The sequence below is a fragment of the Myxine glutinosa genome, chromosome 10, assembly GCF_964187855.1.
Source record: "Myxine glutinosa chromosome 10, kmMyxGlut1.1, whole genome shotgun sequence".
NCBI lineage: Eukaryota > Metazoa > Chordata > Myxini > Myxiniformes > Myxinidae > Myxine > Myxine glutinosa.
Window position 1 is genome coordinate 119,311,694 of NC_136270.1, and position 72,089 is coordinate 119,383,782.

At 39.5% G+C, this 72,089-nt stretch overlaps 1 protein-coding gene across 2 annotated transcripts; it reads left to right on the top strand.

Annotated features, from left to right (window-relative positions):
* The first annotated feature begins 325 nt into the window (after nt 1–325).
* Nucleotides 326–34,671, top strand: LOC137433822 (myosin light polypeptide 6). Of its 2 annotated transcripts, XM_068126202.2 has the most exons (6): nt 328–396; nt 502–529; nt 6,640–6,783; nt 7,000–7,173; nt 8,613–8,690; nt 34,296–34,671. In XM_068126202.2, the coding sequence occupies exons 1-6, from the start codon at nt 394–396 to the stop codon at nt 34,322–34,324; spliced, it is 456 nt and encodes a 151-aa protein (XP_067982303.1). In that variant the 5' UTR covers nt 328–393; the 3' UTR covers nt 34,325–34,671. The 2 variants fall into 2 exon arrangements, with proteins under 2 accessions (XP_067982304.1, XP_067982303.1); XM_068126203.2 differs by lacking the exon at nt 8,613–8,690 and having other exon boundaries at nt 326–396.
* The last annotated feature ends 37,418 nt before the right edge of the window (nt 34,672–72,089 follow it).

Here is a 72,089-nt window from a genome sequence, read left to right on the forward strand (position 1 = left end):
GTTCGAACCCGGTTAATTTTTATTATGGATGAAGCCTTTAAAATGGTACGTGCTGCTTTTCCATCAGCACTTGAAAAGCACAGAGCACGGACAAACTGCTGTATGTTGGCAGCCATTGCGCAGGTTTATTTGGAGTAATTGCCTCTTCCTGGTTTGTGGTGAGGTTGGGGTGTATGTTGGGTGTATTGACCAAGGGTACTGTGGTTCTCAAACCTCTCATTCGAAACTTGTCTTCTTTATCGTAACGGGAAATTGACCTTTGAAGACAAGTTTAAGCTACGCAACGTGTTTCATTTAATATGCAGATTACAAACAACGAAAATGTAATTATACGACGAGCCCTTTTTTTCCCATAAGCCTTCGCGGCGATTCGGTTCCTCTACAAACACCATCATGGTGGGTGCGGCTTTCTGGCATGTCCAAGCGTTTGTGCTTCCTTTCCTGATGCTCGGTCTTAAGTTTCATCGAAATAACTTTGTTGTTTTGTCTTGTTTGTTACAGTCTGAATATAATGAGGACCAGATTGCCGGTAAGTGCAACTCAAATCTTCACCTCACTCCTTCCTCTCCTCTCCCCCTCAACTCGGTGCAAATCTACCAGTACCATTCAGACATTTGTAACGATATGATCATTTATCAATATCAATTCCATGGGGGACGTTCACTTCCCGTGAAATAGACCTGCGATCGAGGGACGTTAAATCGAGAGGTTTCCCAATTTCCGCTTCGTTTCTTCACACTTTCCCGCGTTTTTGCAAACCTTTTTGGGTTTGAGGCTTGTGAGTTGTGTTTGCAGAACCGGAAGGGAAGGCAGCATCGTGTGAGGGGGAAAAAGCAAGGGGTTAAAGGATATGAGAGAACTTGGGCGGGAACTACGAATCCCGAGGGGTGTGGTCGCGACCGGACTGTGACGTCACGATCCGTGACGTATGTCCACGCCGTCCCGCGTCTGGAATGACACGCACGGTTGACGTCGCGTTCCGTCAGTTTGTGTGGCGTTCTGGGCTCCCTGGTGGTTTCCGCCCCGGATCTGCCTTTATCGGCCTCGGGCAGCGGGTTTCTTGCCCTGTAAACCGCATTGGTTTCCTCTTGGTACAGTTCACTCTTTTTGTGTTCCTCACACACTTTGCCTTTGGCTTGCACCGTCACCCTTTGTTAATATCAGTTTTATTCCTAGGAAGCTGTAAATTCCACCTGCACACACTTCTTCCTTGTTTTGCTCTTGATGCATTCATAGTTGCTTAACTGTTTGCTTTTAACTTCTTTTCTTTCTCTTTTTTTTTTTTTTTTTTACATTTTCCAAAGTTCACGATTTGTGTACCTTTGGGTCAGATTCTGCTGCACATTTGGCATTTTGTTCTACCTTTACATTCTTATCCATGAGCATCTCATGTGGCAATGTTGCCACCCTCACCAGAGTTGTTGCGGGCTTTCACCACTGTAACACCACCTGCTGCGGATGGTAAATGCAAACGCAGGTAGTCCACCCCTCTTTCCATGTTCCAATGTGTCATCGCATTGTAAACTGGAACAGCACTCAGTAGAGCGCATACCTCCGCCAGACCAATCGGTTTACGTTTTGTATCCCAACCCTGGTGTTGGGCTAGCGGCTAGGGTGCCGGCTTAGGATCCTAGGATCCTGGGTTCGAATCCCGGTCGATTGCTGAATTAACGCCAGGGGGGTTGACTCAGCCTGTCATCCTTCCGAGGTCGGCTAATTGAGTCCCAGTTCACTGGTAATTCCCTGTTTGTCGTTAAAGGCGGCAAAAAGGGTTGGCGTCAGGAAGGGCATCCGGCCGTAAAACATTGCTTCAAAAAGGGGACCGAAAAACAACAACAACCACGGTTCCCGAAAAAGGCCAACCCCCGCTTTGCGGGGAAAAATGGCCTCTAAAGGTGGTTTTTTATATCCCACTCTTAGGCGGGATCTCCATCCGGACCATTCGTCCTTGTCGTACAAGATCTAATCGGCTTATTCTTGCCACCTGCCCAACTCATCCACCAAGTTTTGTGCTAACCCGTCCACAGCTTTTTTAAATATCATGCTATATATATTATTTTTGGCTCTGTCTCTCGATAGTAAAGAATCACTCAAAAAAAAAAACCCCCCCAAAAAAACTTCTCGGATTGGGATCTGGATCCACACCAAAATCGAATTAATTGGTGCTTGACACACAACCAACCTGTCCACGAAGTTTCGTCCAAATCTGTCTAACTTTGAGATATCCTGCTCACAGACACACAGACAAACTGGCAAATACATAACCTTCGTCCACCTCAGGTGACAGAGGTAAAACATCCCTCTCACAAAGCTGGCCAAGCTGATGGTCTTGCGCACCTCAAATTGGGATGCACTTTAACGAGTCGACTGCCTGCTTGGCATCAGAACTGTCGATTTGTATTTAGCCGAGAGCTACTTTTTGTCTCCAATATCTATGGACGAATTGGTTAAATGGCAGCATACTGACCATGGGGCCCACAATTGGACAGAAGTAAGGGAATGAACGAACAGGAAAAGAGACGGAGGAGACACAGTACCCTGCGGATATGTGGGTTTGGGTAAATAGGGTTAATAGGGATAGAAAATATCGCAGGGAGGGATGGGGGGAATGATGCAAGATGGTGGTGCACCACTTGAAGAGTGGGACAGATCAGCCCCTGGAAGGTTGATTCCACAAACTGGAGAATAATGCAGGTGTGCAGTCATCCTAGAATATGAGTTTAGTCATTATGAGGTTACTAGAGGAGCTGGTGAGGGTCAGAGCCGTGAGAGAGCATATTAGTGGTGTGGCTAACCCAAGATTTTGGCTGAATCGTGCACTTTGGGTTAAAAGCATAAAACTTGGCACATACAGTATAAGACCACTCCTCCTTGCATCTTCAGACAAGAACAATGTGATTCGATTTTGGTTAAGGTTTGGATCCAGATCTGACATTGGTGGGATACAAAATGTAAACCGTTCAACCTGGAGGAGGTATCCACCCTACCATGTGCCATTCTAATTACCTCTGCCACCAAATGTGGATGGAGGTTGTTTTCACCCCTGTCCGTCTGTCTGTCTGTGAACAAGATATCTCAAAAAGTTGTAGACAGATTCGGACGAAATTTGGCAGAGGTAGTGTACAGTCGTGGCCAAAAATATTGGCACCCTTACACTTTTTTCAAATGACTCACAATTTTCTCTAAAAATAAGTTTAAATTGATGAAAGTATTTTGGCTCCACAATTCTTTATTTCACTGTTAATATTGCAGAACCTTTGTTTTTTATTCAGAACTTAATATATCCTTTTAAATCGGAAAATAAAAAGAAATGGCATTGACAAAATCACTGACACCCAAGACTTAATATTTGGTAGCACAGCCTTTGGACAAAATAACTGCAGTCAAGCACTTCCTATAGCCATGAATGAGCTTCCTACACCTTCTGGCTACAGTGCCATGGGCCTTAAACTTCCTGATAACATTGCATATGGTGAACACAGGAACATCAAGGTCTCTGGAGATGGATTTGAAACCTTGAGATTGTCCATGCTTGGCTACAATCTTGTGCCTGACCTCAGAGAATTCTCTGATTTTCTTTCTTTTCTCCATGCTCATTGCGGTACACACTGACACAAAACAGCAGAATAACTCCTTTTCTCCATTCAAACTGGTTGAATGAGTGGTTTTTATATTGCAGGCACCTGTACAGTGGCAACTTCACTGTACAGAAGACGAAGAAGGTGTTCTCTTCAATCCCAATCGAATCGAAATCTTGCAAAAATCGTGATCCAATAGGTGATTTAAATTACAAAGTAAAGGAGAATCACCTGCTTGAAATCTAATTAAATTGAACAACTTCTAAAAGGTGCCAATAATATTGTCAAGAACAGCACTCGGTAGAGCGCATACCTTCGCCAGGCCCTTTTAGGATTTCTGTGTGGAATAAGCTAAGATATAGTATTTTTTTGACCTTTTTTTTGTTTTGTTCCACTGTAAACCAAAGAAATACATTTGTGGATACCAAAATATTTTTTAATTTCAACAATTTTCTGGCAGAAATGGTGCATTCTTTGAAAAAGTGCAATGATGCCAATATTGTTGGCCACGACTGTATGTGACGAGGACAAAATGATTAAATTTTGGTGAAGATCCAGATTCAGATCCGGCTTGTTAGTGGGGCAACTTAGCATAACAATTGTGCATTTTGTGAAGAAAGCACCAAATTTGGCACACTAGTAGACTATCATGTTATGAAAAGATCTGGATATTGGGCCATCTCAGATTCAGAGATTTGATTTTTGCAAGATTTCGATTCGATTGGGATCGAAGAGAACACCTTCTTCGTCTTCTGTACAGTGAAGTTGCCAGCCCTGAATTCTCTGGCTACATCTGGGTGCTTCATTGGGAGTGCAACCATGTCCCTCAGGTGAACAGGGACCCACCTGGCATAGTGTGTGTGTTCTAAGGCATGGAACCATGGGACCAGTTCCGTCAGGGCATCAAGGTACATGGTGAATGAAGCCTGCCGCAGAGAACGCACGTAGACCAGTAGCAACATCTCTAGTTCCAGCACAGTTGCCCAGTACTGAAAGTTGGGAATGTCTTCTCCTCTCTGGTGACACCAGTCTTCGAACTCAGGCAGGTCTTCTGCATCATCAGCATACGTCATACAGTGGCGTTCATACGCACGGTGTTGCAGGATGTGCAGTGCCGCTGCAGTGATTTGATGAGCTCTTCTTGTGCGGGTGACGTGGGCAGCTCGCAGGAAGGAGTCGGCCGTCCCTGGCGTTGCAATCTCAGCTTGAAAATCTGCAAAATCTGCAAATCTTGCAAAAATCAAATCTCTGAATCTGAGATGGCCCAATATCCAGATCTTTTCATAATATGATAGTCTACTAGTGTGCCAAATTTGGTGCTTTCCTCACAAAATGCACAATTGTTATGCTATATTTAGCTTAGCTGCCGGACTATGTAGAATTATTCAAGTGATTCTTCCCCATTGGGAGATGGGGCCGAAAATGATATATAGCACGCTATCTCTCTTGGATTTGGACAAAGCTTGGTGGACCGGTTAGGTGTGTGACAAGGACGAGTTGATTCGATATTGGTGAAGATCTGAACATGGATTCGGATACGATCGTTATTTAATTTTCGAGTGATTCTTCACTAATGAGAGATCAGGGGAAAAAGCGATATATAACATGATATTTCAAAAAAGTTATGTACGAGTTATGACTAAACTTGGTGGACGAGTCGGTTCGGTGACGAGAACAAGTCGATTCGATTTTGGTTCTGGTCCGAATCCAGATCCGGCCTATCATTGGGATACAAAACATCAACTGTTTAGCCTGGTGGAGGTATGCGCTCTACCGAGTGCCGTTCTAATTATTTGCTAATGCATTTGCCTGGTTGGGCATATCAGGTTTCGCTCGTCCCAACATCTAAGGCACAAGCTGATATTTTCTTGTTGGAACAGCTCGAGATACAATTGTGTATGACACGGGTATTGCAGCGATTGTTTGTCTTCTATTCATTTCCATCAAGCACTAGGCCAAGTTTGCTAAACTGGCCTTCCATTGTTGGGCGCTGCATCAAAGAAATGCCAGTGCCATTAAATGAATATGTTGCTGTAGTGGAGCAAGTGTTGTGGTTATTATTATTATTGACGACTGCTGTTGTGAACACATGTTGACAGCTTTTGAGGACGCACCACCATTTCCCTTTCATTGCACATCCGGAATGTTTGTTCGGAATGTCTGTTGTAGAGATTGCAAGTACGTACATGATCAGGAGGGGCACAAACACGCGCTGCAATGTCATATAAGAGCTCGCTTTCTTGTCTCTCCATGCATGTTTAAGCCAAGATAGATAAGATGAGTGCTGGCATTTCTTTGTTAAATGATGTGTGAAATGATATTTAAAGTTATTATAAAATTATTTTTAATAAATAAAATTGCCATAACTTTAAGGATGCCATGGGAACTTTGGGGCCCGCTTCCCTGCATGTTACTCGCAGATGGGTGCATAATTTCCCCATGGATTTGTACAGTGTATGCTCCTCATTGTCGTTACCAAAAATGTTAGTTTTCAGTTTTATTTATTGTCTTCTTGTATGTATTATTAATCAAAAAATAGGTATCTATTTTATTTTCTCAGAAACCACACACACACACACAATTTCAATGGCACTTGACCACAACCACTTGCACCAAAGTTTGTTTACAGCATAAACAAAATCGAGGTCAAAAGGGGTCTATGGGGCGAGGCAGGGAGGGATAGCCTCCCAAAATAGGTATGCTTTTGTTTGTTTGTTTAATGTCTTATGATTATGTTAGTATGATTCTACATCCTGCCCTGTCTTCTGGCAACCATTGAAATTGGTTTAAAATACCGTGATACTGTTTAAAATACCTTTAGTCAGTGTGGTCTACTGTTTTATTCTACCAGGGGTGCTGCCCCTGTTTTTATCATGATTATGTGCTCTGTCTGTAATATCACTTGCTAATTAATTATTTGCTGCATGTTTAAATCTTCGTACGACAAACATTCGAGATATATATATATATATATATATATATATATATATATATATATATATATATATATATATATATATATATATACATTGTGTGCTGCTTGATGGTCATGTGTTTCTAGAATTCAGGGAAGCATTCGCTTTGTTTGACCGCACTGGGGATGGGAAGATCCAATATTGTCAATGTGGGGACCTGATGCGTGCTCTGGGCATGAACCCCACCAATGCAGAGGTGGACAAACTGCTGGGAAACCCAAGGAAAGATGGTAAACCCTTTCCTACCATCCCTATTTGAAACTTGTGGATGGGGCATTTGAAATGTTTTCTTTTTGGTGGAATTACCACTTCTTGCTCTATCTGCTTCATTCCTGGTTCACAAACTGATTTGGCTACTATATTGGTTATGTGCTCCAATAGCACTCTCCTCTCTTACGTGTGACAAGTCTGTTGGATGTGCTCCTTTGTGCTGTGTCACTGAGCAGAGATGCAGTCCAGGTTCCTGGATTTTGAGCAGTTCCTGCCCATGTTCCACGCCATAAGCAAGTGTAAGGAGCCAGGCTCACTCGAGGAGTTTGTAGAGGGTCTACGGGTCTTTGACAAGGATGGCAATGGAACTGTGATGGCAGCGGAACTCAGACACGTCCTTGGCACCCTTGGTATGTACAATTTGATGAAACCATGAGATTGTAGTTTTAGAACACCTGACCTGCCTACCTTTTGGGAAATTGCTCACTTGGTTAGTTTTTTCCTGTTTTTTTTTTTTTTTTTTTTTTTTTTCCAGACTGTCTGCGGAATGATTACAAAATTTGTGTATTTTGCCTTTTTGTGCTCACATCAGCCTTTGAGACAAACTTTTTCTGTCGACAGTGTCTGCTTCATTATGCTTGTATATGAGGTGTAGTCCATATGTAGGGATGGAACGGGACCAAAAATGGTTGCCCCATCAAATGTGTACAAAACGATATGCTTAAAAACGACTATTATATAAAGTAAAGTTATAAGCCTTAAATTTTTATGATTTGTGTATAAAATGTTTTATTTTATTTTATGCCTCCACCACCAAAGTTGCCAGAGGAATTGTGTTTTTGGGTTGTCCGTGTGCCCGTTCGTCCTCGATATGTTTTTGTCACCGCAATAACTTAGGAATGGCTGAAGGGATCCAAGTCAAACTTGGTACAAGTTTGTATAATGATGTAAAGATGAACTGATTTGATTTTGGGGTCAAGAGGTCAAAGGTCCCATTCGGTAAAAATTATGTTGCTGCGGTCGTTCGGTAAAAATTATGTTGCTGCGGTAACTCGTGAACCAGTGATGGGATTTTTCTTTACCAAACTTGGTACAAGTATGTATAATGATGTCATAATGTGGGCGGAGGCATATCGGTCGATCCCATGACGTCAAAGTGCTGTTCTAGTTATTCTTTGCGATGAGGCGCTGTGCTCGGCTGTCCGTTTTTTTTTTTTTTTTTGCAGGCTTCCTCCCCTGCTGTTTGTTTGTGTCTGTGTCCTGTGTAAATTGTTCTCGTATATTTTGTAATTTGTGCTTACATCTGCTCTGATGCTCAGATATTTATCGTTTGCTTGTCTGTCTTTGTCCGCCTTTGTCCGCACAGAATAAATATGATTTTCTCTGCAACCGTTGGTCCGATTGACAGGAAATTTTCACCATCGGTGCACCTTCTCCTGTATAATTATTTAATGACAATTATGACGTCATCGGTCACTTGGGACGGACACCATCTTGGAAAACCCGAAAAACTTTAGACCTCATTCTCCGAAAGCGCTGCATAGAAAAAATTGAGACATGGCTCATTGTAAAGAACTCCCCATGGGGAATAACGTATATTAATGATGCCATAGGTTCCTCCATTATGACGTCATAAGTCGACAAGTTCAAAACTTCATCCTATCAAGATGAAATTTCTTGAGCGTCATCTATGGATAAATTGGTGGAGAAAAAAAACAATGAGAGTCATCGGTCACGTGGTTCGGCCGCCATATTTGTTAACACAAAAGTCTTAAAAACACTAAAACACGTCCTGGTGAGGGTCTGCAATCTCTGATTGCTCTTTCTGGTTTTCGCTTGTATTTGGCAGGAGAGAAAATGAATGAGGACGAGATAGAACAGCTGCTTGCTGGCCATGAGGATGGTAATGGCTGCATCAACTACGAAGGTTTGTCTGTAGTCTTGTTATATACTCAAAGGCAAAAGTTATTGTGACGCACAAACAACAAACAGAATCAGTGTTAAACTTTTACTGCTGCGAATGAAATGTTATTACTTGGAAAGACAAATGTTTCAAGGTATGGTAACGATCAACAGTCCATAAGAACAGCGCACCTGGCATATGCAAATGGGCCACAACACAAGAGGGGGTTCACAAGCAAGTTCACACGGTCAGTTGCGAGTGTGTCCATCTTGTGCATTGATGCAGGCCTGGCACCTTCGCCTCATTGAGGCCACTAAACGTCGATGAAAGTCCTGGGGAAGATCATTCCTTATCCGAGGAAGGATTTGGCGGAGTTCCTGCAGCGTTGTTGGAGGATTCGGATGATGTCGTAAACGTCACTCCATTTCATCCCAGACGTGTTCAATGGGTGACAAATCAGGGGATCTTGCGGGCCAGGGTAACACATTAACATTGTTCTGATTAAGATACTGCTGTACAACTCGAGCAACGTGTGGTCTGGCGTTATTGTGTTGAAACGTCACTCCACGGCTGTTCTGTTGCAAAAACGGTAAAGCGGCCATTTGCAAAATCTCGTCTCGGTACCTTACAGCATTCAAGTTCCCCTCGATCACAATAGTTGGCGTCCTTGCTGCAGCTGTTATCCCACCTCAGATCATAATGCCCCCACCTCCAAAACGATCCCCTTCCAGAACATATGGCCCGATGTCGCCATAAGTGCCAAATGGTGTTTCTATGGACGTTGAATCGACGAGAAACGTCACGCTGCGAGGTACCAGACTGAAGCATACCTATAGCTCTCCATCTGTCATTTTCCCCGAGGTGTGGCATGTCAAAATTGTTCCAGAACGATGAATAGGTGTTTTTCTGACTTCTGCACTTCTTAAGACTGCATTGAGTGGAAATGATAAGCGTCTGGTTGTCTGGCCTTTTAAAGTGAACATTGCTGGCCATTTTTCTCGAATATGTCATGCTTCTTGCAATTCGAACAACAACTGCTTGGTTGCGTTTCTTCGACCATTTTAACACACTTTCTCTGGTTCAAATCCAAAAATTCATTCACAAGATTACCAATGAAAAAATTCCATGTCACAATAACTTTTGCCTCTGAGTATGTATATACAGTCACGTGAAAAAGTAAGTACACCCCATGTAAAGTTTTGACTTTTTCAACATATTTCAACATAGATATTTGATCTTCATTTCAACAATATTGACAGATAAAGGTGATATAATATAACAAATATTATGAAACATTTACATTTTGTAGTCCATTGTATAATTTAAATAAACATAAATGCAAATTTCGCATGTGGAAAAAGTAAGTACACCCCCACATTTATCACTACCTCAAATACCTAAAATTAGAATCAGGTGCACCAGCTCAGGTGCAAATGATTAGAACATCGTTAGAGAGGATCTTGGAGGAACCTGTCTTATTTAAACCTCAGACATTTCGTTTGGTTTGCTCTTTGTTGTTGAAGTGTGTGGCATGACCATGCCTAGATCAAAAGAGCTCTCTGAGGCCTTCAGAAAGAAGGTTATAGATGCCTACGAGTCTGGGAAGGGATTTAAAAAGATCAACAAACAATATGAAATCAATCATTCGACTGTCCGGAAGATCATCTACATGTGGAGAAGATTCCAAACAACTGCCAACTTGTTCAGGCCAGGCCGCTCCAGCAAGTTCAGCCCGAGAGCAGACCGCAAGATGCTGAAAGAAGTCTCTAAGAAACCCAGAATGTCATCACGGGACCTACAGGTAGCTCTTGCCACTGTTGATGTCAAAGTGCACGAGTCTACCATTAGAAAGAGGCTGCACAAATTTGATCTACATGGGAAGTGTGCCAGGAGGAAACCTTTGCTGTCCAGAAAGAACATCAGGGAAAGACTAAAGTTTGCCAATGAACACCGAGGCAAAGACCAGCACTTCTGGAACAATGTGCTCTGGACAGATGAGTGAAAGGTGGAGCTATTTTGCCACAGCACCAGAAGACATGTTTGGCGAAAACCAAAGACAGCATTTGACCACAAGAACCTGATACCAACTGTAAAGCATGCCTGACCAACTGCATCAGGGCCTGGGCAGCTCACCATCATAGAATCCACGATGAATTCTTCATTGTTACCAGAGGGTGCTTGAGGATAATGTGAGGCCATCTGTCGGAAAGTTGAAGCTCAACCGAAGGTGGACCTTGCAACATGACAATGACCCTAAACATATCAGTAAATCCACCAAGGAATGGCTGAAAAGAAAGAAATGGAGGGTTCTGGAATGGCCAAGTCAAAGCCCGGATCTAAATCCCATCGAGATGTGGGGGGATTTGAAACGAGCTGTGCATGCAAGAAACACCTCAAACATCGCACAGCTGAAAGAATTCTGCATGGAGGAGTGGGCAAAATTTTCTCCCAGTCGATGTCAGAGACTGTTAGACAGTTATAAGAAACGCCTACTTGAGGTTGTTTCTGCCAAAAGGGGCAACACCACCTATTAGAGCTAAGGGTGTACTTACTTTTTCCACATGCGAAATTTGCATTTATGTTTATTTAAATTATACAATGGACTACAAAATGTAAATGTTTCATGATATTTGTTATATTATATCACCTTTATCTATCAATATTGTTGAAATGAAGATCAAATAGCTGTACGTTGAAATATGTTGAAATAGTCAAAACTTTACATGGGGTGTACTTACTTTTTCACGTGACTGTATATATATATATATATATATATATATATATATAGATATGAGCATGGCTCAGATAGTGGGTACACCCATTGTTACATTAAGGGCAAAATATGTTGTTCAAGGGAATATAAAATGCAACCTATTATGTTAATGTAAGTGTATTTAAGTATCTAAATCTAGAATTTCAGACCTGCAGCATGTTCTGTTAAAAAATTATTTGCGAAGACATACAACACACTCAATACAGGCTTATATTGATATGCACATAACTCGGTGTCCACTTTAATCGGTTATTTGCAGTGTGTGTGTTGTTTTTTAAAAATGTAATATGAAGCTCAATCTTGATCACTATGGGCATCATGCTCAACAAATATTTCAGCAAATTTGCTTCAGTCACAAAATTTTGGGCAAATGAAATTTGGACACCGTTATGTGCATATCACCAGCATGGGCCAACACCACACAATATGCAAACTTAGAAAAAAAAAAAAAGTGTTCAGCAAAATGATTGTAAAATTGTTAGAAAGACATAGGAGAATACAAACATATTTGGAAGTATTTTAATGGACCCTAAAAAGTCAATATATTTCCAGAAACATGAAAAGATGTGTCGAGGACGTGCACATAACTCGGACACCAAACTTGATGTTGTAATGTTACACTTTAACCCAATTGAAATTCTTTGGCTAATATGACCAATTTCAACATCACCATGAGCGAGATATTAATAACAGTACCTTAACCTCACATATGGTGTTGAAACAACTCTACCAAACAACTTTACCAAGTTGCAGTTTGTTGCATTTAACCATCTTAACATGTCTATTTTATATCCTTTGTACTCTTTATCTGTTTGTCTCCCGCGATGAAGCTAACTCCAGGGGCCTTTCACTCACTCACGGCAGGCAGGTTGGTGGTCTTTCCGTCTACTACCGACTCCTCTCTGGCCTTTCCCCCCCCCCCCCCCCCCCAGCTCTCTCTGGGCTCTGTCCCGCAAATATTCCTACAGGTCGCACAAGATCTGCCTGCAACCCTCTTATGGTTAAACTGCCAAAATCAAGACTCTCTGCTCACCTTCACTCCTTCATTCCTCTTTTCTCCCGCCTCTGGAACAAACTCCCTCACTCTCTTCAATCCCACTCCACCCTCCAGGTCTTTAAAACAGCTGTTCACCACCATCTCTTATCTTCCCCCATCCAAAACCTTGATCTTTTCTACCCCCGCTAATTTCACCCCAAATCCACTTTTTTGAAATACCAACTTCTGTACTGGAAGTCCTTGGTGTCCTTGTGTTTTATACTTTTCCCACCCCCCCCCCCTTCCCACGCCTCCTCCCCCCAAGCCCTCTCCCTCCCACACATGTCCCTGCTCTCAAATGTTGTGTTTGTGTGCTTCCCCTTCTCTCCCCATCTTGTCTTCCGCTCCCTCTTTTTATATACTTTGTTTGTCTGGTTGATTTGTTTGTGAAATAAATGTTAGCTCTTTCACGAGCCTCGATTCAGTATACAAAAAAAAAAAAAAAAAAAATTGTGATGAACAGTGATCGTAAATCAATAAATGTGAACAAATTCTGATCATTTACTCGAGATTCACCGATAGAAATGAAAGCCATTCGGCACATAACATGGACATCGCAGGATGCTTGTCCAAGTTATGTGCGGTATTACAACTTCGGTGTCAGCGTGACGTGCCGAATATGATAGCTTAAATTTACCTAAACACACATTTTTATTCATGGAGACAAATTATTTTTGCCTCTCCAAATGAAAAGCAGTACTTCATCAGAGAAACTCAGTAGAGAACAATATGGGGACGATGTTGATCTTCACAATGGCGCGTAACATGCGTCGGCACGAGCCAACCAAGAGAGGCATGAGGAAAATTAAACAGAAAAGCCATGAACTTCTGCAAAATATATCGTAAAAATTGATGCAATTTCTTTAGAGTTTTAACAAAACCTTCCTTTCGGTAATAAAGTAGATTCATAATTCTTACCTTGCAGGTCTTTATTCAACTGAAAACATTCAAATACTGGTTAAAGTGAAGAATGATCGGACGACGGCGAGCTCCGCGAGTCGAAATTGTAAACTCGGATTCGCACGTCACGCTAGTGAGGAGACACGGACACGCAGACGAATGCTGAGCTTGCCGGAGAATGATCGTTTGCAAGCGCGCGTGTGTGGTCTTATTGTTTTCACCGAGCAGGAAACTTGGTAAACAAGCATGATTTTCTGAAGACGGCGATCTATCGTTCGGATGAGGAGAGAGTGATATGCACGTGACGGGGCTGACACGAAAATTGCGAAGAATTTTATTTGTCCAGATTTTTTATTTTCCAATCACAACATTGACCTCCTCTTTTTCTCTTCTTGTTTTCCCACTTATTTTCAATAAATAAGGCCATATTTGGGACGGAAATTTAAGGAAACAATATCAGCCTTGGCTCCCCCATTTTCTCTGTTGCAACGGACACCAAGCGTTATGTGCGAATCTTGTTTTTCTGGCGGACCTACAACGCATTGGAAACTTGACTGTTGAACACAAAACATGATCAACACATAGTAGTGACATCCAGTTTTATTTTAAGAGTAACTACATTGAAAATAATCAACAGGAACGACACATGCAATGAGAAAAACATTTTAAAGAGCACAAATGTAACATTTCTTTTTATTATAAAGGCCATTTTTTGACGTACTTATATTCATCTATCTATAATTCCAGCAATCTCTGTGTGTGTGTGTGTGTGTGTGTGTGTGTGTGTGTGTGTGTGTGTGTGTCTGTGTGTCTGTGTGTCTCTGTGTGTGTTTGTTTGTCTGTGACCGCTGTTTCTCGACAACCACGGGTCCGATATACTTTAAACTTGCCAGGTATATTGCTGGGGACCCGAGGATGTGCCTTTTCAAGGTTTCATATTAATCGGACAAGTAGTTACCGAGCTATGTCCAAAAAACGATTCAACCAATCAGAGAGCAGCGAGCTATCACGTGTGCCGAACGTGCCGAACAGACTCTGCCTCGGACGGCACATTTGAGAGCGTATTCATTTATTTCACGTTGGCAAACTATGTTGGCGTTAAACTATGTTTTAAAACTAATTAAAACTAATTTGCGATTCTTTCGCTTTCCTGCGCGTTTGTGCACGCTATGGCGATTTCTTTACCAAACTCCGCAAGCCGTTCGCTTTGGACCAAACCATTTCATGTAAATAGAGGGGGGGGATTGTCACCGTACTCGCAAGCCGTTCGCTTTGGACCAAACCATTTCATGTAAATAGAGGGGGGGGGATTGTCACCGTACTCGCAAGCCGTTCGCTTTGGACCAAACCATTTCATGTAAATAGAGGGGGGGGATTGTCACCATACTCGCAAGCCGTTCGCTTTGGACCAAACCATTTCATGTAAATAGAGGGGGGGGGATATAATTTTAGATATATATATAGTACGGGCATGCCCTAGTATTATAAAAATCATAATTAAAATCATTTGTATTGCTGGTTTCTACAGGTCCACCAAGGTGTCTGCCTTCACATCTGAAAATTAGTTTTGTATCTAGGCACCTCATTTTTATTTTCTGGGGGAATTCATGCAAGCATAGTAAAGTGTATCCACTATCTGAGCCATGCATATATATATATATATATATATATGTATATACTCTGCCTGTGGGCATGCTGCAAGGCATCAAGCACACACACACATATATATATATATATATATATATATATATATATATATATATATATATATATATATATATATATATATATATATATATATATATATATATATATATATATATATATATATATATATATACACATACACACACACACACACACACACACACACACACACACACACACACACACACACACACACACACACACACACACACACACACACATGTATACATACATACATACATACATACGTATACATATGTATACATATACATACACACATACATACATACATACATATACTGAAACGCAAAAGAAACCTACCACCTTTGAAACCTTTAAATATCAACAATAACACTGCGTGTAGTAAATGTGTGAACTTATTTGTGGACAATAGTGTCCTCACTGTCAGACAAAACGGTTACGGATGGTCACTTGAACCTTCAATGGTCACTTCATAGCACAGCTGTTGAACAGCCGTTTCGACTGTCAGTGATTAGCCAAGGGGTACGGGATGATTTTAATGAGCTGTGCGTGATGTCTTGATATTGGCTTTAAAAAGGCCAGTGCAAAATGGGCATTTCAATCAACATGCCACGATTGTCAAGGGATCAACGGCAGCGTGCCGTGGGCATGCTGCAAGGCGGAATAAGCTACCTGCCACACACGCTATTGAAAGGGGACTGACATTAGTAGTGTATATATGTTGCTTCTGGGACACTCTCATTTTCCCATTGACTTGCATGTTAATTTTTCCCCTCCCTCATTGCCCCTAAACACCTCTATTTCTCTCACCCTGTTCTTTACGAACCTTCTAACCTTTTGACATGTTATCCTTATTCATTAGACCACTTAAACAATGGTCCTTCTGTGTGAACCTGTGATCCTTCTGACCTTATGGACCTTTTAACCTTTTACTCTTAATATCATCTGGTGAATCATCTTTGACCCACTCAAACAACGACCCTACAAATATTTGTTTATGCGTGGGAAATAATTTAATTCTCTTGCCACTCCCTTCACCATCAAATATATTAACAAAAAAGATGTTTGAGTTTGGTTCTTTATTAAGATATTTTAACTGAGCTAAGATAAAATGGTAAACCTCCCTCAATGTTCTTGTTTGAGCGCCTCCAGTGCCGCCCACTTTTTGGTAAACTCCACCCACTTTTTGGTAAACCACGCCCGCTTTTGTTAAGCCACGCCCACTTTTTGCTATGCCCCCGCCCACTTTTGCTAAGCTCCGCCCCCTTTTGCTAAGTCCCACCCACTTTATAAACTCTTCAGCATTGTATCATTTCCAGGTAATACATTACATCATTTTCAGGGAATTTCCATCACATCATTTCCAGTTAAGACACGCCCAGGTTTGCCCAGGGAATTTCCACAGGAAATGACACACACCCAGCCCTTCTTATAAAAGGCACCGACCACACAGGCTTTTTCAAACACGCTTTCTGCTTCACTTGAGAATGGACTACTATGCCGAAATGGAATGGGATAACTTTGCTATTCCTTGGAGTCCTACTACCTGTGTAGAACTCAACCTTCAGATTGATGAACTGGACTCGAACCTCATCAATGGAGGTAAGTTTGTTTATTTATTTATTTATTATTATTATTATTATTTTTTTTTTAGATGAGACTCATGTAAGAGTTAACAAAGTTTATTTTAATATTCATAGAGCTTGATTTATACAAATAAAAATATTGTATTAAATTAATACATTGTTATTTTCTTTCACAGGAAATTGTATCTGAGATACGAAATGAAAATTCTGCTTTTAACACAACTTGGGATGAAGTTATTTTTTTGTTTGAAGACATTTTGAACAACCAAGACCCCCAGAACGAGTTCTACCTTGATGACCCAGCCAAAGAGTTATACCTTGGAGATCCACAAAATCCTGAAAAAGAGTTTTACCATGATGATACTTGTTGTGAGTTATCAAAACAAAACCCACTGAACAAGTTCTACCTTGATGAGCCAGAATACAAGTCATACATTGGAGACCCACAAATTTCTGAAAATTGGGAAAGGGGAGTTCTCCCTGATGGTCCGCAGTTATACTATGTGAGACACATCATAGAAACCCTAAAAAATTGTGAAATGGGAATTCTCCCTGATGGTCCGCAGTTATACTATGTGAGACACATCATAGAAACCCTAAAAAATTGGGCAAGGAGAGTTCTCCCTGATGGTCCGCAGTTATACTATGTGAGACACATCATAGAAACCCTAAAAAATTGTGAAATGGGAATTCTCCCTGATGGTCCGCAGTTATACTATGTGAGACACATCATAGAAACCCTAAAAAATTGGGCAAGGAGAGTTCTCCCTGATGGTCCGCAGTTATACTATGTGAGACACATCATAGAAACCCTAAAAAATTGGGCAAGGAGAGTTCTCCCTGATGGTCCGCAGTTATACTATGTGAGACACATCATAGAAACCCTAAAAAATTGGGAAAGGGAAGTTTTCCCTGATGGTCCGCAGTTATACTATGTGAGACTTATGGAAACCCCCAATATTTCTGAAAATTGTGGTTCTACCTTGGGGACTTGGAAAGATGGTTATATTTTTGGAGACTCGGAATGGGGGTTTTCTTTTGATGACTCGGAATGTGATACCTATCTTGGAGGCTCAACAGGAATGTGGTTATACCTTGGGAACTTGGAAAGTTGGTTTTATTTTGGAGACTCTACCTGTGGGGTTCCTCTTGGAGACTCTTTGGATTCTAAAGCAATGAACAATGTTCTTTATTTAATGACGCTTGATTTAAGCAATATCAAGAAAGTTCGAGGAAGAAAATGCTGGAAAATTCTTTCTTCCCATTTCTACTTCTTCAAACTTGAAAGCCTTGAAAGACAGAATTGGAGGAAGAGGAAAAAAGAAAAAAAGAAATACGTATTTAAAAAAAGAAGAAAAGAAAGATTATGTTCGGGTTTGGGTGGGATTTTGAATGTGAGGGTTGGGGTTGGGTTAGGGATGGGATTGGGTTAGGGTTGGGATTTTGAATGTGAGGGTTAGGGATGGGTTGGGTTAGGTTAGGGATGGGGTTGGGTTAGGGTTGGGTTAGGGATGGGGTTGGGTTAGGGATGGGATTGGGTTAGGGTGGGATTTTGAATGTGAGGGTTAGGGATGGGGTTGGGTTAGGGATGGGGTTGGGTTAGGGATGGGGTTGGGTTAGGGTTGGGATTTTGAATGTGAGGGTTGGGGTTGGGTTAGGGATGGGATTGGGTTAGGGTTGGGATTTTGAATGTGAGGGTTAGGTTGGGTTAGGGATGGGGTTGGGTTAGGGTTGGGTATGGGATTGGGTTGGGTTAGGGATGGGGTTGGGTTAGGAATGGGTTGGGTTAGGGATGGGGTTGGGTTAGGGATGGGTTAGGGTTGGGTTTGGGTTAGGGATGGGGTTGGGTTAGGGATGGGGTTGGGTTAGGGTTTGTATATTATTATGACTCACTCACACATACACACACACACAAAAGTTAAGCCCCAACTGGAAAGTTGAGGGATTCTGTGTTTGGGGTTCACAGATTTAAAAACATATCCCCATTATACACACACAAAAGTTAAGCCCCAACTGAAACGTTGTGGGATTCTGTGTTTGGGGTTCACAGATTTAAAAACGTATCCCCATTATACACACACAAAAGTTAAGCCCCAACTAAAAAGTTGTGGGATTCTGTGTTTGGGGTTCACAGATTTAAAAACGTATCCCCATTATACACACACAAAAGTTAAGCCCCAACTAAAAAGTTGTGGGATTCTGTGTTTGGGGTTCACAGATTTAAAAACGTATCCCCATTACATTTTATTTATTTATTTATTATTTTCAAGGGTATTATCTGCTTACTTGTGTTTTTTGTAATTCGTGTGAGTAAAATGAACCCAAGATTTCTTCTCCATTTAAATCATATAATTTGTAGGTCCAAGGGACTGTATCCATTACATCAATGATTTTAAATAATTCACGAGTCCATTTTTGTGTATAACCTTTCTCAAAATGACTTTTCCATTTGTATATTCTTACAATATCACCAACTTTGAACTTGGGCTTTCTCAAATTAATCTCCTTTTCATATTCTAATTTTGCAAATGTTTCTGATGGTTTTGATTTTGTTGATGAATGAACTGTATTATTGTAATTATCTACAATATCCTGAATTAAATACACCCATTTTTGAGAACCGAGTTGTGTGAATTTTTTATATAATTTCTCTTTTAAAGTACGATTAAAACGCTCAATAACAACTGCCTTTCCTTCATTAAAGGTGCTGTATAATTTAATACCCTTCCCCTTAAGAAATTTCATGAATATTTTGTTATAGAACTCTGTTCCCTCATCAGTCCATAACATCTTTGGTTTCCTTTTATCCCGATCAAATATTAGCTTAAAGGCTAACATTAAAGTATCACCCCTTTTATTTTTTAAAGGGACAACCCAGGCAAATCTACTCCTCAAATCGATAACGGTTAAAGCATACCTGTATCCCCTGTCATTATTCAATTCAATTAAATCAGCGGACCATATGTGGTCGGTGTATTTAGAATAAACCTTCCTTCTTTTAAACTTTGTGATTATAGGTTTGTGTAATTCTTCAGCCAAAAGCTCCTCAGTCTTGATGACATCATTAGAGCCTAATAGTTTTTTGAGGAATAACGAAGACCAAGTTTCAATTTAGCATTTATCAAATTTCTCACAATAAACCTATCAACTTTCTCTCTCAACGTTGGATTTTGTATCAAAGACAAATTATACAACATTTCGCTGTCGGCTTTATGTTTTTCAGTCAACGTAGTGGTTTTCCCATAAGCAATATCATGCTTCATACACACTTCGTCAACCCTATTTGTAGGTTTAGACCAAGGTTTAGGATTGTCAGCCTCATCTAATCTTTTATCCAAGTTTGTTCCTGGACCACAGAAAGAATACCCTGGAAGGTGTAATTCCCCTGGAATTCCAGTTGTTGTAAATTTACTTCCTGACAGAAACTTTTGTATGTCTCCTCCTCTTTTAGGAGAGATGAATTGGCACTTTTTAGAGCCACACACTTGACATATTCCTTTTTGATAAACTCTATTATTTTTAGCTTTAACATAAGAGATATTTTTAGATTTAGTTTTCTTTTTACATTTGAGACAATAACTCATATTTATTTATCAGAAAAATTCCGACAGAGTATCAAAACCTTTTTGGTTTTCAACATATACATTTCAATCTTTATTTTTAAAACATAAAGAATCCTAAGGAATGCCTTCACTCTCTCCTCCATTTATTTACAAATAAAAACTAACTAAAGTCAATGACACCAACATCATCAATCACATAATCTTTTCCTCCTTCTTCTTCTTCACCACTTTCTCGTTTAAATCTCCTCCCTGAAATTGAAGACATTGACGTTGTTATTTTTGAAACCATTATCTTCATAAGAGTTGTTAATTCTTTAATTTCCTCTTCGGTGCGTTGAGATTGATTTATTTGCTGTAATACACTCAATCTTTTACGAATCTCACTGATTTCCATCTTTTTATATTTTTCCTCCCTCTCTCTTTGCTCCCTTTCCTCCCTCTCCTCCTTCTCCTTTTTCTCCCTCTCCTCCTTCTTCTTTTTCTCTCTTTCCTCCTCCCTTTTCTCTCCTTCCTCCTTCTCCTTTTTCTCCCTCTCCTCCTTTTTCTCCCTCTCCTCCCTCTCCTCCCTCTCTCTTTGTTCCCTCTCCTCCTTCTCTCTTTTCTCCTTCTCTTCTTCAACTCCTTCCTCATCCCTTGCTACCCTTGAGTTTAAACCCCAAAGAATATTATACATATACTCATCTGGATTTTGAGATATTCTTGTATCTTTAATTATTTTTCTCATAATAGGATACCAATAAGATTTGTTGACGATTTCTAAGAGTTTTATATTTCATAACTTTGAGAAGTTCATTTTTATTTAATACTTTAAACAAGTCTCTATTTGTGGGTTTAACAATATCAGTATAAGGCCAGTTTTTTATGACAAAATTCCCATGTATATGCTCCAAATCATAAGGTATGTAATACCGAGCACCCTTTTCTTGTAGGTATCCTTGAATACAAAAATTATAATTCTCTTGTAGTCTTCTTCCTGCCATTTATGTATCAGAAATATATGTGAGATTAATATTATGACAGGTAATACCACCCCATCTTCCCACTACCAAATCGGTTTGTATTCCTCGGCTTTCTATCCTTATCTCATGACCTTCCTTCTTTGTCATGCTAACCATCGCTATACTATCATATATTTTTCTTTTCTTAAAACCATGTATTTGTTGTTTATTAATTGTACTTCCACATAAATCCATATCCTCACCAAGTGGATAATATTCTTCTTTACGAGACTGATTCAAATCATGTAGGTCTTCTATGTTTATTGAAAAAGACCAATTATACCCTAAATCAGGCATATCGTACCCCCATTTATTAATTCGCATATTAACTATATGTCCTTCTTTATAAAATTCAATTGTAAGCAGGTAGTTAAATTCAATGAGGAAAGGTGTATGGTCAGTATAACCAGGTGTTGTGGTTGTAAATTTTACTTGTTTAACAAAACGTGCTGTTTTCTTTAAAAATATATATTGTGATAAATCACTAAATCTAATTAAGTCATTTGCATCTGTAGGGTTTGGATAATTGATTAATTTATAAGTATTCTTCATATTAATATTTTTACTTACACTATATTTTTGTCGTTCAGCCTGTGCCTTTGTATAATAATTTGATAAATCAATATCCTGAGAGGATTTTCCAAAGATAGAACCATCTTTTCCAACATGTCATTTATATTAGATTAAAAATGATATCATAAAAATTTTCATTATTGTTGAGTTGAAATAATACATATAAACATAATTGACCACAACATTTAGAATTAATTTCTTGAACTTGAAATGTTTGATAAACACCATTCTGTAAGAATTGTATTACTTCAACAGGTGGTGGCATACCATAACTATCAAAATAATATTTATCCTGACTATTATGAATACAAACCCAATGAGAACCATTCTGTGTGTCTAAATTCATAATAATATTCTTTGTATTCTTATTTATATGTATTAATTCATCTCTCATACAAATAACCACATTATCAATTTTTAGTGTTTTACAATACTTAGTAAGTTCTATATTTGACGTTGTATTCTTTCCAAATTGTTTAAACCATTTATCCATTTATTTATGAGAGATACAATCCATTACCCCGTTTAGTTAGTTTAACACCCGCTTGAGCGATAGAGGAAAGCATATCTCCAACCAACAATCTAGCTTTATCAGGTAGACTTTCAAGTTTTTGAGCAAAATCTACAATTACACCACTTCCACTAATTTGTTTCTCCAACTCCTTGTTATGTCTTTCCAATTCTTTTTGAGCTTTTAGTTGTGCCTTCCTTTCGTTAGCAGTTTTTACCGCTGCTGAAATACCACCAGTCAATGCTCCCGCCGCACTTAAACCAGCAAATAAAGGAATTAGAAACGGGAGAAATCCTCCTCTTGACTCGTCTATTGAATATTTCTTTAACATAGGTTTCGTCATTTTAATTTTAAGTGATCCAACATCATTTAGTGTTTTTACTTGTGTGTGTGTGAGTAAAACATCAATTCTTACAGCTCCTTTTCTTTGAATTGTATTAACATTAATAATACAAGGCTTTTGATTTTGAATACAAGATGTTAATTTATTAAGATTGATTTGATTAACATATACCCCAACCATTTATTTATGAGAAAAAACCTATGTGATATTAATCATAACACCATTATCTGTATTAATCTGTAATTCTGTTTCCTCCAAAAGCAAACAATATGCATTAACCTCTTCACTCTCCCCTCTTTCAATGTATAGAGAAGTATCCACTCGATTAGACTTTATAGTTTCCTTTTGAGAACTCAGGTCAATTGCGTAGATTGTATAAAGTTTTTGAAACGCAACCATATCCAAAATAGGATCATTATTACCATTACTTTCACACACCTTTTGGTAGGACTTGTAGGCTTCCGCATAATCATTTTTTTCCCAATCAATTTCCAATCTATCTCGCGGATAAAATGTGCCATCAAGAGAAACCCGAAGTTGTTTCACCTTAGCATTATCACTCAGGGCATTATTCTTATTAGTACCGTCCTCTCCATCTGGTTTTTAAAAAATGAGCCAGAGGTATCGTGGCTTTCCTTGAAGAACACCCAAATTCCAAGTGTAGGTAGTGTGTTCCAGTTTAACGTGTTGACATCTTCTTTTAAGGTATGATACATTTAGCGGTTTCTTTGAGTTAAGTCTTCTATTTAACATCTCTTCCGTTTTAAGATTAGGAGTATATTCACTGATATACCAACACAAATCATTAATAACAAATTTATTATTTTCTCCAAAAGCATTTTCATCCCCAAAAAGCAATCTATTTACATTATCATTCCTTTGTAGTTGAAATCTAATTTTAAGCCCATACAAAACTTTATCATAATCACAAAATCCAAATATACCTTTCAGAGGTACTGCTACGGTAAAACTATTCTCAGCTTTTGCGTCATCATTATACATTGACTTCCTTTGACTATAACCAGGGTCTGCGTTTGTACCCGTTGACATATCAGGATCAGGAATAAAACCTTCAACAGCTCCCTTACCCATTCTATCACTAAACGAATATAGTGTAAATTTCATCATTTCAGATGTAGCAGAGACATAATCAACCGCTTCAACCTCTTGTGTTCCAATATACAGGCGGACACTGTCAAACATTTTCCAGAAGAAATCATTTACGAGTGTAGCATTAGTATTATTCGCAGCCTTAGTGAATTTAAATTTACACAGCAAGAAACTATCAGCTATATTCAAGTAAGTTTGTTGATTATTTATTTCAAAACTTTTTGTTCCGTTTGAATTCCAGTCTGTTCCTGTTATAGCATTTACCTTAAAATAGTCTTCCTTTTTAGTGGAGTTTGAAATGATAATCGTATCATCCAAATCATAGATACTATCAATCGCTTCCATACTTGTATTTATATAGCATTAAAATTGTTGAAACCCTGACCCAAGTATTTTAATGATTTTTTGTCGTTCTTGTGAAGATAGTTGAGTTTTACCTTTTTTTATTTCTTTGATTGCTTGTAATTTATGAGACTCCTTTTGAGCATCTTTTATACTCTTTATAGCACCCGCAACGGAGCCCACGGCAGAAGCAGTTGAACCAATTAGGTCTTTATGTTTAAGGATGGTTGAACCAATACCCATTAGAGTATCAATTATCCCATCTCCTTTATTTCGAAATTGATGACCTACACCTCGTTGTCTCTTAGGTTTATAGTATCCTCTACCCACATACCTTGTATAGTATGGTGAAAGGTACATGCCCTCCCCTGTAATTATTTTATATTTTCCCAACTCGTGTTTTCTCACAATAACCATTATTTATTTATTGAAAAACTTCACGTAGGTGAATTCTGATGGATATAATTTCATCATTAAAGGATATCATACGATTATCTTGGTCGGTTATCCTAAAATTTACTCTGTATATGGTTTTTCCTGACACAGGTAAATAGACAAGATTTTTTGGTTCCATATTAAATTTATAACCAATCGGGGTTGAGTATGCACTGAATGAAAATATTGTATTTGTTCTTATTCCATCGTTATAAGCACCATCAATCAAATCACAATGAATTAATACTGAATTTATACCGGAGGATATTTGGATAACATTATCACTGTAAAACGTCCCGTTATTTTCAATCTTTTTTGAAGAGAAACCCAATAGCTCTCTAAACGAATTTTCAATCGTGAAATCAACTTTATAATTATTTTTAAGTTTAATAGTTGATTTTGAAGTGTGTTTTTGAATATCTATTACAATATTTTTTGGTTCATCACCTTTTTCTTTCATAAGGCGAGAGACTTCTGAAGATATTTGAGAAATCTCGTAAGCTCCGGGTGAAACGGTTATAGTTTTATATTCACTTCCTGGATTATAACTAAACTTGTTGTTTTTCTCTGTGATATTAAACAAGGTATTATAAGTTTCCATCGACAATAAAGATGCCTCATATGAGGTAAGGGGGTCAAGTTGTAGTGGGTAAGGGAATGAAGCTGTGTAATCGCTCGTTGTGAAATTAAAACTAAGAATTGTGCTTCTCATCTTATTTAATATCTAATAAAATATCTTTGTATTGACATTTATTTATTATTTTCATATTCATCAACTGATCTAAAATGGCTGAGGATTCATTAAAACAATTGTTGTTTCCAGCCTTCTTACTACCTAACAACAATAATAGCCTATTAACTAATTGTGATGGGTCATTTGGAAGAAAACTAACACCCGAACCAAGCTTACTTAAAGCATCAATAATATGTTTCTCCTTCTCATTCTTCTTACTTTTACCAGCAACAGAAACTCCATAATCAAGTGCATTTAGCAACTCAATATATACCCTATCTTCCTCTCTTTCCATATCAAGTGGTTCCTCAAAATATTTTGAACCGCTGAATCCGGGGTTTGTTAGAAGAAACATTAATCTTGGAGTTAATTTAACATTTGGTTGAGTAGAACTCAAGAACATCAATTCATCATTAAATATCAATACCTTTTCTTCCACAAGATGAAACACTGCTGGTTCTTCTGTTGGAATGAGACCTGCTCTGGTTTTTGAACCCGCCGAATATTCATTGTTTTGAAGAGCTTCCACAACATAATTAGGTGGTTGATTTACCTCCTCAAGTTTCCGAAATAATCCTTCATCATCATATTGTAATTTTCCAAGTTCTTGTTTTGTTATCTGACTAAAATCTTTGAGCATTTGAAGTTTTTTCGGAGTAAATTCTACCGTGGGAACTGTAGGGTGTTGAGTTTTTAAAAGCGGTTTAAAAAATTTCTCTTGTTTTCTTTCAAAGGCTTCTTCACCAGTTAGTTTCTGTCTCCGTGTCTTCTTTATCTCTTCCTGTTGCTTTACAACTTTTGAAACCAACTCTTGATGTTCTTTAAACTTTCTTGCTCTTTCTTCGGCATTCATTTTCTGTATTTATTTATTGAAAAATATCATTTAATGAATTGTAAAGGTCAATGGGAAAATTTTCCTTTTCTTCATCATTATAGTAAATGTGTTGAAATAAATCCTTTTCTTTAAATATTTCATCAAATTCTTTATTGGTATTAATACGAGTTGTTATTTCTTCTTCACTAATACTTGTATCTCTGCTTTTCATACGTTTGCGTTGAGTCTCCTCATCGATATCAAAACCGAATGATAAAATCTTAACTCCATCACCACACAATTGTTTAATAATTTGTCTCATTCCTTCAGGATTAGTTTCTAAAATCCCAAGACCATTAGATTTTACTTTATTTAACTCACTCTTACAATGTGAATATTTTGTAGAACCAAGAGACCTCCTCAAATATTTGACCTTCGTTCCTCAATCGCATATGTTCCTCCATTGAAATGTAGTAATAATCTTTCCCTTCTACTTCTCCTGGTCGCTTTGCTCTGGTTGTAGTACTCACAAAACGAATCATAGGGTGTTTTTAAAAAAAACTTACAATCTTTTCATTTTTACTATTCAAGAGTTTAGATTTATGAAAGTTCTTTCCAGAAGCAGATTTACCCACAAGGTTAATAATAATATTTATCATTTATATATGTAATTATGTTTAAAATAAAAATACATCCTTTAATATCTCATCTTGTTTCACAACAATATATTTATATTTTCCAATCGTGTGTTTCATATAATTTTCAAATTCTTTTTTACTACATAACGTAGAGCAATTATCTCTCCAAAAATTATTTACATCTATTGAATTTAACTTAAATAAAATAAAAGTATTAGCATTGTTTCTTATTGAGCGTCGAGGGAGTTGAAAATATGACTGACTAAAATATATACAATTACAAGAAGAATGTCTCCCTCTTGTATAGTAGCTATCCATTACTGTTTGGTTTCTCTCATTAACACAATCATCAAAGATGACGAGGTTCTTTTTTGATTTATCTAAATCTTGAGGTGAAGGTATATCATCCGTATTATCACTGAGAATACAAGTTATGGGTTTTGGTTTCGATTTTGATTTCTGTGTATCACAAAATAATTGTATTATATCTTCAATATTATAATCATTTAGTTTGTTTTGAAGTTTAAATAAACCGATAATGTCTTCCTTTTTAAGACCTGCATTAAAACCCTGTGAGAGTAGTTGATACTCGGGTTGAAAACTAGACTTTGTAAAAATTATTAAATTATCATAATCTAAAAAATTAGGACCAAGGAGCATCTTTAAAAGTAAACAGGTTTTTCCACATCCGCTTGAACCAACTATTAGACATCTCAATGAATTTGGAATGTTTTTATGGTTATTAAATTTTATCTTATTTTCCCAAACGGGTAAAAAATCATTCATTTATATATTTGGAAAACAAGTCATCCAACTTTTTTTGAGCTATTTTAGAAACTCTATATTTTATCCTGAGTTCGGGTTTAATTTCAAAATAATTCATTATTTTATTTATGTAGTATCTTGTATTAACATTTCCATTAAAATTATTTTGAATAATAAATATCATTAAACCCTTATACATTTCCTCAATACAAAGAGTCTCTTTCCTTGTAAGAAATGGTGTATTATCACCATAATGCTTAACATTCATCTCTCTTATTAATCTTGTAAAGTAATTCATTTTTGGTTCTAATTTAAAAGAGTTATATATATTTTTATATTTTTTATTATCATTAATTAAAATTAAATCACAGAAAATACATTGTTTATATGAATCCTCATCATTAAGCCCCACTCTATCACAAGCCGGACAATTCTCTAATTTATCATATGGAGAGTCTGGAAATTCTAAATATCCTTCAGAACTTATCATATTTATGTGGTAAATTTTTACTTAAACTAAATGCAAGTTTATTCATTAATAAATACAATGTTTCAAAGCACAAAAGACAAATTTCAATCAATCTCTACTTCGGTGAAAGATATAGAAAAATATGTCAAAGATGTTAAATTGAACAAAGATAAATATGGAAATTTTTGGGTAAAACCAGTTATGGAAAATAACATGAGCCCCTCTATTTCATTTAAAGGAAGAGCTCTAACTATACCTGGAAAGACATCCATTAAAGTAAATCTAACAAAAGTTTCTCCTCTACTCCTGGCAATTTATTCAAAGCTTGAAAAAGTGATTGACCACGATACTTTGAAAAAGAATGATAAGACCATCAACAATACTCGTGGAGAAATTTGTATTTACTTTAATAATCCAAAGGGTGTAGATCTAAGTAAAATGAATGATGTTAATATTTCTGGTGAAATGTCATTTCGTTCTATGATAGTTAGAAATTATTTAAAGATAACTTTTGATATTAAAAATGTAGAGATTGAATCCGTTAATGAAAGAAAGTATATTGGTATAGATGGAAAGGTTTTTTCTGCTAATTAAATATGAGTCATTACAGCAGTGAAGATTTTACTATTTCATTGAACTCGGACGATAGTGATGATAGTATTTCATTGAACTCGGACGATGGTGATGATAGTATTTCATTGAACACAGATGATAGTTATGATACTAATAGTTTGTGCTCAAATGATAGTTATGAGAGTAGCTTTATTGATGACTCTGAGTATGATTCTGAGTATTCATGTGATAGTTATGACTTCGATGATTCTGAGTGAAAAAGTGTTTTCGTTTAAGCACAGCGATATATATAAAACGGAGCTGTAAAGCTCAAAAGTGTTTTATTTTAAGCACAGTGATATATATAAAACACCACGTTTTCTCACGCTATAAATATGGTTTATTGTGATACTTGCGAGAAGGAAGTAAAATATTATAAACAACATATTCTCACCGCAAAACATACATACAACATTCTTAACAAACTTTCCCCTCTTCCACCTAAAACAAAACATTGTAAGGTCTGTAAAACAACCATCCTCAAGAAGGGGTTTAAAGCCCATCTTAAAACTAACAAACACTTGTCAAAATTGTTTACTATTAAAAATACTGATGGTGCTTTCAAAAGACATATCAGGATTCGAATCTTTAACTTCAAACCTCCCGAACCAAAGTCTATAGTTGATGCTGTAGAAATAGTCAAACCTGCTGTTCAAACATTGATTGAAAAAACACTAAAAGAAATGAAACCACTTAAATTTTATATGGGGGTAAAATTAGAAATGACAAAGGATAAAGGAGTTATAGATACACCATACATGAGAACTGAGCCACACTTTATATCTTCATATCAAGATTTTAAAACATCAGGAGTCTATGATGAACTTATTAAACAAGAGCAAGATGTGGATAATTCAATCATAGGAAGTGGATTCAATATAGGAAAAATTATTTACATAGACATTCATATTCTTAAATCAGATCCTCTAAAAGCTTCTTCTTACATTAATTTACCCAGTGTTATCAAAAATAGAAAAGCAGTTATCAATATCAAAAATAAAGACAATAAATGTTTTCTCTGGTCTATTTTAGCACACTTACATCCTCCACATTTTCATGATGAAAGAGTATCTCATTATAAAAAATATGAGAATACATTAAATACGAAAGATCTAAAGTTTCCGATGACTTTAAATGATATTCCTAAATTTGAAAAGATGAATAATTTATCAGTTAATGTTTATGGTCTAACAGAAACAAACAACATTCAGGTTTTAAAGCTTTCTGACAATTGTAAACAAACTCATATTAATCTTCTATATTTTAATTCAGAGGAAAATTCACATTATACATACATCAAAGATATTGCTAAATTAATAAAACCACAAGTATGTAAAAGAACAAATAAAATATATATTTGTATGCGTTGTCTTAACTTCTTCCATACACAAGAAAGATTAGATAAACATTCAAATTATTGTGGTGAACATAAATCAACGGTAATCAACATGCCTAAAAAAGACTCAAAGATCACATTCAAAGATGAAAAGAAAACAATAAAACATCCATTTGTTATATATGCTGATTTTGAAAGTATTTTAGAAAAAATTGATACTGCTTCTCCAGATCCAAAAGAATCATACACAAATAAATATCAAAAACATACTCCTTGTGGTTTTTGTTATTATATCAAATCATCCGTTGGTGATAAATATAACAAGTTAGAGATGTATAGAGGCTCAAATACCCCAGAGGAGTTTGTGAAACGACTAGAAAAAGACTGTGTTCGATTAACCAAGATAATGAGAGAAACCAATAAACCAATGTCCTTAACAAGTAAAGAAAAAAGGGAATTTATAAAAAACAATGTCTGTCATATTTGTGAGGAGAAAATTGGTAAAGGTCTAAAGGTTAGAGACCATTGTCATCTCACTGGTAAATATAGAGGTCCGGCTCATCAAAGTTGTAATATTAATTATCAACTCCCCTCTTTCATTCCTGTCTTTCTTCATAACAACGCTCATTATGATACACATCTATTTATCAAGGAACTCTCAAAGACTTCTGGAAGTATCTCAGCAATTCCAAACACGGATCAGAAATACATTTCATTCACAAAAACAATTCACACATCTCCTACTACTCATATCAGATTTCTTGATACATTTAAATTCATGGCAAGTCCATTGGCTAACTTGGTTCAAAATCTAAAAGAGTTTCCATGTCTTTCAGAGTATTTTTTAGATAAAGATTTTCTAACACAAAAGGGAATTTACCCCTATGACTATATGGACTCATTTGAGAGATTCAATGAAACACAACTTCCTTCAAAAGAAAATTTCTATAACAAATTAAACAACATTAATATATCTGATAAAGATTATGTACATGCACAAAATGTTTGGGAAAAATATAACATCAAGAATCTTGGCGAGTATCACGATTTGTATCTCAAAACTGATGTGCTTTTATTGGCCGATGTATTTGAAGCCTTTAGATCTGTTTGTCGCACTGGATATGGATTGGATCCTGCTCACTACTACACAGCACCTGGATTGGCCTGGAGTGCGATGTTGAAAATGACAAAACAAGATTTGGATTTGATAACCGATGTTGATATGCTTTTGATGATTGAAAAGGCAAAAAGAGGTGGAATTTCACAAGTCTGCTCGAGTAGATATGCAAAAGCAAATAACAAATATCTTCCAAATTATGATCCAACGAAAGAGAGTTCTTACTTGATGTACTATGACGCGAACAACCTGTATGGCTGGGCAATGTCTCAGGCTCTTCCTTATGGAAAACTTAGATGGGTAAAGGAAAAAGACTACAAAAACATTTTACAAGATGTATGTATCTCTACGCAAAAAGAATTGGATGAAGAAAAAGTTGGTTATTATTTTGAAATTGATTTAAAATATCCAGAGGAACTCCATAACCTACACAAAGATCTCCCATTTGCTTGTGAGAAAGAAAGTCCAAAGAAAGAATGGTTGAGTGATTATCAACGATCGTTTGATATAGGTGAATCAACAGAAAAATTACTTACTACATTATATAACAAGAAAAATTATGTTCTACACCAAAGAAATTTGCGACAATATTTATCAAAAGGTCTAAGAGTAGAGAAGATCCATAGGGTTCTAAAGTTCAATCAAAATCATTGGTTAAAGGGGTACATTGATTTTAATACACAAAGAAGAACAGAGTCAAAAACAGATTTTGAGAAAGACTTTTATAAATTGATGAATAATGCGGTCTTTGGTAAGACTATGGAGAATGTGAGGAAAAGACAAAATATCAGACTATCAACATCTTGGGAACAAGCATCAAAATTAATTAATAGACCGAGTTTTACTCGAGCTGAGGTCTTTACTGAGAACTTTTGTGTGATCCATTTGATTAAAGAGAGTATTGAAATGAACAAACCTATTTATATTGGAACAACAATTCTTGATTTATCAAAGTAATTAATGTATGATTACTTTTATAATAACTTGAGGAAGAAATATCAAAATGATGTTAATCTACTTTATATGGATACAGATAGTTTTATTTTGAAAATTAATACCAACGATGTTTATTCAGACATGAAAAGAGACATTAATATCTATGACACGAGTAATTACAGTCCAGAGAGTGAGTTGTTCTCTTCTAAAAATAAAAAGGTGATTGGAAAGTTCAAGGATGAATTAGGAGGAAATGTTATGAGTGAATTTGTGGGATTGAGGTCAAAGGCTTATGCTTATAAATACATTGTGAATAACGTTGAAAAGACTGATAAGAAGTTAAAAGGTGTAAAGAAAAATGTTATTAAAGAAACAATAAACTTTAAGGATTATTATAACTGTTTAACAACAAAGAAAGAAGAGTTTAGAAAGATTAATGGAATAAGAAGTTATAAACATCAATTATATTCAGAAGAGATAAATAAGAAAGCATTGGGGGCTTTTGATGATAAGAGGTTTATTTTAGAAAATGGAATTGATAGTCTCCCTTATGGTTATATAAGTATATAAGTGATAAGATATATATAAGTGATAAGATATATATAAGTGATAAGATATATATAAGTGATAAGATATACATAAGTGATAAGATATATATAAGTGATAAGATATATATAAGTGATAAGTTAAAAAGGGGGGGTTGGGGATTTTAACGGGCTACCCCTGCCTTTTTTACTATTATATAAATGATAGAACCAAGTACCAACCAGACTAAAGAGTGGAGGTGTAATCAACCTTGGTATATAAATGGTAAACATAACGAATGTGAAAAATATCAAATAGGTATAATTGAAAAGACAACTGGTAAAACAATTTACAAAACAAATAAGAGAATTAATTTAAATACCGGTGAATTGGGTAAAAAAGATGGAAATATTTTTGAGTGGACGGTAAACTTTGATGGTTGTCAGGAAAATATATACTTTAATTTAAAAATGGTATGTGGTACTGGAGGCGCTCAAACAAGAACATTGAGGGAGGTTTACCATTTTATCTTAGCTCAGTTAAAATATCTTAATAAAGAACCAAACTCAAACATCTTTTTTGTTAATATATTAGATGGTGAAGGGAGTGGCAAGATAATTAAATTATTTCCCACGCATAAACAAATATTTGTAGGGTCGTTGTTTGAGTGGGCCAAAGATGATTCACCAGATGATATTAAGAGTAAAAGGTTAAAAGGTCCATAAGGTCAGAAGGATCACAGGTTCACACAGAAGGACCATTGTTTAAGTGGTCTAATGAATAAGGATAACATGTCAAAAGGTTAGAAGGTTCGTAAAGAACAGGGTGAGAGAAATAGAGGTGTTTAGGGGCAATGAGGGAGGGGAAAAATTAACATGTAAGTCAATGGGAAAATGAGAGTGTCCCAGAAGCAACATATATACACTACTGACATTGCACCCTGTGCTGTTCTGTACTGTAGAACAAACTGATGAGATGGTGTATCTTGGTCAAAAACTTGACATGTCATCAATAAAATGCCAATGTTTCAATTAGCAATTGTTGGTTTGTACGGTAGCTCAATCCCCCAATTGTATACGAGTATATATGTGTGTGTGTGTATATATATATATATATGTTTACATGTCGAAAGAGTGCCATTCTAGTTTAATTAAACTTTGTATATGCAATCAACATTGGATGACGCATGAAATATGTAATGATATTTTGGATTTGACCCCTGGTTCATTCCCCAGCAGGTGGGGACAAAGTTACAGGGATCAAAATGGGGAAAAAAATGTAACCCAAAATTTTATATTATGTCATTGCTGGTGGGACTGTTTGCCCTCTTTCAACTTTGCTTTATGTGGGAAGTGTGGGGACTTGCGATGGCGCGTCATCGACTTTGCTCTTTATTTTGCAATCCGAAGATCGAATGAACTTGTTCATGTTGTCCACCACTCTCACTTTTTCTGTGTATCATCTTTCAGGATTTTTTGGATCGTACATCTTGCCATTGTTACCGTGAACTTGATGATCTATTAGGCTTGCGTTGTTTTTTTGCATTCCCAGTGTGAGCATATTGCTCACGAAGTCGTCTGATATTCAAACCCATATCCTGCATTGAATTGTTCTCTTCCTGATGTTCTTTTTAATCCATGTAAAAGTACAATTGTACCTCATCGTGTCCTCGTACGGAGCACAATTTATGTGCAAACTCCTCCGTGGCCGAATGAATCTCTCAAATGAATACGAGTGACGATGCAACTCTCTAACTGATTGGTTCAGTGCAAGAGTAGCCTTGCGTACCTGTTTGTAACATGCACGTCCTTCCGTTCCTTTACAGACCTTGTGACCCAAATCTTGAGTGGCTGATGTCACGTTTACTGCACATTCCACACCTTTCAACGAACCACGGGCTATCAGCGTGGGCTCCTGTGTTTTGCTGCTTGCTTCTAATTTTGGGTTTTAAATAATTGCTTTTGATATTCTTGGGGGCAAATGGTCATTCCTTTTCTTATTCTATTGTTACTATTGTTATTATATAATTATTATTATTGAACATAAATTGGCAGTGTTCAGGCACTGCATTTTTAACTGTCTGGGTTGACTTTGCTTTAATTTGTGCACTGTCTTTTCTATGTCTTCCTTGAACAATAAGGAAGTTGATTGTTATTATTTTTCTTCCTGTGCCAATAAAATGGAAACACTGGTGTTTTGCACTTGCTGGTCTGTCTGGAATCCTACTATTAATTTGCAACTGGTGACTGGCTTTGGCACCAATAAATTTTCATTCCTCTTTTCTCCCACCTCTGGAACAAACTCCCACACTCCCTTCAATCCCACTCCTCCCTCCAGGTCTTTAAAACAGCTGTTCACCACCATCTCTTATCTTCCCCCATCCAAAACCTTGATCTTTTCTACCCCCACTAATTCACCCCAGATCCACCTTGTTTGAAATTCCAACTTCTTTCCTGGAAGTCCTGGCAGTGTCCATATGTTTTATACCTCAATGCCTCCCCCCCAAAGCCCTCTCCCTCCCACAGATCTCTTGATGTCTCCATGTCTCTCGGTCCCTGCTCTCAAATGTTGTGTTTGTGTCCTTCCCCCTCTCTCCCCATCTTGTCTACCGCTCCCGCTGTTATTTGTTTTATATGTCGGTTTGTCTTTCTGTGTGATTAATGTTAGCTCTTTCACGAGCCTCGATCTTGTATACCAAAAAAAAAAAAAAAAAAAAAATCCTTATTATGGACCCAAAGCATCAAAAAGCTAAGTATATCGAACAGACAGATTCAAATGAAGCACCTCACCGCCATTAGAACATTTGAACTGCATCAGGTATGGCAATAAATGTGAGGTGTTGCTCCTAGCTTGCTGGCTCGATGCCCAAAAACGCTATTTGCATTTTTTTTCCACCTTCATCTCTACCCTGTTTAGAATCCTGTGTGGGAACAGGCATGAGAGTGAGAGTGAGATGTGCATGGAAGAAGTTTCGGGAATTGAGTGGCATGCTGACGAGGAGGGGAGTGTCGTTGAAGCTGAAGGGAAAGGTGTATGCTGCATGTGAGAAGTGTTATATGATTTATGGGAGCGAGACATGGGTAATGAACGTAGAGCAGCAACGAAGGCTGGAAAGGGTGGAAATGCGAATGGTTCGGTGGATGTGTGGAGTATCGTTGAGAGAGAGGAAGACAAATGATGAATTGCGAAAGATGATGGGAATAGAGCCTGTGATTGATGCTGTGAAGAGGAACAGGTTGAGATGGTTTGGTCATGTGTTGAGGAAGGAGGAAAGTGACTGGTTGAGAAGAGTGATGGAAATGAATGTAGAAGGAAGTAGAGGATGGGGAAGACCGAGAAAGACTTGGCTAAAGATGGTCGAAGAAGATATGTGGGCAAGGGGGTTAACAAGGAGAGATGCAGAAAATAGGGGAAATGAAGATTGTCATGGGGACTGCAAGGCTAACCCCCGCTCTTGCAGGGAAATGGCCTTTAAAATGCCTGTTGTTGTTGTTTCTGGGAACAGGCAACTTAAACTAGTAAAATTAAAAATTCTACTTTAAAAGCTTTTTGATCACCCCAAGCTGGCTTGGTTTGGATACATAAGGAACCTTGGTACAGAAGGCCATTCGACCCATCATGCTTGTGATGCACCAACCCCAGAAACCATCACCATCATGAGTGCCATTTTGTATGTTGGTCATAATAATGGGTTCTTTTGCAAGGAATTTCGATGCTGGAATAAACAATTAAGCCCACCCTCACAGCCTGCGATATTATTGCCAGCTATGGTTGTTTGTCTGTGCTCCACCCTTTTTAAACGCTGAGCATCAAGCAAGGGTGCTGCATGGCCCTTTAGGAATCCTCAATGTCCACCATCTAATTCTGGCAGATGGGATGCTCGTTTAACGTCCATCCAAGGGGTGGCAGCCACACTTTAGGAAACGGTGATGACAGTTTAAAGCTAGGTTGGGATTTGAAACCAGGCTCAATAGCTCGTGGGTGAGTGTGCATAACTCTAGGCCATCCTGCTAGTCCTATTATGTTCCTCCAAACCTATATCAAATGTAATGCAATAGGAACTTCTTTGCATGAAAACCAACCAAACTTAAACAAAAGGTGACGATGGAGTCTAAAGACATTCTCACAAGACCTGATCAAACAATCACCCACATATCCCCTGTTTAGTCAGGGCCCTTAGGGATATTTTGGGGCCGTTTGGTTCAAATTCTTCCACAAGCACCAAATTTGGCCCAGATGTTGCCCATGCCATACTCTTTCGATTTTTGACGAGCGCCAAGACGGGCGCCCCCCCCCCCCCTGGGGGCCCCATATTGGCGAAATACGAAATGGCCGCCACCCGGATTAGAGGAAAATCAGTTAAATAACCAAAAGGGTTGGAATCATGCATGATACCACTTTTCAGGGGTTTTCGAGGTCGAGGAATCCAATTATGATGTTATTTTGATGATTCGAGGTCAAGGTCAACCCTCAAGGTCATTTTTGAGTCAAACATGTCGGTTTTTGAGTTTTTTTGTCAAGATTTACGCGAGGTTCACCTGGTCCGAGAGCTCGGTGGATTTTATTTGACATGGAAACTACAAAAGCTTTGTCATGCTGGTGTGGTACAGGTAGCTTACCTGACCCCAGAAAGCCAATTCTTAAGTGCAGCTAGCGGTGGGTGGGGTAGGGGGTGCCACTCAAAGTACCCCCCAGATTGGTTTTATTTGACATAGAGACTACAAGACCAACTCATATGCCAAGTGGTAGGGTGATCTCCACTGACTACAAATCTGCAACTTAAGAAGAAAATTTCTGGTGGGGAGGTCACTTAAGAACAACATTAATTAGTGCTAATTAGGCCTTTATTTGACATATAAGCTACAAAACTGAAATCACATACAACATGTAGAGAATGGTCCCCGCATCAATAAACAACAACTTAAGAACAGAATATGTGGTGGTAAGGTCACTTAAGAAGAGGTCAAAGGTCACGGAATAGGGGTTTCCAGCTCTTAATTACTGTTTGATTACAACATGCCACATGATACACACATGGTGTTGTCAATGAAACCTATATCAGTGGAGCCTGAAGTGAGATACATGAGAAGCAGAAATTTTTCCAATCTTACCACTTCCTTTGATTTCAATCAGCGAAAACATTTAAAAATGTACCTATTTGGCCCCCATGGCTATTTACACTGTTAGTTGACATGTAAGCTACAAAACTAAAACCACATGGAAAATGTAGAGTACGGTCCCCTAATCAACGAGCACCACCTTAAGAATAAAATTTGTGCTTGGGAGGTCACTTAAGAACAGGTCAAAAATGCCAATTTTGACTGAATGACCTTTGAACTAGTTTTATTTGACATGTAAGCTACAAAACTGAAACCAGATTCAAAATGTATAGAGAATGGCCCCCTCATCAATAAACAACAAGTTAAGAAAAAAAATTGTGGTGCGGAGGTCACTTAAGAACAGGGCATTTAACCCTCTCAATCTGATTGGAAAGTTAAATGGCAACTACTGTACACTGTACATCGATAAAACCTGGATAATTAAGTAGGCCTAAAACTCGAGCACAAAACACTCCTGCACAAGAACCAAACACTGAATGCATCGCATCCTTCGACGAATTCCTAGTGTTTAGAATGTTAGAAAACGTATTGGAAACTGTTTGCAGTGCCTTGTCCTCCTGTAAGTGTAACATACATTGTATCTGAGATTTGAAATTAAGAGTTACTGTTCGTCATCTTCATCGGATTGCAAAATGTCCTCATCAGAAGAGCAGGGTTCAAAGTTGTCATTATCCTCGGCATCAGTTTCAGTTTCTCCTTCATCAGGAACAAGAGATCCAGGTATCTGTGGTCCATCAAACCATATGACGTCGTAGGCTTGCCCTTGAACCTCCCAGCCATTTTCTGCAGTTGGCTGTTGACATATCATCTTTTTGTTGGCATCCGCCCACATTTTGGCAACAAATGATGCACGCTTGATTTGCTGGGAGACCTCGGCTTCACACGGTGGTATCATGGTTGCATCGATGCCCCGAAGGTTCTCAAGAGGATTCTTCGCTGTGGCCTTTGGTGCATATGTCTTCTGAAACACTTTATAGCGGTGTGCATTGAGTGAAAGTGCTTGAATTGGCTTGGCTCCATACATTCTTGCAGTGAAAGACATGATTACTTCCACTGAATCCAATCCCAAGTTGTCCGTTGCCATCTCTGCAAATGCGTCTTCAGCATCCTTATAACCCTCAAGAATTTTGAAGGGACGTTTCTTTCCTTTTTTGAAGAAGGCAGATGTGTAATCTGATCCCGTAAATGCATGGAAGCCAGCTAGTGCTTGACAGAGTGGGGTTTCCAAGACTTTGCTAATTGCAGTGATGTCTATGAATCGCCTGTCATTCCTTCCCGATGTCCCAACATCCATCCAAATATGTGCTTTGAACTGCCTGCAGTGATACAGCAGAATGACGGCGACATCTGTATCTGATGCCCTGACTGCTATGTTCTTCGCATTTTCCTTGTCAATGTGACTAACATGAGTGCAGATCAAGGTGTCAGCTTCTTCATGATTGGTTTTCAAGGTCTCTACTTCTTCCTTCATGACTTTCCCATCTTTCACGTAGAAAAGGTAGCATACTCCAAGATACGAGAGATACACAAGTCGTCCTTGAATTATGTCTGCATATTGCTGGGCCTCCCATTCCATTGCCAGGAATTTTGGTAGCTGCTCTTTGAATGATCTTGACTTTAGACAATCCAAGATATTTCTCGGGCGGTGCTGTTCAGGTCCAGATATGGCGTATTCTTTCTTGTCTGTGTCATCCAGACCTCTTCTTGCTCTTTCACAGTCTTTTATTGATAGGACTGGATATGCGTCAAAGATGAGATGCACTCTTCCACGGGAGAGAGCGGTGACTTGTCTTAAAATGCCGGCTGCCAAGGCTCCATACGTTCCTGGAATGTGGGGTGGAAGAACATGTAGCAGGAACATACCATCAACCACATAGGCATCAACTGAGCTTGGTGTGACAGAGGGAACTTTGCTCTCTAACAGCTCCAGAAGGCCACTCTTTTCCATCTTGACCATACAACCGTCTGTGCTGCACATGGACAGTGGAACCGGTGTCAGTGGATATGAAAAGATATGTTTCAAATCAAGTTTTCTCTGACAAGCAATGACAACCAGGCGTCCCATAAGGTCACGAGTGCACACAAGTGATGCAACACGTTTGTCTCTGTTACGCTTATTTACTGTGCCATTTTCCGTGAAGGTTCTGAGCTTCTCCCTTTTGATTGGCCGTTCAAACCGATTTGGATCTTCAATGCAGGCATCAACAAATTCGTTGTATCTGGCTTGTCTTTTCTCCCGGATGGCCAGCAAACATGTCTTGATGGAATCTGTCGCTGCCTTACCAGTGCTGATGTTGTACAGCCTATCCGATATTTCAGTGTACTTAAATGGATTGCATGAGTCTTTTATCTGGTTTACAACCTTATGCAAATCGCTTGTGTCCCTTCTGATGCAGGCTGGGCGGAGTTCAGCTGTGATGTCTTCCGTTTGAGATAGTCCGGTCATTGCTAATGCCCTTGATATAATTGCTGCTCTGGTGGACTTGGTTAACATCCAGCGAAGACGTGCACTGAAGTTGTTTGTCATGGATGATATATATACCAGTCCGTCTGGATGCAGAATCGGCATTTACTGTCTGTTCCAGTGTAAGATCTACTGGGCATCTACTGAATGCCTTGTCAGTCCTTTTAACCGTAAAGACACCGTTTTCCAAGATAGAACGAAGTCCTGGGTGAGTACTGTCCATGTTTACCAAGTCCAACTGAAACTTCGTGAGCCACCGTGAGTAATTGACATGGTTTGTGGCGAAGAACAAGTGTATGATTGGTGTTAGTGCATGAGTGAACAGGTCCACGTCGTTTGTTCGAATTGCTCGCTCCAGAAGGTGGAAGTCGTGGATAAAGTCGATGTAAATCATCCAGAATTGGGCAGTTGGTCCATGTGTCCCTGATCGGGTTTGGACAGCATACTCCTTGTATGACATGACACATCTTGTGAACGCAGAAGATGATTCTATTTGTGTCCATGTCTCTTCATCCTGTTTTGTTTGTAACCTTGAAAGTAAATCTTCAACTTCATCATTGCCTTCAAATGTCTCAAGGAATGCTTGGAAGTGTATCAGTTCAAATGCCAAGGCCAGTATCGGGTGCAACCGTTTGCATCTGTTGAAGTGCTTGCCACTCAGAAAACCATTCAGGGATCCAGCAGCTAGGACATGTGTCTCGCAGCATTTCTGGGCCACCAGATGCATCGATCAGTTTCCCTAGGGCTTTAAAGAAAGCCATTTCTATGTGGAATGGACCAAGCATGATGAAGACCTTGTCGAACCTGGGCGACTCGGTAACCTGAATCTGCATGGCAGGTTTGGCAGCATTGAGGTCATAGGTTACAACACCATACTGCTGACAGCACTCTTGCGCACAATTCTGTGTGGTGATTAGGGTATCCTGTATAACATCAAGCGACGTTATCGGCTTGTTCAAGTTTTTCATATACAAGACATTTTGTTCTGGAGTTGTGTCTGGGCATATCAAAGCATTGAATCCTACCCACATGGGAATGTTAGCCATCTGCAAGGCATGACATATCATCCATGCAAGGTCCTTGTCTAGAGCTAGCTTCCGATTAGCAGGCCGGTTGTCAACATCGGTGGTTTCATAATCAAATGTGCCCATTCGGGGTTTTTTACGGTATGGCTCAAGGGGCTGTTCCCGAACATGCAGTTTTCTCTTTCTTGATACTTTTTCTGGCTGTGATGTTGTTGGCGCAACTTGATTAACGGGTCTGCTTGTCCCTACCACATCTTTATTTTGATACAAGATACCCATTGTATCGTGAAGAGTGTCGGCTCCTGACAATGTCTCAGACAGTTCATCAAAATTGTCGAACGCCAAACCAAACACTAAAGGTGGGCGCGATTCGGAAAATTTTAAGTCCGCTTACCGCTTATCCGCTCCGCCAGCCCGTGTAGTCCGATTCGCTTATCCGCTTCAGCGGCCGAAAATCTTAGTCCGCTTACCGCTTATCCGCTTATCCGCTTCGATTTTTAAAAAGCGCTTCGACGTTTTTAAAGCGCTTTTTGACGTTTCTAAAGGGAATTTAATGCTTTTTAAGCCTAAATAGCCATTTCTAACTACTACAAAGACAAACAAAGCTTTTAAGATCAAAAATATACATTTTTATTTAAATAAAATTTATTCAAAATTTATTGAAATAAAGTTTTCCACTCGACTCTACTCTACTCTACAGTTAATTAAAATATAATTTTAATATATGCAAGTTACATTAAAGAAAAATCAATTTGCTCGTCCTTTCTTTGACAAGAGAGTCGACTAGTCAACAGACTAGCAGTCTGTTGACTAGTCCTCGTCTTCCTCCTCCACCTCGTGGGCCTTCTTGAGGAATTGTCTGTGTCCATTGTCACGTTGATCTCAGCCGACTCGATTGAGTCCAGCGACATCCTGCTCTCGCTGCGCGCGAGCTGAGGGGTCAGGGCGCAGATCTCCTGACTGTCCTCCACGTCCCCCATCATGTTGACCGCCGGGTTGTGGATGTCGCTGTGCTGGGACTGCTGGTTTGCGTCGCTCGTGTGCCTGTCCCTGGCACTGCCGCTGGGCTGGAGAGTCAGAAATCTCTCCATCTTGACATTATTGCCGCTCTAGCGTCCAATAAAATATTCAGTTTTCACTTATTATTCACTTAAATAAATATTCACAATTCTAGAGTAACGGCTCAGGCTAACAGCTGATTTGGCGAATCGCGATGCGCTTTAATTTTTCGGTAGTCCGCTTACGCTTATCCGCTTCGGTTTCCGGGGGTTGTTCCGATTCGCTTATCCGCTTCGAAAACGTTAGTCCGCTGCAGCGGATAAGCGGATAAGCGGACTTTCGAAGCGGACCGCCCACCTTTGCCAAACACCTGATCAAGAAGGGTTCCCTCCGGACAGGTCTGCTCCGTACTCTGAATGGCATCTCCTAAGGATGTCTCCAGTGTCTCAATGGTGTGGTAATTGACAACATGGCCAAAGCTGTTCAACATTTCAATCAGCTTCCTGCTACCAGTCATAGACTTGATTGCCATTCCGAGAATTATCTGTTTGGCTGGTTTTAATTTCCCCCTTTGAGTAACGAATAAGGCATCCTGGCTTGAGGACAAGGCACGACGTTTGAGTTTTGGAGTGTACAAGTTTTGATTGGGGCCCCCGTACAATACCTGAAAGAAATCTATCAACATATCTGGGACAGTAACTTCACCCTCATACAGGTTTTGCAGAGTGGCAGGTTCAGGTAGAGGTGTGATTTGTGCATGTTTGATTGCTTTACGCAAGAGTAAGGCAGCCTTATGAATGACAGCTTCAGGCGATGCTGCATAATCATAGGCTGTATGGATAAGGTGCTCACCTAAACCTGTGGGATAAACAATGGCCCCTGCCTTTCTAGCCCTATCTTTACACTCTACCATAATTATGTCACCAAATTTATTCTGTAAGTTTGTTGCCAAATTTCTGGCTGTAGAAATTGGAGTCTCACCGGCGTCTTCACAAAGCTCTTGGTACCGAGTGAAGATGGATGTAAGAAGTTCAGGCCTTTTGCCAAATATAACTGATTTCTCGATGTAAGCATATAAACCTAACAAAGAAATGCTACCTGCAATAGCAGTAGGCCTATGGAGAGACTGTGCATTGGAAAGGTAAGTACTTCTGCAACTGTGATGGTACCGAACCTCTTTACATCGAAAGTCTACACCAGAGATCAGTCCAAGAAGGCTGTTGTCCTTTTTATCAGCTGCAGCAGTTTTTATTTTTATCTCAGCTTCGAGAGTTTCACATTCACCAAGATGTTCTTCTCTACCACCCTTCTTCTTCCTAGCTTTCTTGCAAAACAGGCAAATGCGTGGGAAAATACCCGAGGTAGACGTTGACGGGGCAAAATCACATGATGAACGCAGGGTCTTCTCACTTGATGCATGTGTCTGGGTTTTTTCTGTTGTATCATCACGTGGCACGGCAGTAAAGTTTTTGTAACAGTTCACGTGATAGCCATGGCTACTGTCGGATTCATCTGGCAGCGACTGAATTATCGTATAGTACTTGGATGTGACAAAATTTCGTTTTTGTCTCCTCCTTGCTGCTACATTGATGATGGATGACCAATGGTCTTCAGTGATGGGTGCGATGTTGCCAGTGGTCTCATCTGCTTTTCCCACATGGAGGATACACTTCCTGCCAGGGTCAGGAGCTACCCCGCTAGCATGCTCCATAATCAAGCATAGGCCTCACCTGAAATTAAAAAATGACATATGTTAGTGGGTTCGAAAATCAACAAAAGTTGGGGGCATGTTATTTCTTATGGAGAAAATGAAACATGGATCTCTGAAGGTTTTTGCATGTGTCGATTATAATGCTCCTATTATCAGATTGTGTGGAAATCAGAAACGCAAAACCTCTCTTTAAGGGCATTATAATGTAAATTAGATTAGGTATGTCGTTAATCGTTGACATGTCTGACAGGTCTAATAGTCCAAGATCTGGGTGGATTTTATTTGGCATGGAAACTACAAAAGCTTAGTCATGCTGGTGGAGTACAGCAGCTTACCTGACCCCAGAAAGCCAATTCTTAAGTGCAGCTAGCGGTGGGTGGGGTCCTTCAAATATTATTTCTCGGAATTTGGTGAAGTATTTTCGAGTATGTTAGATGAGGAATCCTTGGAGTTTATAATTTACAGGAAATTGCTGGACAGGGAATTCCTCAAATATAATTTCTCGGAAATTGTTGACGTATAGTTTGTACAGGCAATTCTAAGAAATTACTTGTAGTAATTTAGAAGAAATTTTACCTGTACTAATTTAGCAGAAATTGTTATAATAAATGTTACAGCTTTTACATTGTCTTCACAGTTTACAAGTTTCTCATGTAATTAAGTGCAGAAAACCCCTATTCCGTGACCTTTGACCTCTTCTTAAGTGACCTTACCACCACATATTCTGTTCTTAAGTTGTTGTTTATTGATGCGGAGACCATTCTCTACATGTTGTATGTGATTTCAGTTTTGTAGCTGATATGTCAAATAAAGGCCTAATTAGCACTAATTAATGTTGTTCTTAAGTGACCTCCCCACCAGAAATTTTCTTCTTAAGTTGCAGATTTGTAGTCGGTGGAGATCACCCTACCACTTGGCATATGAGTTGGTCTTGTAGTCTCTATGTCAAATAAAACCAATCTGGGGGGTACTTTGAGTGGCGCCCCCTACCCCACCCACCGCTAGCTGCACTTAAGAATTGGCTTTCTGGGGTCAGGTAAGCTACCTGTACCACACCAGCATGACAAAGCTTTTGTAGTTTCCATGTCAAATGAAATCCACCTAGCTCTCGGACCATTAATAATGGCCACAGGCGACGAACAATCTTCCACAGAGAACGCGCTAACTGCTCTGACTGGAAATATCGTTGAGGACTTGTCACGTGACGATTGTCAAATATATTAACGGATGAGAATTTTCAGAGGAATTTTAAAATCTTCATCTTATAATATTGAACGTCTACCATATAGTCTGCGGTGTAGCCAGAAAAATGTAATTTTGAAGACAATTTGAAATATGTAGACAAAAATAGTTTACGCTGTACCTCATTGCAAATTGATGAAGAAGACGCCGCTCATCGGCATGACTGATAATGAAGAAGAAGACGCCCCTCTTCGGGGGGGCAAATAATGAAGAAGAGTCAGGTGTGAGAATTTTCGAGAATGGTTCAGCTGTTGTGTGGTTTGTGTTCTCAGCTTCACATTCGTTACAATTGAAGTAGTATTTACATTTTACAGTGTGAAGTTTGCTTTTATTATAGCCGGCGAAGCCGGTGTTGTCAATAAACGAGTACGTATTATGTTGAAAACCTGATTATGCCTTGGCTCGAGAATCCGAAGCGCCGTGGGCGCAGCCATCTTGCGTGGGCGGAAGTATGCATAACAAATTTAAAACGTGCATTAGGAGATTCTTTCACCCGTCGTCGTTTGATTCACAATCTTATGCACCTCCAATGTATTAATAAAATAATTTAAGACCAACATCGGCCCGCACGGGCCTGGTTATCTTCAACAAAACGCGTCACCAAACACCGCGCCGGACCCAATGAGAGTCGAGCATTTGCAAAAATATTTCTAAAATGAAAGCACTCAATGATGGGCGCCATCGACCGGATGCAGAAGTTTGCATAAAACAATTGCGAAAAAGTTCAATAGGAGCTTGTTTCACCCGTCGTTCTTTGATTCCTAATCTAATGAAACCTCTCATTAGTAATTAAAATACGTTAAGACCAACCTCGTTATCTTCAACGAAAATCGTCATCAAACACCAGAACCAATTATTATTACGCGTTTCGGACGGTGAAAACGGCGTCAAATATTCTAAAATTGACGAAGAATTATTTTTTAGAAATCTCGCGGCCGTACGGGATAGTTTTTCACGGCCAGAAATATGGTATAAGCGGTTTACATATTTAGTTTAGAAATACGGATCGTTTTTCACGGCCGGAAATATCCGAAGTTGAGATGGAATTCACCGAATTAATCACTGCAAGCTAACGTCTTCTGGTGGACGAAGCTGCCGTGCCCGGAGAGTCAGAGAACCAGCCCTGGCGCCTGACAGCGACTGAAGTTAGAAGACGACACACTTACTGTGAAAATGTATGTTAAGCCCAGTTAAAAATAGGCCTTAAGCTAGCACATCGTATAGTTACTTCCTTAAGCTTCTTGTGACATTTATTGTATTGTATGCAGGTATTGCCATCGGGGAGGACTGTCTGCTCTTCTCTTTTACCAAGTCTTACCAGGTACGGTACCTACTACACCTACCTACTACCAACTACCAAACTACCTACTACCAACTACCTAACCTACTGATGCCATGGTGATGGGTAAAATAGTGGCAAGAGGTATGCAGGTATTGGGGAGGACTGTCTGCTGTTCTCTTTTACCAAGTCTTACCAGGTACGGTACCTACTACACCTACCTACTACCAACTACTTACCTACCTACTACCAACTACCTACCTACCTACTACCAACTACCTAACCTACTGATGCCATGGTGATGGGTAAAATAGTGGCAAGAGGTTTTGGCTTCGCCGGCTCATTGCGGCTTTGCAGTCGGTACTAGTATCACCTGCTTTATTTTAGAGTGCTGCATTTAATACAGGTATATCTTTAATGCAGGTGTATATATGAATTAAACACACTAACCGCTTAAAGCAGTCAATACACCGTCGATATCCGGGTTCAATGTGCATTTTACCTACTGCGCATGCGCAGAAGCTGTCGTGATAATTAATTAATGGCGAGGTTAACTAGAGAGGTCATAGAACACCTTACCCCCTGCAGTCTTGACATAAATATAATACAAGACCATGATCTACGCGTGGCAAATTAGATTGGTCGAGATGATGTAAAATGCCATCGTATTTTGTTCAAGTCCTGCAGAAAGGAAGTGTTTTGAAAGTGACAAAAAGTCGATTTGTGCTCCAGTGTTCAGGTAAATAATTTAATTTAAATAAAATAAAGATTTAAAGGTCGTCGAAAATAGAATCCTGGAAGTTTACCGCCGTTTATGCACCGTCTCTTACACCACTTTATTTAACACGTTTCTGATCTCTTCGTGCCTGTTGTTTGTATCCTTTATAACGTCCTTAAAAACAGGAAGTTCCCCGTTTGGAATGATTTTCAATTTTGTCTGACTGCCAGACAGACAAACAGAGTAAAATAAATCATCTCGCTCTCTGCGCATGTACGATCGGGACAAATTCAGAGATAAAGTATTGTAAAACTACCGGTTCGTTTTCCGAATAAATTTCAAAATACAACATTAAATTTAAATCGAGTTGTTCCTCAATCATAAAATGACGTTTGCAGATAGATGGACGGACAGGCAGAAATTGCTTAACCTGGCTTTTCGCTTCACGTGCACTGGTTAAAAAAAAACAACATAGTGAATTAATGTCCCTTTAATTAATAGGGGGAGGTGAACATGAATAATTGCCGAAGGGGTTGGGAATAACACGTCCTCAACGATCTCCCAATCTATTCTGATAGACGTCAGCCATCTTGGACACACTGTGACAAAAGGATCATCATGGTCATGGCCCTGAGACAACCAACTTTTTTTTACTTTTTCTTTGTATCCAAGATCGATTCTAAATATGAATCATGAGCCCGATACATCTGAAGATGCAAAAAGGAGTGCTCTTCCTTCCTTCTTCCTATCTGTATATGCCTACCGTTGCAAAATGTATCCGAGTGGAACTTTGTAAAGCAACTGATATGGTGGGGGAGGAGTGGGAGTGGCGGAAATATATTTTTGCACCATGGATAATAATCCCTCTGTTTGCAGCAGGGATCAGTAAACCACTTGCAGTGTGTCACTCGTACTGGCGGGAATCATAAGTCGTCTCCCTCCACCTCGCGGAGGGGTGGGATTGTTATATTTGTGTCCATGACCTGACACTTGGTACTCCCAGCAGGTACGCAACATTTGGTGATCAGACCAGCCCTGTTTTTTTTCTATGATTTTCAGATGTACACACATACAGACAATCGTCTTCTTCGATATAGTAGGATTGCATTATGGCTGCTCATCTCGAGAAAAACCTTTTGTAAACATGTGATTGTCATTATGACTGAGAGGTTGACCGAGAGGTACGCATATTCGCCTCGATGCTGTCTCACCTGGGTTTGAATCCCGACCCACCTTTTAACTGTTGTCCCGGTGTTTCACAGGTAGGGTGATTCGCCAACGTGTGTGCCGTCCCTCGGATGGACAAACTGGACGTGCTGTCTGCCGACATTCTTTTGTAGATGTAAAAAGATCTCACGCTGTCCTTCGCGAAAAGTAGGCGAGTTATCGCCGGCACCATGAGCAAGTTACAATCTCCTACAAAAGGTGTTTCGGCCACTCCGACAATATTTCACCAAAAATAGAGTAGAAACAAAAAGGGTAAAAAGATCCCCTCCCCCTCCCCCCCCCTCCTCCTCCTCTCCCCCAGGGCGATGAGATTGGTGATGATGGTGATGATGGTGATGATGATGATGATGATGATGATGATGATGATGATGGTGGTGGTGGTGGTGGTGATGATGATGGTGGTAATGATGATGGTGGTGGTGATAATGATGGTGATTATGGTGGTGTTGATGATGATGATGGTGGTGATGATGATGATGGTGGTGGTGGTGATGATGGTGATGATGATGATTTGTCATTTCCCCAAATCCCTTCAATAGTAAAGGTAGTTTTTTTTGGAAAGTTGTATTTGATCTGAACATTACATTAGATGCTGATTTTAACTCGCTGCTCGTGTTTAAACCTCTGCTATATCTTCCTGGTGATGGTGCATGAACCTTGATATTCCAAATATTAAAAATGTTCCAATCAGATCAGAGTTTTAGCATCAGATTGTTGAACCACCCGGAGTGTGCAGATCTCGTTGGTTCAATCGCATTTGCATGTTCAACTTGAAACCATCAATTACTGGATGCTTTTCTTGTGACGATTGTGTTTACCTGTGCCAAGATGTTTATGTGCTGTATTGAGCTCCATCAGGGGAAACCTGACACCTTTCCACCTTACATGAGGAAACCTGACGCCTTTCCACCTCACATGGAGGAAACCTGACACCTTTCCACCTTACATGGAGGAAACCTGACACCTTTCCACCTTACATGGAGGAAACCTGACACCTTTCCACCTTACATGGAGGAAACCTGACACCTTTCCACCTTACATGGAGGAAACCTGACACCTTTCCACCTTACATGGAGGAAACCTGACACCTTTCCACCTTACATGGAGGAAACCTGACACCTTTCCACCTCACATGGAGGAAACCTGACGCCTTTCCACCTCACATGGAGGAAACCTGACACCTTTCCACCTCACATGGAGGAAACCTGACACCTTTCCACCTTACATGGAGGAAACCTGACACCTTTCCACCTTACATGGAGGAAACCTGACACCTTTCCACCTTACATGGAGGAAACCTGACACCTTTCCACCTTACATGGAGGAAACCTGACACCTTTCCACCTTACATGGAGGAAACCTGACACCTTTCCACCTTACATGGAGGAAACCTGGCACTTGATGGGAATAAATAAACCAATGACAAATTGTTGTTTCCTTTCACTTTTGACGTCATCTATTGTTCATGTTGGAGTTTTAATCGGTTACTATCAGAACTTTGCTACTTTGGGTAACGAACTACAGGTGAGCGGGCTAACAGAATGGCTTAGAGGTAGGCACAATCGCCTCTAAGCTGTCTAGCCTGGGTTCGAATCCTGACCCACCTATAACCTGTCATCCAGGTGATTCATCAATGGGCATCAAGGTGTGCCGTCTGCCGAAATTAGTTGGTGGACGTTATAGATCCCATGATCTCCTTCGTGAAGAGTAGGTGAGCTATCGTTTCGGCTTTGTAACCTCGTTTGGATGCAAGGGTTTATCCGGCCGATTTGAAACGAAGTTATTGGAGAAGGTAAGTGTGCCCAACCAGTAATATGATTCAACACTATATCTTGCGATAATTCAACAAATGTCCGTCTGTCTGTCTGTTCGAAGGTACCGTAAAAACTGCTGAACCGATCGCAGAGATATTTTGGGTGGATAATCCTGGGATCTCCAGGAGTAAAATAGGCTATTTAGTTTTCCCAATTTCAGCTTTGGTCTCCAGCATTCTCAGGTTTGGACTCCCGCATAACATTCGCGTTCGCATGGCGATCATTGTTATTGCGACGATGTTGTTTTCCCGGGTGCCGCGCGATCGGTGCAGCCGTTTGTGAGGCACCCGGGAAAGCAACATGTCTCCATCGATCGCTAACTCCATCGATCTTGCCAAGGCCGTAACACCTATCGGCTCAAAATCCTTTTAACTGTTGATTTGGTAGTTACACGTATCGGGAATTTGGTACACGTATCGGGAGTACATACGACATAGCGATTGTGAACACGATTCACGATCATAGTGCATCGATCACGATTTGAAACACGATTATCGTTCACGATCATCACGATCATAGTGCATCGATCACGATTTGAAACACGATGGAATAATATTTACCGATATGAACAGTGATGTGGCTTTAATTGAAATTCTAAAGATACTGTTTATATTTTGATGATTTGCATGTGATATGATTCAACGGATGTTTTTATGAATCGTTTAAAATCAAATAAAACTTTCAATTTCGGATATTTTACCTTTTCATTTGGGCCTCACACTTGAAGCCCCGGGTACCGTTGCTTGTACACAATAATATGAGGAGCAGGTTTTAAGTACCACGTGATACTCTGCTCATCGATCCATCGTTGACCAACATCCTTGTATTTCATGCAAATGTACATTGGAATCTCTCAATGGTCTTATGTATGCTACAGGTACATGGGTGTTAAGAGCTTGCGATTTTAGCGTTTGGAAAATAATTTAGTGTCTAGGTTGTGGCAGTCCCCCTCACCCCGACTCCAAGACCCGACTACAAGACACGACTCCAAGACCGTACTCCAAGACCGTACTCCAAGACCGTACTCCAAGACCAGACTCCAAGACCAGACTCCAAGACCAGACTCCAAGACCAGACTCCAAGACGCGACTCCAAGACTCGACTCCAAGACTCGACTCCAAGACTCGACTACAAGACACGACTACAAGACACGACTCCAAGACTCGACTCCAAGACTCGACTACAAGACACGACTCCAAGACCCGACTCCAAGACCCGACTCCAAGACCAGACTCCAAGACTGTACTCCAAGACTCGACTCCAAGACCAGACTCCAAGACTGTACTCCAAGACCAAAGTTGTGTTACTTTAATCATTCAATGTATCGTTAAAATTAGTGTAAATATTGGCCAACAATCAGCCTTTGAAACGTCTGAACTAAACCGGCACATGGTAGAGTGCATACCTGTATCTGGCTGACTAGGTTTCCGATTCGTATCCCACCGATAGGAGGCCGGATCTGGATCTTCACCAAAATCGAATAAATCCGTCCTTGTCACACAAGCCTGTCATCTTTGACTCAGCCTGTCATCCTTCCGAGGTCGGCAAATTGAGTACCAGCTTGCTGGGATGAATGATCACGGTGTGTACCCCGATTCAGAATAGGCACACCGTATCCCTGCGCATCGGAAGAGCGTGACCAAGGGTTGGCGTCAGGAAGGGCATCCGGCCATAAAAACATTGCCTCAAACAGGGAACCATGATTGTCATGGGGCCCGCAAGGCTAACCCCCGCTCTAGCGGGGAAAATGGCCTTAAAACGATCATTCATTCATATTCATTCACACACCCAATCTGTCCACCAAGTTTTGTCCGAATCCGTCCATAGCTTTTGGAGATACCCTACTCACAGACAAAGAAACATGGGTGAAAACATAACCTCTGTCCACCTTTGGTGGTGCAGGTAAATATTGGTTGTGAATCCAAGAGATCGGGCAGGTAAACCCCGAAATTTTCACAAAGGATTTGCTGCAACAATTTCCTTGTCGATTTGATTCCTCCCCCCAAGCCCTCTCCCTCCCACAGATCTCCCGTTGTCCCTGTTCTCTGCTGTTGTACTTGTGTGCTTCCCTCTCTCTCCCCATCTTGTTTCCCGCTCCCTTTATTGTATGTTTTGTGTGTCAGTGTTTTTTTTGTGATTGATGTTAGCTCTTACACAAGCCACGATCTTGTATTAAAAAAAAACCAAACAACATGGGAGAATTCACGATTTGTTGTAGGAACAGCATCGATCGACTGAGGCCGAGCGAAGCCCTTTATTCCCGATACGTGAATCACCCTGCAACCTGTACCTCCAGAAAAACAGACTTCTTGTAATGCCGGCCGAATTTTCCATCCAATCATCACGCAACTTTGTTAAAACCTTCTCCATGGGTAGGTGGTCCTCTGTTGAAAGTTTTGTGTCAATCGCTCAAGCGGTTGCAGAGAAAACGAATTTAAAAGAACTACACTGGCGCTTGGTCAGGTCGAGCACATACCTCCGCCAGGCAGACCAGCTTGCATTTTGTATCCCACCGATATGCTGGATCTGCATCTTCACCAAAATCCAGTCAATTCGTCCATATCACACACCCAACCTATCCACCAAATTCCTTTCGAATATGTCCATAACTTTTTGAGATATCCTGCTCACAGAAACAAACAAATATAACCTCCGTCCACTTTTGGTGGGGAAGGTAATAAAGGTGAAAACGTGAAGGCAGAAAAAAAGAAGTGAGGGCCTCGGTTCGGTCGACGTTCCACAACATGGTAAAGAATGGTTGTGGATGCCAACTACTGGCATTTTAAATACTAGTGAGATACCCGTGCTACGCACAGGTGGGAGGCCAGAAACAAACAGGCAATGCAGATACGGCGAATGCTAAAGCATGAAACCAATAAATTCCACATTCCTGTAGCACCTTCAATCGCACATCAGACATGGACAGCAAGTTCGTGAAGGACCTCCATGAAAATCGTACCCGTTCGCAAACAAACGGGTACGTTCACGTATAGAAACATCGATCGTGGGTCCACGGCGAATCTGCACATGGCGATCCGCGAAGTTCACATTCAGAAAGTAGAAACCATCACGGCATGTCGTAATTTACTTGAACTCGACATCTCTTTTTAAATTCCAAACAACATAACTCCAATCACAAAATAAACTTTTAACAACATTGTTAATGTTTCCTTCATTGTAAAAACTACCAAGTCAACAGTTAAAAGGATTTTGAGCCGATAGGGGTTGCGGCCTCGGCAAGATAGATGGACAGCGATCTGTTGGTCCCCTACGTGGTCCCCTCGGTGAATACCTGGTCTCAGTGACCCCCGGACCGTGAGAGGAACTTCGCCAGAAAGCTGTACTATATATGCGCTTTCGCCACGCAAGCCATATGAATTTCACCCAAGAGACAACTGACGTTCAAGGATATATTTCAATGGTAATGATACCAAACAATTTCAATGACACAACCATCAACAATATTTCAATGACACAACCACGGAGATTTTCCCCGAGCAATCAACAACACATAATCCTCACCAATTCCCAATTCACAATCAATTCCCTATGATTAAGATGGCCATCTTATACATGTGTGTCCCGGTGAGTACTCACGAAACCCTTTTGGTCTCGGTCCCGCACAATGTCTCTGGGCCCCTCTTGACCAAGATGATGGTCGCCGTCACCGCACTCGGGCGGTAGAACGAACCCCGGGTGGACGTTTCTCCACCGGGCAGGTATCGTACCAGGCACCGTGGCGGCAGCCCCTCGTGGCCACGCGCAGCGGATACGGTAGAGCAAGCCAAACCCCACGCCGCTTGCAAGGCGCGTTAGGCCCCAACGTGCGACCCGCACGCGTCTGTTTGGACGGTGCCGCGAACGATGCCCGACGCGGGGTCGAGGCACGGCCCCACGTCAACTTGACGTCTCCACCGGGCAGGTACCCGTCCCCGGGAATTCCTCTCGCCTGACAGGTTTCGGAACGCCTCTGTTTTCCGCGCAGCGCAAGGTCGATTCCACCTTTTGTCGTCGCGGGGCGAGGAAGAAGAATCCGTCCTTTTTTCTCCTCGTGTCTTTTCCTCTTCCGTTTCCGGTCACTTCCGTTTCCGGCCACTGGTTCAGAAGGGCTCCTGACCCTCCAATCACAACAACCCTTAATATACTACACACGGATAAGCAAAGATCTGAATATTAATTCACATAGATATGTAACACTCCCCCCCTTCAAGAAAGAAAGTTTGACCCCAGCGAAAACTTTCTTTGCCGGCCAATTTGGAGAAACAAACCAGCTAACTCAACCCCCCCCCACATTATCAGTTGCCCCCGGGCACAGTTATCACTTAAAAATAAAGCAACCAAAATTTCACCACAACCCCTCCAGATTACTTACTCTGGACTAAGCACCAGCAACGACATTGTCCCTGCCAAATCAAACTCCATCTCCTGACCCTCTGACTTTGACCGCCAGTTTCTTGTGAATGAAGGTTAAGGGGTTGATCAAAGATCCAAAGTTAAGCCACTCGATAGCACTTTTCTGGGAGGCCAAGCCGAGTATTCACTACATGGATGCCTTTAGGAACGCGGAGTTCACGGTTAGTCCGTGCAGGAAAGTTCTCTACATGGGCGCCTTGAGGAACGTGGAGTTCACGGTTAGTCCGTGCATGAAAGTTCACTACATGGACGCCTTTAGGAACGGCGTTCACGGTTAATTCGTGTAGGAATCTTGGCTCGGCGGCTCCGCCGCCTTCAGTGCTTCAACTTCTCAGAACTTCCCTAATAATTAGGGTGGGACCACTGGTCCCTGTAGTCCCATGAATAGCGGTCTCCTTCTCGGCCACTACTTTGCCAATCCTTCCTTCGGGAGCGGCCGTAACTCAGGGAGCCTCCATAATAATATTGATTGTGGCCACCACCAAAACTACCGCCCAGTTGTCCTCTCCTGTAGACCTCTCGACGCCTACGAAATGCCTTCCCTACTGTTATGGTCCGACCCTCCAAATCCTTGCCATTCCAATTCTTCTCTGCCTCTCTGGCGTCTTTTGTGCTGGCAAACGTGACAAAGCCGAACCCTCTTGACTGTTGCGTTTCCCAGTCTCTTACCAACCGCACTTCCACCAGCGGCCCATATCCGTTGAAGACAGAGGTCAGAACTTCTTCCTCTGTTTTGAAGTTCAGTCCCCCTACAAATAACTTGGCACTTTTGTCGCCATCCCGAGCTGGTGTGGTGTTATTCTCCCTGCTGGGCTCTTTACCAACCCTCAGGTTACCATAAACTTGACCCCCGGCCAAATCATTCCCGATAACCACAGATACACCCTCTACAGGAAGCGTGGCTTGTAAACCGACGGTGACCGGTCCTGACACCAAATCGGACTCCAAATGGATGACATGAAGGGGAGCACTAACACCGCCCCCGATCCCCTGTAAACGAACACTATCCCCCGTTGCCGTCTCCTCGGACCATGGCAAAATGCCTTCAAGCATTAAAGATTGATGGGCCCCTGTGTCCCTCAATATCCTAACCGGTCTCCGGTTAGTCGAGGCTCCATCCAGTGACACAAACCCCTCTGAAATAAATGGTTGGTAACCCTTTTGATGGCGATTTCTTACGCTAGCCATCGCATTCGGAGTTGTAATAGTCGGACTCCGCTCTGGGTTGTCCCTTTTCATGAGGTAACAACTGGACATCAAGTGTCCAGGTTTCTTGCAAAACGCGCAAGTAGGCCCGGAGGAAAAACTCGGGGTCTGCCTCGGGCCCCCCGAACTATAAGTTTGTCTTGGGCCCGCATCCCTCTGATTTCGAACCGGTGGGGTATCATAGTTGTCCCCATAATCATCTCGAGGCCGCCGCCATGTATGGTCGTTCTCCGCACCTGCTGTTCCCCACCTCCCCTGCGGAGATCTAGGCGAGGAGTTAGGTTCGTGGACCCCTATTCGGTGGGTTAAGGCATAATCATCTGCCATGGTGGCTGCGTCCCACAACTTTGGTACCTTCTTTTCCTGCAGGTACACTTTGATGTCCTCGTGGACACACTGCTGGAATTCCTCCACCAGGATCAAGTCCCGCAATGTTTCGAAGTCTTTCCCGACTCCTTTTGACTCACACCACCGATCAAACATGTTTTCTTTCACTCTGGCAAACTCCACATGGGTCTCACTCTCCCTCTTCCTGGCATTCCTGAATTTTTGCCTGTAAGCTTCCGGAACCAACTCATAGGCCTTGAGGATGTGCTTCTTCAGTACCTCATAATCTGCACATTGGTCCATTGGTAGCGCTGAATAAATTTCCTGAGCTTTCCCCACCAGCACACTTTGCACGAGTATGGTCCAGGCCTCCTCCGGCCAGTTTAATTGTCGAGCCACTTTCTCAAAGTGTGGGAAAAATTTCGCGACTTCCTTTTCACTGAACGGTGGAACCAGCCTCACATGTCTGCCCACATCCCAGGTTTTCTGGTTAGGTGTCGACCCCGTCAGCAAGGGTGGTGCCTCTCCCCGTTCTCTCATTAACTCCAGCTCCTTGAATTTGATTTCTTGCTGAAGCTCCATGTCACGTTCCTTTAATTCCCTTTCCGCTTTTCTCTCCTCTGCTTCGAGGTCCCTTGCAGCTCTCCTCTCCTCTGCTTTTCTCCCTTCTAACCTTTCCTGGAGTTCTCGTTCCACTCTCCTTTCCTCTGCTTGTTTCTCTTCTCTCCTCGCTTCTGCTTTCCTTTCTTCTTCTTTTAACCTTTCCTGGAGTTCTCGTTCCACTCTCCTTTCCTCTGCTTGTTTCTCTTCTCTCCTCTCTTCTGCTTTCCTTTCCTCTTCTGCTCTTTCCTTTTCTGCTTTCCTTTCTTCTTCTGCTCTTTCCTTTTCTGCTTTCCTTTCTTCTTCTGCTCTTTCCTTTTCTGCTTTCCTTTCTTCTTCTTTAATCCGTTCCTGGCTCCGTAATTGCAACTCCAGTTTCCGGAGCTCAACATCTTCTGGTTCTTCGGGTAGCCACTCCCAGGCTAACTCGTCCCATGTTCCTAATCCCACCATAGATTGTATCACCGTGGCCTGCAACTCTGCCTTCCTCAAATTAGTTCGGACCTCCAAGTTAAAATGTTTGGCCAATTTCAAGAGGTCCGACTTTAGCAACGCTCAGAACTGTGCCTCACTCGGTGTTACCCCAAAGTTCTGTGCCACAAACGCCATGGTGCCTATCGTTAACACCTGTTAACCTTCACCCAAGATTTTACCCCAATTTCTCAACAAAATTTTTTTCCAATTAATAATTAATTAATAAATTTTAATTAATAAAAATTATTATTTTATTATTTTATCCAATTTTAAATCCCGGACGTAGACCCAATTGCGAAACCGCAAATCGTAATTTGGACGAGCCCCCAATTCTGTTACGTGGTCCCCTCGGTGAATACCTGGTCTCAGTGACCCCCGGACCGTGAGAGGAACTTCGCCAGAAAGCTGTACTATATATGCGCTTTCGCCACGCAAGCCATATGAATTTCACCCAAGAGACAACTGACGTTCAAGGATATATTTCAATGGTAATGATACCAAACAATTTCAATGACACAACCATCAACAATATTTCAATGACACAACCACGGAGATTTTCCCCGAGCAATCGACAACACATAATCCTCACCAATTCCCAATTCACAATCAATTCCCTATGATTAAGATGGCCATCTTATACATGTGTGTCCCGGTGAGTACTCACGAAACCCTTTTGGTCTCGGTCCCGCACAATGTCTCTGGGCCCCTCTTGACCAAGATGATGGTCGCCGTCACCGCACTCGGGCGGTAGAACGAACCCCGGGTGGACGTTTCTCCACCGGGCAGGTATCGTACCAGGCACCGTGGCGGCAGCCTCTCGTGGCCACGCGCAGCGGATACGGTAGAGCAAGCCAAACCCCACGCCGCTTGCAAGGCGCGTTAGGCCCCAACGTGCAACCCGCACGCGTCTGTTTGGACGGTGCCGCGAACGATGCCCGACGCGGGGTCGAGGCACGGCCCCACGTCAACTTGACGTCTCCACCGGGCAGGTACCCGTCCCCGGGAATTCCTCTCGCCTGACAGGTTTCGGAACGCCTCTGTTTTCCGCGCAGCGCAAGGTCGATTCCACCTTTTGTCGTCGCGGGGCGAGGAAGAAGAATCCGTCCTTTTTTCTCCTCGTGTCTTTTCCTCTTCCGTTTCCGGTCACTTCCGTTTCCGGCCACTGGTTCAGAAGGGCTCCTGACCCTCCAATCACAACAACCCTTAAGATACTACACACGGATAAGCAAAGATCTGAATATTAATTCACATAGATATGTAACACACCACCTAAATAGCTATGTGGAATTCTTTCATAAAGAGATTAAACCCACGTCGTTTGAACTTTGGCCGAGGTCATTATTTACTTTTAATGATGTTTATATACGAATCAAAAAGAAGATAATTGGTTTTGGGTCGTCCTTTCCGCATATCTCGTGGGATTGTGAGTTGGAGAGACGACCGTGATGGCGGGGAGGGGGTTGGCATTCTCTCAAGCAGGGATTCAACCCATGTCCTTGTAAAAGTTCTTTGTCCGAGGTCACCGAGTCCGATCGGTGCAGCCATTCAGCGATTGGTGCAGTCGTTTGTGTGGCACCCGGGAAAATAATGTTATGCGGGAGTCCAAACCTGAAAATGCTGGAGGCCAAAGCTGAAATTGGAAAAACAATACACCCTATTTTACTCCAGGAGATCCCAGGATTACCCACGCAAAATATCGTTGCGATCGGTTCAGCCGTTTTTGCGATTCAGATTGTTTTGATTGAAAATCAGATTGATTTTCTGGGACTTTGTTGAAACGATTCACGCACTCGTTCTACATCTGCTGCACTTGTGCTTGGTCAACTGGTACTTTTTTTTGTTTCTGACAACTTCCGGTCTCCTTAAACCCCTCGTACCACTCTCTGATACTAGTCCGCGATGGCGGATTCCTTGCATACATTGTACGGAAATTACGCTGAACTTGCTTGTCTGATCTCATCTCGATGAACCATTCGACGCATTAAGCTTTCTCCTGTGGAGTCGCCATTTTCCATTACATTAAACCACCAGAGCTGAAAACAAAGTAAACTTTATGAGTTTCTGTATCATATAAAACAAAGGGCATCATTTATGGTACTAAATATATTGTTGCGGATATGAGGACTGTATTTTTTTTGATTGTGTGCATTATTATTATTATTATTGTTTATTCTGCGCCCCCTGCCTCCGGAGCTGTGTAAAGGTGAAAGGGCATCCCATAATTAGTCCACAAGCATACACGTCAGCCAATAATAGAATACCCCTGTTCGATAGTTATATCTTATTCTGTGTTTTAGGGTAAGGCTGTGTCTCCCATTAATTGAAGTACTCCATTGCACCAGTGAAAGAGAATAGATCCCCTTTCATTCCCATCCCCAAAATCTCCATTTCCTTTCACAACCCCTTTCGTCATTGCCAAGCCTCGATTGCCAATTACATCCCCTCCAAAACCACCATTGAACATGTGCTCGGGTCGGGGAAGAGGGGCGTGCCCGCCCGTCGTCATCAAGGGCGGAGCCAGAGGGTCGCGTGACCAACCAGGGCCGAGGTGAGCACACCGATGGGCATGTCCTGAAGGCCGGCGGCTTGATCGCCGGAGGCGCTATAAAGGCGCGCGCGCAAGAAGCGTGTGGTGGTCGGTGGTGAGGAGTGAGTGGACCAAGAGAGAGAAAGAGTGGTTGGACCAAGAAAGAGAAAGAGTGGTTGGACCAAGAGAGAAAGAGTGGTTGGACAGGGAGACGTGCAAGAGTGTTGTTGAGTTTAGGGTTTGGACCAGACGAGTCAGACGAGTCCTGGCAAAGCAAGCGGCGGCCACAGCAGCAACAACACCCAACAGCCGCTTGGGGCCTGGACGGCGGTTTTGAGCAGGGCCGCGAAGGAACGGCGGCTGCTAAACGCGCCGATCGTGCTGCAGGACCCCCTTGGACCTTCCTCTCCCTCCAGCCATCCACCTCCTGCCTTTCCACCCTTCTTGTGTACGTGAGTTTGTTCTGTGTGTCTTGTCCCTGGGTATTTAATTAAGTCTGTATAAGCTAGTATTTGCACTGTGTCACCTGCGTCTTATGTGTTGTAAATAAACGTGACTGCTTTCTTTTTGCTTGTGTGTATAATAAATCCAATTACTCTTCTGTCCGTCTTCTCGTCTTATTCCTTTTCCTCTTTGCATTTCGTCGTTTTAGTCTTTTCCAAATTGGGCAGCTGCGGTGCGATACGGCCAAAGTTCTGGGTGAATCGGGTGAGTCGGGGAACAACTGTTCGGTCGCGGAGCCTTCGCTCGGCAAACAACATCCTAAACCACGATCAGTAACAATATAAACAAGCAAAGTTGTCCAGGTCTTTTTGGAACACCCTGTATAACATCATGTGAAAGTCGAGTCTTGAGTTGTCGAGGCTTCCGCTATGCTGAAAAAGGCTTGCATTGTTACCTCTCCAGCAAATGTCTTCTTCGACGCGTCTTCATCGTCTATCATTGCAACAGCCAATAGAGTACTTTCGACATCTTCAGCATAATACTATAATGGTTTATATACGTTTAAAAAAAGTATATAAACTCACACCTTGTAAGGTTGACTGGGGAAAGATTTTAGCCCAAGTCTTTCACAAACTGGATGGCCAGGCCTGATATTTGACTGAAGGTGATTTGGGCAGGAAATTGTATAATTTGTCCAAGATGCAGGTGATAACTTGCCTGCTCTTTGCGAAAGCCACCGAAGAATCTCAAACCAATGCGAGCAGATGGGACACCAACCTTCACATCGATCTGAGACGAGAAAACTCAAAGGAAGTTCACAACCTCTGCAGCATGCTGTCAGACTCCTCATTACCTCAGCCACCGAAGGGAGATGGAGGTTATGTTTTCACCCCCATCTGTCTGTGAACAAGATATCAAAAATTTGTGGACAGATTAGGACGAAATTTGGCAGAGAGGTAGTGTATGTGACATGGACGAAATGATTAGATTTTGGTGAAGATCCCGATTCGGATCCGGCTTGTAGAATCTTTAAAGTGAATCTTCACCATTGGGAGATTTGGCCAAAAACGATACATAGCAGGATATCTCAAAAAGTTGTGGACGGATTTGGACGAAACTTGGTGGAGAGGTTTGGTGTCTGGCAAGGATGAATCGATTTGATTTTGGTGAAAATCTGAATATGGATTCGGATATGAGAGTTATTTAATTTTTTATTTCTTTGATTGCTTGTAATTTATGAGACTCCTTTTGAGCATCTTTTATACTCTTTATAGCACCCGCAACGGAGCCCACGGCAGAAGCAGTTGAACCAATTAGGTCTTTATGTTTAAGGATGGTTGAACCAATACCCATTAGAGTATCAATTATCCCATCTCCTTTATTTCGAAATTGATGACCTACACCTCGTTGTCTCTTAGGTTTATAGTATCCTTTACCCACATACCTTGTATAGTATGGTGAAAGGTACATGCCCTCCCCTGTAATTATTTTATATTTTCCCAACTCGTGTTTTCTCACAATAACCATTATTTATTTATTGAAAAACTTCACGTAGGTGAATTCTGATGGATATAATTTCATCATTAAAGGATATCATACGATTATCTTGGTCGGTTATCCTAAAATTTACTATGTATATGGTTTTTCCTGACACAGGTAAATAGACAAGATTTTTTGGTTCCATATTAAATTTATAACCAATCGGGGTTGAGTATGCACTGAATGAAAATATTGTATTTGTTCTTATTCCATCGTTATAAGCACCATCAATCAAATCACAATGAATTAATACTGAATTTATACCGGAGGCTATTTGGATAACATTATCACTGTAAAACGTCCCGTTATTTTCAATCTTTTTTGAAGAGAAACCCAATAGCTCTCTAAACGAATTTTCAATCGTGAAATCAACTTTATAATTATTTTTAAGTTTAATAGTTGATTTTGAAGTGTGTTTTTGAATATCTATTGCAATATTTTTTGGTTCATCACCTTTTTCTTTCATAAGGCGAGAGACTTCTGAAGATATTTGAGAAATCTCGTAAGCTCCAGGTGAAACGGTTATAGTTTTATATCCATTTCCTGGATTATAACTAAACTTGTTGTTTTTCTCTGTGATATTAAAAAGGGTATTGTAAGTTTTCATTGACAACAAAGATGCCTCATATGAGGTAAGGGGGTCAAGTTGTAGTGGGTAAGGGAATGAAGCTGTGTAATCGCTCGTTGTGAAATTAAAACTAAGAATTGTGCTTCTCATCTTATTTAATATCTCATAAAATATCTTTGTATTGACATTTATTAATTATTTTCATGTTCATCAACTGATCTAAAATGGCTGAGGATTCATTAAAACAATTGTTGTTTCCAGCCTTCTTACTACCTAACAACAATAATAGCCTATTAACTAATTGTGATGGGTCATTTGGAAGAAAACTAACACCCGAACCAAGCTTACTTAAAGCATCAATAATATGTTTCTCCTTCTCATTCTTCTTACTTTTACCAGAAACAGAAACTCCATAATCAAGTGCATTTAGCAACTCAATATATACCCTATCTTCCTCTCTTTCCATATCAAGTGGTTCCTCAAAATATTTTGAACCGCTGAATCCGGGGTTTGTTAGAAGAAACATTAATCTTGGAGTTAATTTAACATTTGGTTGAGTAGAACTCAAGAACATCAATTCATCATTAAATATCAATACCTTTTCTTCCACAAGATGAAACACTGCTGGTTCTTCTGTTGGAATGAGACCTGCTCTGGTTTTTGAACCCGCCGAATATTCATTGTTTTGAAGAGCTTCCACAACATAATTAGGTGGTTGATTTACCTCCTCAAGTTTCCGAAATAATCCTTCATCATCATATTGTAATTTTCCAAGTTCTTGTTTTGTTATCTGACTAAAATCTTTGAGCATTTGAAGTTTTTTCGGAGTAAATTCTACCATGGGAACTGTAGGGTGAGTTTTTAAAAGCGGTTTAAAAAATTTCTCTTGTTTTCTTTCAAAGGCTTCTTCACCAGTTAGTTTCTGTCTCCGTTTCTTCTTTATCTCTTCCTGTTGCTTTACAACTTTTGAAACCAACTCTTGATGTTCCTTAAACTTTCTTGCTCTTTCTTCAGCATTCATTTAGTATTGAAAAATATCATTTAATGAATTGTTAAGGTCAATGGGAAAATTTTCCTTTTCTTCATCATTATAGTAAATGTGTTGAAATAAATCTTTTTCTTTAAATATTTCATCAAATTCTTTATTGGTATTAATACAAGTTGTTATTTCTTCTTCACTAATACTTGTATCTCTGCTTTTCATACGTTTGCGTTGAGTCTCCTCATCGATATCAAAACCGAATGATAAAATCTTAACTCCATCACCACACAATTGTTTAATAATTTGTCTCATTCCTTCAGGATTAGTTTCTAAAATCCCAAGACCATTAGATTTTACTTTATTTAACTCACTCTTACAATGTGAATATTTTGTAGAACCAAGAGAGACCTCCTCAAATATTTGACCTTCGTTCCTCAATCGCATATGTTCCTCCATTGAAATGTAGTAATAATCTTTCCCTTCTACTTCTCCTGGTCGCTTTGCTCTGGTTGTAGTACTCACAAAACGAATCATAGGGTGTTTTTAAAAAAAACTTACAATCTTTTCATTTTTACTATTCAAGAGTTTAGATTTATGAAAGCTCTTTCCAGAAGCAGATTTACCCACAAGGTTAATAATAATTGTTGTCATTTATATATGTAATTATGTTTAAAATAAAAATACATCCTTTAATATCTCATCTTGTTTCACAACAATATATTTATATTTTCCAATCGTGTTTCATATAATTTTCAAATTCTTTTTTACTACATAACGTAGAGCAATTATCTCTCCAAAAATTATTTACATCTATTGAATTTAACTTAAATAAAATAAAAGTATTAGCATTGTTTCTTATTGAGCGTCGAGGGAGTTGAAAATATGACTGACTAAGATAAATACAATTACAAGAAGAATGTCTCCCTCTTGTATAGTAGCTATCCATTACTGTTTGGTTTCTCTCATTAACACAATCATCAAAGATGACGAGGTTCTTTTTTGATTTATCTAAATCTTGAGGTGAAGGTATATCATCCGTATTATCACTGAGAATACAAGTTATGGGTTTTGGTTTAGGTTTCTGTGTATCACAAAATAGTTGTATTATATCCTCAATGTTATAATCATTTAGTTTGTTTTGAAGTTTAAATAAACCGATAATGTCTTCCTTTTTAAGACGTGCATTAAAACCCTGTGAGAGTAGTTGATACTCGGGTTGAAAACTTGACTTCGTAAAAATTATTAAATTATCATAATCTAAAAAGTTGGGGGTAAGGAGCATCTTTAAAAGCAAACAGGTTTTTCCACATCCGCTTGAACCAACTATTAGACATCTCAATGAATTTGGAATGTTTTTATGGTTATTAAATTTTATCTTATTTTCCCAAACGGGTAAAAAATCATTCATTTATATATTTGGAAAACAAGTCATCCAACTTTTTTTGAGCTATTTTAGAAACTCTATATTTTATCCTGAGTTCGGGTTTAATTTCAAAATAATTCATTATTTTATTTATGTAGTATCTTGTATTAACATTTCCATTAAAATTATTTTGAATAATAAATATCATTAAACCCTTATACATTTCCTCAATACAAAGAGTCTCTTTCCTTGTAAGAAATGGTGTATTATCACCATAATGCTTAACATTCATCTCTCTTATTAATCTTGTAAAGTAATTCATTTTTGGTTCTAATTTAAAAGAGTTATATGTTTTTTTATATTTCTTATTATCATTAATTAGAATATAATCACAGAATAAACATTGTTTATATGAATCCTCATCATTAAGCCCCACTCTATCACAAGCCGGACAATTCTCTAATTTATCATATGGAGAGTCTGGAAATTCTAAATATCCTTCAGAACTTATCATATTTATGTGGTAAATTTTTACTTAAACTAAATGCAAGTTTATTCATTAATAAATACAATGTTTCAAAGCACAAAAGACAAATTTCAATCAATCTCTACTTCGGTGAAAGATATAGAAAAATATGTCAAAGATGTTAAATTGAACAAAGATAAATATGGAAATTTTTGGGTAAAACCAGTTATGGAAAATAACATGAGCCCCTCTATTTCATTTAAAGGAAGAGCTCTAACTATACCTGGAAAGACATCCATTAAAGTAAATCTAACAAAAGTTTCTCCTCTACTCCTGGCAATTTATTCAAAGCTTGAAAAAGTGATTGACCACGATACTTTGAAAAAGAATGATAAGACCATCAACAATACTCGTGGAGAAATTTGTATTTACTTCAATAATCCAAAGGGTGTAGATCTAAGTAAAATGAATGATGTTAACATTTCTGGTGAAATGTCATTTCGTTCTATGATAGTTAGAGATTATTTAAAGATAACTTTTGATATTAAAAATGTAGAGATTGAATCCGTTAATGAAAGAAAGTATATTGGTATAGATGGAAAGGTTTTTTCTGGTAATTAAATATGAGTCATTACAGCAGTGAAGATTTTACTATTTCATTGAACTCGGACGATAGTGATGATAGTATTTCATTGAACTCGGACGATGGTGATGATAGTATTTCATTGAACACAGATGATAGTTATGATACTAATAGTTTGTGCTCAAATGATAGTTATGAGAGTAGCTTTATTGATGACTGAGTATGATTCTGAGTATTCATGTGATAGTTATGACTTAGATGATTCTGAGTGAAAAAGTGTTTTAGTTTAAGCACAGCGATATATATAAAACGGAGCTGTAAAGCTCAAAAGTGTTTTATTTTAAGCACAGTGATATATATAAAACACCACGTTTTCTCACGCTATAAATATGGTTTATTGTGATACTTGCGAGAAGGAAGTAAAATATTATAAACAACATATTCTCACCGCAAAACATACATACAACATTCTTAACAAACTTTCCCCTCTTCCACCTTAAACAAAACATTGTAAGGTCTGTAAAACAACCATCCTCAAGAAGGGGTTTAAAGCCCATCTTAAAACTAACAAACACTTGTCAAAATTGTTTACTATTAAAAATACTGATGGTGCTTTCAAAAGACATATCAGGATTCGAATCTTTAACTTCAAACCTCCCGAACCAAAGTCTATAGTTGATGCTGTAGAAATAGTCAAACCTGCTGTTCAAACATTGATTGAAAAAACACTAAAAGAAATGAAACCACTTAAATTTTATATGGGGGTAAAATTAGAAATGACAAAGGATAAAGGAGTTATAGATACACCATACATGAGAACTGAGCCACACTTTATATCTTCATATCAAGATTTTTAAACATCAGGAGTCTATGATGAACTTATTAAACAAGAGCAAGATGTGGATAATTCAATCGTAGGAAGTGGATTCAATATAGGAAAAATTATTTACACAGACATTCATATTCTTAAATCAGATCCTCTAAAAGCTTCTTCTTACATTGATTTACCCAGTGTTATCAAAAATAGAAAAGCAGTTATCAATATCAAAAATAAAGACAATAAATGTTTTCTCTGGTCTATTTTAGCACACTTACATCCTCCACATTTTCATGATGAAAGAGTATCTCATTATAAAAAATATGAGAATACATTAAATACGAAAGATCTAAAGTTTCCGATGACTTTAAATGATATTCCTAAATTTGAAAAGATGAATAATTTATCAGTTAATGTTTATTGTCTAACAGAAACAAACAACATTCAGGTTTTAAAGCTTTCTGACAATTGTAAACAAACTCATATTAATCTTCTATATTTTAATTCAGAGGAAAATTCACATTATACATACATCAAAGATATTACAAAATTAATAAAACCACAAGTATGTAAAAGAACAAATAAAATATATATTTGTATGCGTTGTCTTAACTTCTTCCATACACAAGAAAGATTAGATAAACATTCAAATTATTGTGGTGAACATAAATCAACGGTAATCAACATGCCTAAAAAAGGCTCAAAGATCACATTCAAAGATGAAAAGAAAACAATAAAACAAACATCCATTTGTTATATATGCTGATTTTGAAAGTATTTTAGAAAAAATTGATACTGTTTCTCCAGATCCAAAAGAATCATACACAAATAAATATCAAAAACATACTCCTTGTGGTTTTTGTTATTATATCAAATCATCCGTTGGTGATAAATATAACAAGTTAGAGATGTATAGAGGCTCAAATACCCCAGAGGAGTTTGTGAAACGACTAGAAAAAGACTGTGTTCGATTAACCAAGATAATGAGAGAAACCAATAAACCAATGTCCTTAACAAGTAAAGAAAAAAGGGAATTTATAAAAAACAATGTCTGTCATATTTGTGAGGAGAAAATTGGTAAAGGTCTAAAGGTTAGAGACCATTGTCATCTCACTGGTAAATATAGAGGTCCGGCTCATCAAAGTTGTAATATTAATTATCAACTCCCCTCTTTCATTCCTGTCTTTCTTCATAACAACGCTCATTATGATACACATCTATTTATCAAGGAACTCTCAAAGACTTCTGGAAGTATCTCAGCAATTCCAAACACGGATCAGAAATACATTTCATTCACAAAAACAATTCACACATCTCCTATTACTCATATCAGATTTCTTGATACATTTAAATTCATGGCAAGTCCATTGGCTAACTTGGTTCAAAATCTAAAAGAGTTTCCATGTCTTTCAGAGTATTTTTTAGATAAAGATTTTCTAACACAAAAGGGAATTTACCCCTATGACTATATGGACTCATTTGAGAGATTCAATGAAACACAACTTCCTTTAAAAGAAAATTTCTATAACAAATTAAATAATAGTCATATATCTGATAAAGATTATGTACACGCACAAAATGTTTGGAAAAAATATAACATTAAGAATCTTGGTGAGTATCACGATTTGTACCTCAAAACTGATGTGCTTTTGTTGGCTGATGTGTTTGAGGCTTTCAGAACAATCTGTCATTCTGGATATGGATTGGATCCTGCTCACTATTACACTGCTCCTGGATTGGCTTGGAGCGCGATGTTAAAAATGACAAAACAAGCTTTGGATTTGATAACCGATGTTGATATGCTTTTGATGATTGAAAAGGCAAAGAGAGGAGGAATTTCACAAGTCTGTTCAAAGAGATATGCTAAAGCAAATAACAAGTACATTCCAAATTATGATCCATCGGTAGAGAGCTCCTACTTGATGTATTATGATGCGAACAACCTGTATGGCTGGGCAATGTCTCAGGCTCTTCCTTATGGAAAACTTAGATGGGTAAAGGAAAAAGATTACAAAAAGGTTTTACAAGATGTATGTATCTCTACACAAAAAGAATTGGATGTTTCAAAGGTTGGTTATTATTTTGAGGTCAATTTGAAATATCCAGAGGAACTTCATAACCTACACAAAGATCTCCCATTTGCTTGTGAAAAGGAAAGTCCAAAGAAGGAGTGGTTAAGTGATAATCAACAATCATTTAATATAGGTGAATCAACAGAAAAATTACTTACTACATTATATAACAAGAAAAATTATGTTCTACACCAAAGAAATTTGCGACAATATTTATCAAAAGGTCTAAGAATAGAGAAGATCCATAGGGTTCTAAAGTTCAATCAAAGTCATTGGTTAAAGGGGTACATTGATTTTAATACACAAAGAAGAACAGAGTCAAAAACAGATTTTGAGAAAGACTTTTATAAATTGATGAATAATGCGGTCTTTGGTAAGACCATGGAAAATGTGAGGAAAAGACAAAATATCAGACTATCAACATCTTGGAAACAAGCATTAAAATTAATTAATAGACCGAGTTTTACTAGAGCTGAGGTCTTTACTGAGAACTTTTGTGCGATCCATTTGATTAAAGAGAGTATTGAAATGGACAAACCTATTTATATTGGAACATCAATTCTTGATTTATCAAAGTCATTAATGTATGATTACTTTTATAATAACTTGAGGAAGAAATATCAAAATGATGTTAATCTACTTTATATGGATACAGATAGTTTTATTTTGCAAATTAATACTGATGATGTTTATTCAGACATGAAAAAGGACATTAATATCTATGACACGAGTAATTACAGTCCAGAGAGTGAGTTGTTCTCTTCTAAAAATAAAAAGGTGATTGGAAAGTTCAAGGATGAATTAGGAGGAAATGTTATGAGTGAATTTGTGGGATTGAGGTCAAAGGCTTATGCTTATAAATACATTGTGAATAACGTCGAAAAGACTGATAAGAAGTTAAAAGGTGTAAAGAAAAATGTTATTAAAGAAACAATAAACTTTAAGGATTATTATAACTGTTTAACAACAAAGAAAGAAGAGTTTAGAAAGATTAATGGAATAAGAAGTTATAAACATAAATTATATTCAGAAGAGATGAATAAGAAAGCTTTGGGGGATTTTGATGATAAGAGGTTTATTTTAGAAAATGGAATTGATAGTCTCCCTTATGGTTATATAAGTATATAAGTGATAAGTTAAAAAGGGGGTTAGGGATTTTAACGGGCTACCGCCACCTTTTTTACTATTATATAAACTAGGGCATTGCCCGTACGTGGGTGCCCGTTCCGTGGCCAAAAAAAAAAAAAAACGCTACCCGTACGCTCTACCCCGCCCGTACGCCCGTAAACAAAAAAAGCAACGCTCTTCGCTTCCGCCCTTCGCTCTGACTGAATTGGGAGAAATAATGCGCATAAGAAATCGAATTACGTACCGTAATGGCGGTCAGCTCGTAACGCGCTCAGCTCCGCTCGTCTCACATCGGCCACGCCTACGCAACAGAGCGTTCTGTGATTGGCTGCCGGAAGATAAGTCGTCACTGTCCGGAAGTTCGCAAATCGCAGTTAGGATGAATCGTTTTAATTTAATCGCAGTTTGAATTCGTTTTAAAACATAGTTTAACGGCAACATAGTTGAAAAGCCTTGCCTTGCTGCAAACAGCTGCTGCAAACAACAACAACATGGAAGGCTGCACTGTCCGGAAGTTGGCATATCGCAGTTACGATTATTTTAGTGTTAATGGCCAATTATTCAATTAGCGCCAACGTATTTTGGCTGTTTGCAATTTAATCGCAAGGAAAAGTAGAAAGAGAAGAGGGAAAAAAAGAAAAGCCTTGCATTAACGCATTAACGCTTGCATTGCATTAACGGTTCGGCACACGTGATAGCTCGCTGCTCTCTGATTGGTTGAAGCGTTTTTTGGACATAGCTCGGTAGGTACTTGTCCGATTAATTTCAAACCTTGAAAAGGCACATCCTCGGGTCCCCAGCAATATACCTGGCAAGTTTCAAGTATATCGGACCCGTGGTTGTCGAGAAACAGCGGTCACAGACAAACACACAGACACACAGACACACAGACAGACACACAGAGATTGCTGGAATTATAGATAGATGATAGAACCAAGTACCAACCAGACTAAAGAGTGGAGGTGTAATCAACCTTGGTATATAAATGGTAAACATAACGAATGTGAAAAATATCAAATAGGTATAATTGAAAAGACAACTGGTAAAACAATTTACAAAACAAATAAGAGAATTAATTTAAATACCGGTGAATTGGGTAAAAAAGATGGAAATATTTTTGAGTGGACGGAAAACTTTGATGGTTGTCAGGAAAATATATACTTTAATTTTAAAATGGTATGTGGCACTGGAGGCGCTCAAACAAGAACATTGAGGGAGGTTTACCATTTTATCTTAGCTCAGTTAAAATATCTTAATAAAGAACCAAACTCAAACATCTTTTTTGTTAATATATTAGATGGTGAAGAGAGTGGCAAGAGAATTAAATTATTTCCCACGCATAAACAAATATTTGTAGGGTCGTTGCTTGAGTGGGCCAAAGATGATTCACCAGATGATATTAAGAGTAAAAGGTTAAAAGGTCCATAAGGTCAGAAGGATCACAGGTTCACACAGAAGGACCATTGTTTAAGTGGTCTAATGAATAAGGATAACATGTCAAAAGGTTAGAAGGTTCGTAAAGAACAGGGTGAGAGAAATAGAGGTGTTTAGGGGCAATGAGGGAGGGGAAAAATTAACATGTAAGTCAATGGGAAAATGAGAGTGTCCCAGAAGCAACATATATACACTACGACCATGAAGACCCAGAAGTCCCCAAAGGCCCAAAAGACAGAAAAGTCATTGAAAACCCAATTGACCCCAAACACCCAAAAGACCCTGAAGACTCTTAAATACCCAAAAGACCACAAAAACCCAAAAGTCACTGAAGACCCCAAATTCCCCAAAGACCGATAAAGACCCAAAAGACTGAAAAGATCCCAAGACCCTTGAAGACCCAAATGACCCCAAGACCCTTACAGACCCAAATGACACCAAAGACACCAAATACCATTAAAGACCCAAAAGACTACAAAGACTACAAAGATGCAAAAGATCCCCAAAAAACCTTAAATACCCAAAAGACCATGAACACCCAAAATACCCTGAAGACCCCCCCAAAAAACCCCTTAAATATCCAGAAGACCCAAAATACCACAAGACCTTTAAAGACCCAAAAGACAACAAACACCCAAAATACCTCAAAGACCCAAAATACCCAAAAAATCCAAAGACCATAAAGATCCAAAGACCCCAATGACCCTTAAATACCCAGAAGACCCAAAAGACCATGAAAACTAAAAAAAATACCCCAAAGATCCAAAAGACCCAAAAGACCCTTAAATACCTCACGGGCCCAAAAGATCTCAAAGACCCTTAAAGATCCATTAGACCAAAAAGACCCAAAAACCCAAAAGACCTCAGAGACCTAAAATATCCCAATGACCCAAAATACACTGAAGACCCAAAAGACCCAAAAGACCCAAATGGACCCCAAAGACCCGAAGACCTCAAGGACCCAGAATACCCCAAAGACCAAATAGTCCCTAAACACCCAAAATACCCCTAGACTGTTAGACACAAAAGACCATGAAGACCCAGAAGTCCCCAAAGACAGAAAAGTCATTGAAAACC

What these genes read in the sequence shown, in the direction of transcription:
- LOC137433822 (XM_068126202.2), top strand. An exon ending in GGGAAACCCAAGGAAAGATG is followed by an intron (nt 6,784 to 6,999) that starts GTAAACCCTTTC and finishes GTCACTGAGCAG; the next exon opens with AGATGCAGTCCAGGTTCCTG. An exon ending in TGGCTGCATCAACTACGAAG is followed by an intron (nt 8,691 to 34,295) that starts GTTTGTCTGTAG and finishes GTTCCTTTACAG; the next exon opens with ACCTTGTGACCCAAATCTTG.